Below are 72,089 nucleotides of genomic sequence, written 5' to 3'. Positions count from 1 at the left end.
ATCATGAGTTTCTGTTTAAGTTTTGTGTTGTGAAGTTTTCAAGTTTTGGGTGATGTTCTCATGGACAACGGGATAAAGAGTGGAAAGAGCTCAAGCTTGGGGATTCCCAAGGCATCCCAGGCCAAATTCAAGGACACCAAAAAGCCTAAGCTTGGGGATGCCCCAGGAAGGCATCCCCTCTTTCCTCTTCAATCCATCGGTAACACTACTTGGAGCTATATTTTTATTCGCCACATGATATGTGTTTTGCTTGGAGCGTCTTGTATCGTAGGAGTCTTTTATTTTTGCTGTGTCACAATCATCCTTTCTGCACACCTTTTGAGAGATACATGCACTCATCGTGAATTCGCTAGAATACTCGTTGAGCTTCGCTTATATCTTTTGAGTTAGGCAATTTAGCTCACATGTTCTTCACTTATATCTTTTGAGCTAGATAATTTTGCTCTATGTGCTTCACTTAGATCTTTTAGAGGACGGCGGTGCGTAACTGGGAAGTTGGCTTGTGCTATGAAAGTAGTCCCAAAGGTGATAGGTACACAAAGAGGATACAATAAAACTTTCATCTTCATGTGCATTGATTAGAAAGAGAAGTTTGATTCCTCTCAATTAGTTTTGAGACGTGGATTTGGTAATATTAAGAGTTATGTTAGTAGGGTGTTATGAATCTAGAAATACTTGTTTTAAGTTAGTGATTCCGTAACATGCACGTATGGTGAACCGCTATGTTAGGAAGTCGGAGCATAATTGATCTATTGATTGTCATCCTTTGTGTTGCGGTCGGGATCGCGTGATGGTTAACACCTACCAACCCTTCCCCTAGGAGTATGCGTTTAGCACTTTATTTCAATTACTAATAAAAACTTTCGTAATAAGTATGTGAGTTCTTCATGACTAATGTGAGTCCATGGTATAGATGCACTTTCACCTTCCACCATTGCTAGCCTCTCTAGTACCGCGCAATTTTCGCCGGTGCACAAACCCACCATATGCCTTCCTCAAACCAGCCACCATACCTGCCTACTATGGCATTTTCAAAGCCATTCCGAGATATATTGCCATGCAAGTCCCACCGTTGCGTCTCATCACTTGTGTCGTCACTCTCATATTGCAATTGCATGATCGTAAGATAGCTAGCGAGATGTTTCAACATCATACGCCAAGCTAGATCGTTGCACATCCCGGTACACTGCCGGAGGCATTTCCTATAGAGTCATCATCGTTCTAAGCTTTGAGCTGTGAGTAAATAAAAGTGTGATGAGCATCATTATTAGAGTATTGTCCCATGTGAGGAAATAAAAAAAGAGGCCAAAGTTGCCCAAAAAAAAAGAGATATGAAAAGAGGCCAAAGAGCCCAAACAAAAAGTAAAGAGAGAGAAAAAGAGAGAAGGGACAATGCTACTATCTTTTCCACACTTGTGCTTCATAATAGCACCATGTTCTTCACGATTGAGAGCCTCTCGTTTTGTCACCACCATATGCTAGTGTTAATCTTCATTATATAACTTGGCTTGTATATTCCAATGATGGGCTTCCTCAAAATTTCCCTAGGTCTTCATGAGAAAGCAAGTTGGATGCACACCCACTAGTTGTCCTATTGAGCTTTCACATACTTATAGCTCTAGCGCATCCGTTGTATGGAAATCCCTACTCATTCACATTGATATCTATTAATGGGCATCTCCATAGCCCTTTGATATGCCGAGTCGATGTGACCATATCCTCCTTTTTGCCTCACAACCTCCACCACACTCTATTCCACCCATAGTGCTATATCCATGGCTCACGCTCATGTATTGCGTGAAAGTTGAAAATGGTTTGAGAAAGTAAGAGTGCGAACACAATTACTTGGCCAATACCGGGGATGTGCATGATTTAAATTAGTTGTGTGGGGATGATGGAGCATAGCGAGACTATATGATTTCGTAGGGATAACTTTCTTTGGCCTTGTTATTTCGAAAGTTCATGATTACCTTGTTACTTTGCTTGATGTATTATAGTTTTCATGTCAATAGCAAACTATTGTTTTGAATCTTATGGATCTGGACATTCATGTCACATGAAAGAAGTTACAAAGGACAACTATGCTAGGTAGCATTCCATATCAAAAATTTAGTCTTTATCACTTTCCTACTCGGGGACGAGAAGGAGTTAAGCTTGATACGTCTCCAACGTATCTATAAGTTTTTATGGTTCCATGCTATTTCTTGTCAAACTTTGGATGTTTTGTATGCCTTTTATATCTTTTTTGGGACTAACTTATTAACTCAGTGCCAAGTGCCAGTTCCTGTTTTTTTCCATGTTTTGACCCTTTTCAGAGGAGAATATTAAACGGGGTCCAAACGGAATAAAACTTCCAAAAACATTTTTTTCCGGAACAGAAGATACGCAGGGGACGTGAGAACCAAGGCAGAGGCCACCAGGGGAGGCTACAAGCCCTCTAGGCGTGGCCAGGGGGACCGCGCCCAGCAGGCTTGTGGGCCCCATGTGGCTCGACTACCCTACCTCTTCCGCCTATAAATTCCCGAAAAATCCAAAACTAAGCGAGAGATCCATGAAAATACTTTTCTGCCGCCGCAAGCTTCTGTCTCCGCAAGATCCCATCTGAGGCACGTTCTGGTGCCCTACCGAAGGGGTGATTCGGATACGGAGGGCTTTTTCATCAACACCATTGCCTCTCCGATGATGCGTGAGTAGTTCACCATAGACCTTCGGGTCCATAGCTAGTAGCTAGATGGCTTCTTCTCTCTCTTGGATCTTCAATACAAAGCTCTGCATGATCTTCATGGAGATCTATCCGATGTAATATTATTTTACGGTGTGTTTGTCGAGTTCCGATGAATTGTGGATTTATGATCAGATTATCTATGAATCTTATTTGAGTTTCTTCTGATCTCTGATATGCATGATTTCTTATCCTTGTAATTCTCTTCGAGTTGTGGGTTTTGTTTGTCCAACTTGATCCATGATTCTTGCAATGGGAGAAGTGATTGGTTTTGGGTTCATACTGTGCGGTGACCTCACCTAGTGACAGAAGGGGTAGCGAGGCACGCAATGTGTTGTTGCCATCAAGGGTAAAAAGATGGGGTTTACATCATTAGTTTGAGTTTATCCCTGTACATCATGTCATCTTGCTTAAGGCGTTACTCTGTTCGTCATGAACTCAATACACTAGATGCATGCTGGATAGCGGTCGATGTGGGGAGTAATAGTAGTAGATGCAGAAAGTATCGGTCTACTTGCCTCGGACGTGATGCCTATATGTATGATCACGAGCCTAGCGTTGGGTGCAAGATCGTTTGTGTTCGCGCAGGTACTTTGGACACTTGGCTTGATTCTCCTACTGTATTGATACGTTTGTTCTCAAAACTGAGGGAAGTACTTACTGCTATTGTGCGGCATCACCCTTTCCTCTTCGAGGGAAAAACCAATGCACGCTCAAGAGGTAGCAAGGCCTCACGTCACTTCAGCATATTCCCTTTCCGCCTGGCCATTGCTCTTTGGATGAGAAACAAAAGCAAAACAGATCTTGCCGCCAAGGTCTTGGACATATTACATGAAGGCATGGCTCATGAACTATGTGCCATTCTGAGTGATGATCCTGTTTGGTACACCAAAACGGCAAACTAGTCCCTTGAAGAACTTGACGGTTTTCGTGTTGTCACCTTCCACACTGGTTCTACTTTCGGCCACTTTGTGAACTTGTTGATTGCAACGTACAAGTACACAAAGCCCCTGGTAGCGCGGGGGAAGGGCCCACAATGTCGAGCCCCCAGACCGAAAATGGCCAAGAAAGAGGGGTCGTGTGAAGAGCTTGGGCTGGTTGATGCAATTTCTTTAAATGGAGCTGGCACCCGTCACACTTGGTTACTAGTGTAGTCACACGAGCCTCCATGTATCTCTGTCAACAGCTCCATTCCATCTCCTTGAGGAATGCGCTTTAATGTCACACCGTTTGGTCGCTTTTTGTATATGACATTGTCCACAAATTGGTACATTTTGGACCAATGGGCTACTTTATCTGCTTCTTCCTGTTCTTCAGGGAGCTCTACTATCTGGAGGAACTAAACAATGTGTTATGTCCATGCTGGAGCCTGAGGCTCAGTGGCAGGGACTAAAGGCATGTCGTCTGCTATGGGAGCGTTTGTCTCTGCCGCAAGGACTCGAGGTCTTGTCGGAGCCCGTTGCTCTCTGGTAGGTTTGGTGTTGTTCCCGGTAACTTCCTTGCCGGCAGCTTGTGGTGGCTTTGTGGGAAAGTACTGGATGGAATTCAACTTCCTTTTCTTATTTGGCTTAGCGGGAAAGCACAACTTCAAAAACTGCAGCCCTAGTGTCTAACTTCTCCTTCCGTGCTCGTGCCAATCCTTCCGCGAGGCCACCAGGAGGAATGTCCAGGAGTAGCTTTGCCCGTGCCAATGCTTCTACTGGTGTAGGAGGCAGCGAGAGGTGTGAGGAAAGTGAGGTGCTCTTACTCCTAACCATGTTAGAAGGAGCTCCATCACGGTCTCGTGAACGCGCACCGCTTCCACCAGCCTCTTGACATGCATGCTGGCCATGTGCGTCCCGATAGTGATGCTCATTAGTCTTTCCTCGAGTATTCTTTGAACCGCCAACGTCGCGGGGCCGCTCATCGTGTGCGACCCGGGAAGGCCGCGATGTATGCCCCGGTGTTGGTGCCTTAGAAGGCGCCTTTCCGTCCTTGGAGTTTGCCACACCGCCCGTAGGCAGCGCGGTTCCATCCTTACACCCAGTGGCGCGCGAGTTGTTGTTGTGGCTGCGAACGACGTTGCTCACTTGGCTTTGATCACCAGAACGTCGTGGAGGCTCTAGATATCCACCTCCTCTGCCCGCGTCCATACCATCGCCCGTCTTTGTATTCACAGGCATACCGGATGCGGATGGATCAGGCGCCCTTGCACCCTCTTCTTGGGGGCCATGGCGATGAAGATGATAAAGAAACTGACGCGTTGATTGCTAAATCATGTTGGCGCAACCTCCCCCTTACCTGGCGCGCCAAAGATGTTGGGCCACGACACCTATGGGATCGCGTAGATCCCTTTACGGTTCGGTAGGGAGAGAGGGGTGCACCAAGAGCATATCCAACAATCAATGCAACGGGATTTTACCCAGGTTCGGCCAGTGAGAATCATAAAACCCTAGTCCTGCTTTTGGTGTATCGAGTGTTCTTGAGCTCTAGCTCTAGGAGCACTATGTGGTACACAACAGCTACGCACCTCAACTGATCGAGAAGCCCCCTTCTGAGAGTTTAACCCCCCTTTTCGAGAGTCTAAACCTCCCCACGAGAGTCTAAAAACCTCCTCCGTGTAGCTACGCCTTGGGCCTCCTTTTATATGTCGAAGGGGTCACCAACAGTGGAGAACAGTGCACACACTTGATGTATAGTTGTTACAGTGTTTACTGATATCTCAGGACAAACGCATTAAATGCTTCCGTCAGGCATCCGTGACCTTCTCCGACACGGGACAGGGACCCGTCCCATCGGCACCACTCAACCCCCAATATTGCTAGTGCCTTGACATGTATCCATGAGGAATGATAGCTGGACGTTGCGCTCGAGCGGCGGTAGGTTGGTGGAATCTTTCCGGGTGCACATCTTGTCGGGGCTTCGCCAGCTATCCCAGCAAGGATCTTGCCAGGATCCTAGCCTTTGGCCTTCTGTCTTCTGGTTGTAGATTTGAACGTTTTCTTGACATCCTCGTACTTGCCTTCAGATGTCCCCTGGCAGGCCTTGCCGCTGGTGTGGCTACAACTGCCTATGCACAAGTATGGGGTACTAAAGACCTAAACTTTAGTACACCGAGAGGGCGGGACACTCGACTATATCAATCCAACGCCTCCAAGTGTGTTAAGAAAGGCAAGGGGTTATTGACCGGTAAAATCAAGCATAAGCGTCCGAACTATGGGATTATGATCACACATACCCATTCAACGGGATTGTAAGCCGAGTAGCCATCCTTGATAGTAAGGCAAGAAAAATTCTCCTTTTTCCCCATAAATAGGTTGGCCAAAATAGCTGCTAAGGTTTCTTGACTATCCTATCCCTATCACGTGGAACGGGTTGTGTCGCTTGTCCCATTGTAGCGCTACAAGTTGTGTGTGCGCTGTTGGAGTGGTTGGATACACCGATTAATTGCCGCGACCATGACCTCAATGATGGCCAGCCCACTGTGAGGTTTAGGCGCTGTCCTCGCGGTAACCTCACCTTGGCGGCTAGGCCTTGTACTTCGGAGCTCTCTCCCTGGGAGGGGCTGACCGGCCACAAGTTAAACCGCTTCTTCAAGGAAACTTCAGAGTATACGGGAAGACCCCTCCGACCTGGGTCGAATAAAGGAATGTCCTCGATATAAAACCATTCTAAAGACCACTCATTGATTTCCTTCTTTCGAGTCCCGACCGAGTATCCAGTTCTGGATATACGCCACACTACGGCTCTGCCTACTTCCTGAATTGATGTTCCCCTTGTTCGGGGAACGAGGCAGAAGTATTTTCTCCATAGGTCGAAGTGGGACTCACAGCCCAAGAACATGTCACATAGGGCTATGAAGCGTGAGATGTGAAGGATTGAGCCACGGGTAATGTTGTGAAGCCGAAACCCGTAGAACTCTAGTAAGCCCCTCAGGAAGGGGTGGACCGGAAAACCTACACCTCGCAGCAGGAAAGAAATAAAGCACATCGTTTTGCCCTTTTGCGGGGTAGGGAAATTCTCTGTGAAGGCCTCACCGTTAGCAGAGGTCAATCCACCATGAGTAGGTGCGAGATCCGACGTGCGAATATATCCTTCTACATTAACGTTGTGCAACTAGAGCAGGGAAACATAACAACTGGCCAAATCTCCCGGGAGGGGGCCAAAGGGTCGCGACGAGGAATCCTCCATGGCTCTGGGCGCTGTAGCTCTAGGGTTTTTTTTGGTGGTCACCCAAGGACATATTCGATCTGTTTATAAAAGAGCGTTCTCCCCGGCGGTTACAAGAAGCGGTTCCGTGAGGGACTGCTAGATTGTTTGTCTTCATTAATGCACACATGAATCGTGAACTGCTATCGATTCTCGAGCGGAAAGTTTGGAGCCCGTCGGCCCTACGAAGATTCGGTAATCGATTATTCGCCAATGACTGGATCATCATTGCACGAGTAAGAAGGGACGGAGGAACTCGCCTCGCAAGACGATCATCCCGGGCACAAGAAGCTGTTGAAGACCATGTACCTCAGCATTGGATGCTAGTTCCGGGGCTACTGAGGGAGTCTTGAACTAAGGGGTCCTCAGATGGTCGGCCCATCTCTTAGAGGCCGGCCATATGGGCATTATTATAGAAGACCAGACTGCATGAAGACTTTGTATTCAAGAAGGAAATCTCTGAAGATTGGTGTATCGTCCAAGTTTAGTAGTATAGGTTGGTGCCATAGCCCCCGACATAAGGTCGATTGTATGTAACCCTAGGGGCCCATCTTGTCTATATAAACCAGAGGGTTTCCTCCACATAGGCAAGTTTATTAATCTAGGGTTTAGCTCATAGATCTTGAGGTAGATCAACTCTGTAATCCTCATACACCATAAATATAATCAAGTAGGATTTAGGGTTTTACCTCCTAACGAGGGACCGAACCTGGGTAAATACTATCTCCTTCGTCCCCCGCAACCCATCAATCCAAGGTCCACATTTCAGGACCCCCAGCCCGAGATTCGCCAGTTTTGACACCGACACAGGCCTTGGCCCTCTGGTGAGCAGCCCCTATCCGTCGCCCATGGATTTGTATGTTATGTTACGACCAATGCTTTGTGTAGCCTAGTTGCAGATTCGGCCCGTGTCCTTTTTTTTCTGCTATTGCAATTTAACCAATTATTGAGGATATGTTAAATCGCTAAATATTCCATGATTTTAAAACATAATTATTAATTAACCATGCATCACATGTAAAAACATAGATATTTAAAATGCCTAGAATTTTGTGTAGAGTAATAATATTCCACTTTGATGCATGTTAAAAATATTTGGAATTCTTGTTTGCATTGTTTTGCATGATGTCATATTAAAATGATTTAATTCATAGAAAATTTATCGTGCATCATATTTTAAAAACTTTATACATGAAAAATGCCTAGAATTTTGTGTAGTTTCAGAATATCCAACTCTCACATGTGTTTAAAATATATAAGTTGTTGTTTTCATTTAATTTGCATAAATGCCATGGTAAATCGATTTATTTCATAATTATTTAACCGTAGCTCCGATTAAAGGACCTACATATGTAACTTAACTATAAAAACGCATAGAACAACATGGTGACATTTAGTTTGTTGTTTAACAACTATAAAATTGTGTTGTAGGCAGAACAATACTGAATCTTAATTTGCACGTGGGGACTTTTTGGAATTGTTATTCGTTGTTCCAACCTCATTTAAATTTCCTAGAATTTCATGTAGTTCCATAATAACTTATTGTATCCATGATTTACATGCTTCTGGTTGTCATTTGAGGGGGCCAAAGGGTCGTGAGGAGGAATCCGCCATGGCTCTGGCGCTATAGCTCTAGGATTTTGTTGGTAGTGTGTGAGGGGTGATGGTCACTCAAGGATGGATTCGATCTGTTTATAAAAGAGCGTTCTCCCCGGCGGTTACAAGAAGCGGTTTCGTGAGGGACTGGTAGATTGTTTGTCTTCATTGATGCACACATGAATCCTGAACTGCTATCGATTCTCGAGCGGAAAGTTTGGAGGCTGTCGGCCATGCGAAGCTTTGGTAATCGAGAATTCGCCAATGACTAGATCGTCATTGCACGACTAAGAAGGGACAGAGCAACTCACCTCGCAAGACGATCATCCCAGGCACAAGAAGCTGTTGTTTAACTTTACTATAAAAATGCGTAGAACAATATGGTAATATTTAGTTTGTTGTTTAACAACTATAAAATTGTGTTTAGGCAGAACAATACTGAATTTTAATTTGCATGTGGGGTCTTTCTGGAATTGTTATTCGTTGTTCCAGCCTCATTTAAATTTCCAAGAATTTCATGTAGTTCCATAATAACTTGTTGTATCCATGATTTACATGCTTCTCGTTGTCTTGTGTTGCTCATATCTTTTAAACCATGAGCTCCGTTTTCAATGATCTATATATGTAAATCGACTAGAATGACGTGTAGAATCACATGGTCCACTTTATTTTTCTATTTAATAAATATAAAACATGTTTTAGGTAATTTGGACCAATTTCGGACCTCATTTAAAATGCCTAGATAGAGTAGTTTATTTATGCTTCACATCTTGCCATGTTTAACATCATTTAACATTGTCGAATACCTAAACTGGAGTGAACTAAATAACTAAAATATGGAGTTTCCTCAATATGCAATTAGTTCCATGTGTAGGAGTTGATTGTTGTTCTTGCCATACCATGCATAATTAATTCAACATGCATAATATTTGTTCGCACGTCATGTCATGCATATGTTGTGGTAGTTATTGTATGTAGATTGTTGTTTCCAGATTGCTTCTTATTGATAGAGTTTGGCAAGCACGTCGGAGTGTGAGGATTTGTTAGACTATGTTGGTTCGTTAGCTTCACGGACTCGTTCTTCTTCCAAGCGGGACCTCAGGCAAGATGATCATTTTCCTAGATACCATTACTATCATTGCCATGCTAGTTGTCTCATTTCTTTCACTATGTCTTGCTGCCTACCACTTAAATGTCAGCCTCCAAACATTGCCATGTAAAGCCTCTAACCCTTCCACAGCCTAGCAAACCCTGTTTGGCTATGTTACCGCTTGCTCAACCTTCTTATAGCATTTCTAGTTGTAGGTGCAGTTGCTTCTACGTGCCATCATGGATTCTTGCTATATCACCATATTATTGAAAATTAATTTAATGCACCTATACACTTGGTAAAATGTGGAAGACTTGGTCTTCTATCCTAGTGTTTTGTTCCATCTTTGTCGCCCTAGTTACTTATGTATTGGTGTTATGTTCGATAATTGAGCGCTCCTAACATGTTGGGGTATTTATAGGGGCCCCCTAGATTTTCATTTTGGGATAAAACTTATCTGGCAAGGCCCAACATTGGTAGTATATTTGCCGACCATAATTATGTTGAACGTCGTTATTAAAACATAGGGCATCCTAAACCCGAGGAGTAATTCTACATAATACCAGGGGCCACTGTTAATGGTGTTGGTCCCAAACGGGCTGCCTGCGGGGCCACCGCGAGGAAACTCCGGGTTTGGTTTTACTCGTAGCTAGACCCATCCAGTTGTGCCCTGAGAACAAGATACGCAGCTCCTATAGGGATTATGAGCATGTCGGAAGGCCTTGCTGGATTTCTTGTACTCTTATTGAAGGTCTTGTGCACTCGGATATTTGTGATACTTCGGGCTTTCTCGAGGTTGAGGTTTTCTCTCCACGACAGCTTTTGGTAGTTTGTGATGGACTACTTGGAGCACCCCAGGAGGGTTAAATCTTTATGAGGGTCATGCTCATGGTTATGTGGCAACTTGCAAACTTCGTTTAACACCCGATCATACCAAACTGTTGGAAATATGCCCTAGAGGCAATAATAAAATAGTTATTATTATATGTCCTGTTTCAAGATAATCGTTTATTATCCATGCTATAATTGTATTGAATGGAAACATAAATGCATGTGTGGATATATAGACAAAATTGTGTCCCTAGTGAGCCTCTAGTTGACTAGCCTGTTGATTAAGGATGGTTAACGTTCCCTAACCATAGACAAGTGTTGTCACTTGATGACGGGATCACATCATTGGGAGAATGATGTGATGGGCGAGACCCAAACTATAAATGTAGCATGCGATCTTGTCATTTTGTAGCTATTGTTTTCTACATGTCAAGTATTCATTCCTATGACCATGAGATAATGTAACTCACTTATACCGGAGGAATGCCTTATGTGTATCAAACGTCGCAATGTTATTGGGTGACTATAAAGGTACACTACAGGCATCTCCGAAGGTGTCCGATGAGTTAGCATGGATGAAGACTGGGATTTGTCACTGTGTGTGACAGAGAGGTATCTCGAGGCCCACTCGGTAATACAACATCACATACAGCCTTGCAAGCAATGTGACTAAAGAGTTAGTCATGGGATCTTGCATTACGGAACGAGTAAAGAGACTTGCCGGTAAGGAGATTGAAATAGGTATGGGGATGCCCACTATCAATTCTCGGTCAAGTAACATACCGAAGGACAAAGGGAATGATGTACGGGATTGTTTGAATCCTTGACATAGAGGTTCAACCGATAAGATCTTCATAGATTATGTAGGATGCAATATGGAAGTCCAGGTCCCGCTATTGGATATTGACCAGAGAGTGTCTCAGGTCATGTCTACAGAGTTTTGGAACCCGCAGGGTCTGCACACTTAAGGTTTGGTGACGTTTATGTATAGTTGAGTTATAGGTGCTGGTGATCGAAGTTTTGATAGGAGTCCCGGATGAGATCCCGGACGTCACGATGGTTTCCGGAATGGTCCACAAATGTAGATTGATACATAGGAATTTGATATTTGGATTCCTGAAGGATTTCAAGCATTACTGACAGTGTGTCGGGAGTGACGAATGGCTTCCGGGGTTCCACTAGGTGGGCCTACCACACCCCAAGGGGTCAACATGGGTTTATTGGATGCGCAATAAGGCTTAATGGGCTGACATGTCATCCAAGGACAGAGCATGAGGAAAAAGGTGGAAAATCCAAAAGAGGTGGGCAATTTAGGAAGGAGTCCTAATCCAAGTAGGATTGGAGGAGGACTCCTCCCTCCTCCACTCCGGCCGAGATAAGGAGGCTCTCCTTGCTTCCCAAAGCTAGCCCCTCACTCCTCCTATATATAATAGAGGTTTTAGGGGTTTTGAGACACAACTTTAGCCACGTGCAACCCTACCGTCTAGTTCGTAGTTCTTCCTCTAAATAAGATTTCCGCGGTGCTTAGACGAAGCCCTGCAGGAATAGATCATCACCACCACCGGTGCGCCGTCATGCTGCCGGAGAGCTCATCTACTTCCCCATATCTCTTGCTGGATCAAGAAGGCAGAGATCATCATTGAGTTGTACGTGTGCTGTACGTGGAGGTGCCGTCCGTTTGGTGCTAGATCGGGACGGATCGTGGGGCTGCGGTGATTTGATTCACGGAGAAAGTTCCACTACATCGACCGTGTTTATTAATGCTTCCGCTTAGCGATCTACAAGGGTATGTGGATGCGATCTCCCTCTCGTAGATGATCATCACCATGATAGGTCTTCGTGTGTGTTGGAATTATTTTTTCCAATGCAACGTTTCCCAATAGTGGCATCATGAGTTAGGTTCATGCGTACATGATATCTCGAGTAGCACACAAAAGTTTTTGTGGGCATTGATGTTCGATATGCTGCCCTCCTTAGTATTTTCTTGACTCGGCGATATTGTTGGATTGAAGCGGCCTGTACTAAACTTACTCGTACGCTTACGAGAGACCGGTTTCATCGACTAACATGCAACTTGTTGCATAAAGATGACTAGCGAGTGTCAGTTTCTTCAACTTTAGTTGAATTGGATTTGACCGAGGTGGTCCTTGGAGAAGGTTAAATGGCAATTTGCATGTCACTGTTGTGGCTTTGCCTAAGTAAGATGCGATCATACTAGATACCCATAGCAGCCACGTAAAACATGCAACAACAAATTAGAGGACGTCTAACTTGTTTTTGCAGGGTATGTGTCGGCGATGCTAGGTTGACACCTATGGGGATCAACGTGATACCGTTGTGATCACAGGGCGGGGAAAAACAATGTCAAGAACGGACCTAACAATCAACAATCGGTGAGCCTTTTTACCTAGGCTCGGGCCGCTTACGTGTAAAACCCTACGTCCTGCTCGTCTGGTCGTGTTAAGCATTCTTTTGTTGTTTGTTAAAGTGATGATAACCATCTTCTTGACCAATCTCCAAAGAGTCTAACCCCTTGTGAATGAGCTAAGGGCCTCCTTTTATAGGCAAATGGATCACCTACACTACTCAATGGTAGGTTCACGAGATGTTATAGTGAACCTAATGCGCTGCTTATCCATCTACCGCTGTGAGGTGCATTAAATGTACGTCTTGTCCTTGTCAGCTAAGAGCTGGTAAGGACATGTGTCCAAGAGTTTTGACACCTGGACGCCTCGCTGGCGCATGCGCAATGCGATGGAACTCGGGGGGCGGTGGCACTCTGGCAAGGGCGGTCGCCTTCTAGTGCTTTGTCACGTTATCCCGACAAGGGTGCTTGCCAGGGCCTTGGGTCTTCTTCCCGGCAAGGAAGCTTGTCGGGGGCTTCGGATGTCTTCCCGGCGAGGGAAGCTCGCCAGGGTCCTGTGCTTGGTGCGTTCATCACGTCCATCAAACGGACGTGGCCTTGTGCGCCTTCCCGGCAAGGCAAGCTTGCCAGGGCCTTAGATATCTTGGGGGTGCATCTTGTCTGGCATTTGCCACGTCCTGCTGTCAGGGGCTCTTCGCGCCCGTGCACAAGTCTGGGGCACTAGAGACCCCAGTCTTTAGTGCACTGACAGGAGCCCCCGGGACTGGGCCACACACGCGTGTGGAGTGTTGTTGGGCCAGGCCCAAAGAGGTGCACGAGCCTTCATGGGTGGATCTCCTGGAAGTTGCCTTCCCCACGCCGCGCATCGGATGCGCGAAGTGGGAGATTGTGCGGGGAGTGGCCTCTCCGTCTCCTGAAACGCCCCTGCCGTCCATCTGGCATGCGCAGTCATTGATGGATTGGTGGCAGACGAGGCCTTGAAAGGTGCAGTAGTAGCTGGAGCCGCCCGTGCATGCATTGGCACATCAGGGCGGTTCTCTGTTCGCCCGTGAGCTTGAGCGATTGCTCGTAGAGGGTGGTGGCTTCTGGAGTAAGGGAGGCTAGCCCCCGTGCCCCGTCCTATAAATTGGGAGGGTTTGCGCGGGGTTTTGCTCACTCAACTCCTCTTGGAGCCACAAACTCCTCGGTCTTAGTCTTTGTAATCTTCTTCTATCTGCTGGTGGCACTTGCCCCTAACCATGGATAGGGGACGAGGTCGGCCACCATCGGCTGTGAGGGCGGCGAGGGGATCTCGTTCGAATCATTCCACAACTTCTGAGGGTGCCGCGGCGGAAGACGACCCAAACGCCCATGGTAGAGGAAGGGCGAGGGGCCGAGGTCGCCGCGGAGGTCGATGCCGGGGGAGGCGGAGCGCTACTCCAACGCATCCGTCCTCCCCGGTGCTTACTCCTGTGGCGGCCCTCCATGTTGCTTTAGGGGCCCCACGTGTGCTTCTCGACTGCTACGAAGGTCGCTTGAGCGACATTGGGACCTGTGCTTCGAGCAACGGTGACAAGGGGGAGGCGATGGTAAGGGTGTCGGGCCTAGTCCCAAGCCCGGGGGAATTGAATCGGATGGCGATTCCCCTGGCTAGGACTGAGTGCTTCCTGCACTGACGCGGCCCGACCACGCCCCTCCCTCGCCTCGGAGGGGTATCTCAGCCGGATCCATCACCCCTCCTCGCGGTTTGACGGGGCCGAACCCGCTTCCGTCGGTACAGCGCTGGGAGAGCCAGCGTGGATGTACCACAGACCTTGCTGCATCCTGTCTTCATGAACGCCAATTCCTCCGCGTAGGTTAATCCTCATCAAAATACAAAGTCCTTAGGTTAGGATAACCATGCTATGTAGGTAGAGTCAAATGTATCCATGCATATGAATGAAAAAGACTGTTTTCCCTTTTTCGATTCTGTTCTTTGTATGATTTGTTCTTGCATATGTGGGAGCTTGCCGGCAACTACCGGCAAGGCTCCTTGCCGCATTCGGTGCAACCATGGAAATCGCCAAGCGCAGCTTGAGACGAAATCGGGTTCGACGAAGCTGCTTGCTCTATTGATCAGGCTCTCAGCTGTTTGAAGGCGCTCTGTGGCCGTTCAGGTCGTTTGAATGATTTCGAAACAAAGACAAGGTGCACCGAACTTTGGGAAGCTCCCGGTACGCGCAAAATCCTCACACAAACATTGGAAACTTTCCAAGGGAAAAACAAAGAATCTATCTACTTCAAATCTGAATCTCAAACTCAAGAACTTATCTCTCTGCGCCGTGGCTGCGAGGCGCTCGAATCTTTTGCCGAGGCGTAGGAGCCCTCGGCAAGCAGGGAATCACCGCTCCTGGCGGTCTCTTCTCTGGCAAGGACTTCTTGCCGACGGTCCGTGACCGTCGCTTGGACAACGAGTCAGCCAGGGTGTAACCCCTTTGCTTTTATCTTGCTAGGCCGTGCTTGCACAGCCCCCGAGTGCGTCTTTGGGCTACAATGCGACGCTCTCAGGGGCGCAACACTCGTACTGGAGCACGCGCCGGGGCTTCGGGACCATGTGGCGCATCCTCAATGACTATGCATCGCTCCGCGGAGGTGCGTCCGCCGGAGTATGCGCCGGGGCCTCTGTGAAAAGCCCAGGCACGCCCTCGACAGCTGCGCGTTGGCCCCCGAGTAACGCGTCGGCCTGACAATGCTGCTCTTGGAGCCTCCACCTCCCTTCCCCGCTCGTGCATGTAGCACCGTGCTCGTGCAGGCCTTGGGAAGCCGTAGCAGAACAGGGCGGCCCGCCGCGATACCCAGGTTTCCAGGGGAACGCGGCATGGCGCCCAAACTTGGATGTAGCCGGCGTTGAGCTTGCTTAGATTCAAGCGGCTCTCCCCCGCCCCCTACCTGGCGCGCCGAAGACATCGGCGATGCTAGGTCGATACCTATGGGGATCAACATGATACCCTTGTGATCGCAGGGCGGGGAAAACAACGTCAAGAGCAGACCTAACAATCAACACCCGGCAATCCTTTTTACCTAGGTTCGGGCCGCTTACGCGTAATACCCTAGGTACTTCTCATCTGGTCGTGCTAAGCGTTCTTTTGTTGTTCGTTACAGTGATGATAACCGTCTTCTTAACCGATCTCCAGAGCGTCTAACCCCTTGTGAATGAGCTAAGGGCTTCCTATTATAGAAAAAGGGGTCACCTATAGTGCTTGATGGTAGGTTCACGAGATGTTACAGTGAACCTAGAGCGGTGCTTATCCATCCACTGCTGTCAGGTGCATTAAATGCACGTCTTGTTCTTGTGAGCTAAGTGCTGGTGAGGACATGTGTCCAGGCGTTTCGACACGTGGACGCCCCGCTGGCGCATGCGGAATGTGCTATAACTCGGGGGGCGGTGGCACTGTTTCAAGGGTGGTCGCCCTGTAGTACTTTGCCACGTCATCTCGACAAGGGTGCTTGATGGGGCCTTGGGCCCTCGTCCCGGCAAGGAAGCTTGTCGGGGCTTCGGCTGTCTACCCCGCGAGGGAAGCTCGCCAAGGTCTTGTGCTTGGTGCGTTCATCACGTCCATCAAACGGACGTGGCCTTCGGCGCCTTCCCGGCAAGGCAGGCTTGCCGGGGCCTTGGATATCTTGGGGGTGCATCTTGCCTAGGCTATGCCACACCCTGCCGTCACGGGCTCTTCACGCCCGTGCACCAATCTGGGGCACTAGAGACCCCATTCTTTAGTGCACCGATAGTATGGATGTGATGTGATATGGCCAAAGACATGATGTGATATATTGGATGTATGAGATTTTTATGTTGTAATAGTTAAATATCGACTCTCACGTCGATGCTACGACAACCGGCATGAGCCATAGGGTTGTATTTAAACTAACGTTTGTGCTTGCAGATGCGTTTACTATATTGCTAGGTAGTAGCTTTGGTAGTAATTGCATAGATATCACGACAACATCGATGGCGGCACAATGATGGAGATCATGATGATGGAGCTCATTGTGTGGCGACGGTGACGATGAAGATCATGCCGGTGCATTGGTAATGGAGATCAAGAAGCACAAGATCATGGCCATATCATGTCACTTATGATTTGCATGTGAAGTTAATCCTTTTATGCACCTTATATTTCTTAGAATGATGGTAGCATTATAAGGTAATCCCTCACAAAAATTTAAAGATAAAATTGTGTTCTCCCCAACTGTGCACCTTTGTGACAGTTTTTCGTTTCGAGACACCACGTGACGATCGGGTGTGATAGACTCAACGTTCACATACAACGAGTGCAAAACAGTTGCACACGCGGAACACTCGGGTTAAACTTGACAAGCCTAGCATGTACACACATGGCCTCGGAATACAAGTGACCGAAAGGTCGAGCATGAATCATATGGTAGATATGATCAACATGGAGATGTTCACCACTGAAACTATACTAAAGTCACGTGATGATTGGACTTCAGTTAGTGAATTTGGATCATACCACACACAAATAACTAGAGGGATGTCTTTTGAGTGGGAGTTTATTAGTGATATGATTACCGAAATTCAATTGTCTTGAACATAGTCTAAGTAATCTTTGCAAAAATTTATGTTGTAGATCAATGGCTCGCGCAGTAGCAACCCTGAGTTTCAATACGTTCATAGAGAAAGCTAAGCTGAAAGATGATGATAGGAACTTTGTAGGCTGGGCTCGAAATCTTAGGCTTATCCTATAAGCTGGGGAAAAGAATTATGTCCTTGATGCTGCGCTAGGTGACGCACCACCCACCACGGCTGACCAAGATGTTTTGAACGCTTGGCAAGCTCGTAAGGATGACTACTCATTAGTGCAATGTGCAGTTTTGTATGGCTTAGAACCGGGACTTCAACGATGTTTTGAACGTCATGGAGCATATGAGATGTTCCAGTAATTGAAGTTTATCTTTGAGAAGAATTCCGGGATCGAGAGGTATGAGACCTCTCATAAATTCTATGCTTGCAAAATGGGGGAGAATTCGTTTGTCAGTGAACATGTGTTCAGAATGTCTGGGTACTCCAACCGTCTAGCTGAGTTGGGGATTGAACTCCCGTAAGAGGCTATCACTGACAGAATTCTTCAGTCACTGCCACCTAGCTATAAAAGTTTTGTGTTGAACTATAACATGCAAGGGATGAACAAGTCACCCGGCGAGTTATTGGCGATGCTGAAAGTCACAGAGCCAGAGATCGAGAAAGAACATCAAGTGTTGATGGTTAATAAGACCACTAGTTTCAAGAAGAACGGCAAAGGCAAGAAGGATAATTCCAAGAAGAGTGGCAAAACTGTTGCCCCTCCGACGAAGAAACCGAAGGCTGGACCTAAGCCAGAAACTGAGTGCTATTATTGCAAGGGGACTAGTCAATGGAAGCGCAACTGCCCCAAGTATTTGGCCGATAAGAAGGCGGCGAATGCCAAACAAGGTATATGTGATATACATGTTATTGATGTGTACCTAACCAGCTCTCATAGTCACTACGGGAAAATAGTTTTTTGCCATCTGCCTAGTCTTTGCCGTGTGCTAGCTGATGGCAAAGAGTGTCTTTGCCATCAGCTTCAACAAAGCAGACGGCAAAGCACTGGCTGATGGCATATAGTGTTTTTTCCATCACAGACATCTTTGCCGTCAGCTAGCAGACGACAAAGAGTCTCACAACGGACGACAAAGATGTAGATGGGCCCACCTGACCGCGGGGTGGTTAGGTCAAACTGGAGTCCCTTCTTTTCCGTCTGCTAGCGACGGCAAAGAGTCCGGAGGCAGACGGCAAAGAGTCTAGACTCTTTGCCATCCGCCGGCAGACGACAAAGAGCAAACTCCGTTAACGGCTCCTTCCCCCCCACCCCGCCCCTCTCTCTCTCTTTGTAACGGATCACCCCGCGCGCCCCTCTCTCTCTCTCCCAATCACCAACTCCCACCGGCCGCCGCCACCACCGTCACGCCGCCGCCCACGTTGCGCCGCCGCCCCTGTCGCCCCCGCCGTCACCGTCGCGCCACCACCACTGTCCCGCCGCTGCCCCACCTCGGCCCCGCTGCCGCTGCCCCACCAGCATCGCGCCGCCACCCCTGGCGCGCCCGGCGCTGCCCCGTCACCCCCAACAGCCCAGGCCCCGCCACTACCGCCCCTCCCAGTGAGCCCCCACACCCCCCCCGCACCCGGATTATTTTTGTTAATTAGTAGGTAGTTTAGTCGTAGATTTTTTTTGTTAATTAGTGGTAGCTTGTTAAATTAGTTAGGTTAGTTAGTTAGCTTGGTTAGTTAGGTGGAGGAGGAGAAGAGGAGAAGAGGAGGAGGAGGAGGACGAGAAGAGGAGAAGAGGAGAAGAGGAGGAGGAGGGGGGCGAGAAGAGGAGAAGAAGAAGAGTAGTAGTAGTAGGAGGAGGAGGAGAAGAAAAAGAAGAAGAAGAAGAAGAAGAAGACGAGGAGAAGAAAAAATAAGAAGGAGAAGAAGAAGAAGAAGAAGAAGAAGAAGAAGAAAAGTAGAGAAGAAAAAAATAAGAAGGAGAAGAAGTAAAGAAGAAGAGAAGACGAGAATAAGAGAATAAGAAAAAAATAAGAAGGAGAAGAAGAGAAAAAAGAAGAAGTTGATTTTTTATTGTTTGGTATTTAGTGGTAGCTAGATTCTTTTTTAGTTACTTAGTGGTAGATTCTGTTTTTGTTATTTTGTTGTTGTTCAGTGCTATCTAGGTTTTGCGATAGGTTTAGTTAGCTTGGTTTTAGGTTAGTTAGTTAGTTAGCTTAATAGAAAGAATAGGAAGAAGAAGAAGAGGAGGATGAGCAGAAGAGGAGAAGAGGAGGAGGAGGAGGAGAAGAAGAAGAAGAAGAAGAAGAAGAGGAGGAGGAGGAGAAGACAAAAATAAGAAGGAGAAGAAGAAAAGAAGAAGAAAAGAAGAAGGGAAGAAGAAGAGAAGAAGAGAAGAAGAATACCTTCTCGTCCTCCTTCTTCTCCTCCTTCTTCTCCTCCTCCTCCTTCTCCTTCTTCTTGATTTCTTCTTCTTCTTCTTCTTCTCCTCGTCCTCTTTCTTCTCCTGTATCTTATTCTCCTTACCTTATTTTCCCCAACAATGAGATAATTAGCCCATATAGCTACAAAATGGCATAAAAACCTTGGTTAGCTCATGTATATTATATTCTTAACTTGTTTTCCTCTAAAATGACATAATTAGAATATTTGTGTTGATCGGGTGGATTTACATGTGATAGTTGTCTCGTTGCTGTGAGGTCTACTGTGAGAAGACCTCCCCGTGCGTTGTACGAGCTCCGCCCCTGCATTCGTGGGTTAGTACAAATTTCATCTCCTCCCCGCCCCTTCATTTACTATGGCTCGGTTTCCGGATGAAACTTCCTAGATTTAGGTAATTAAATTAATTTATCAGTATGCGTGACCAATATGTGTCTCTCGTTCGAAAGGGAGACATCTATAAATATGCATGTCTTTGCATATTTATAACCGCCATCCTTTCGAATTGTCCAACATTATCCATGGACAGCCCGAGTATGTGTAGATTCGGTTCGTTTTCCCGTATGTTGTGCTCTGGATCCGATGCGGAATTTCGTTGGTACCTCCGTGTTGTTCTCTGGATGCACATCCTCTCTGTTTATTGCGGAGACGTGTATCAGGAGAACAGCGGGGAGGTGCTGTCAAAATTTTGCGTTGGATCCGGAGCAGAGCATGCGAAAACGGACCCAATCTACACATACTCGGGTGGGATTAGGACCTATCTTTACCTATTAGCGTGTAGGTTGCCTGGACGTAATAAAAATGGCGAACCTGATTAACCAATGAATATAAATGCTAAATTATATATAAATATATTTTTCTCACTTTATGAGCTAGGCAAGATGAGTGATCGTGCGTGGATGTATACCGGTCACCCTAGTCAGAAAGAGATGACGAAAGAATGGTTTGTAAAAACAAAGGAATTTGTGAAAGCCGCATTCGCAAATGGCCAGGAAAGAAACTATTGCCCCTGTCCTGGATGCGACAACTATAAAAAGACGACAGAGGCTATAATGATTAAACACCTCCATAGGAGGGGTTTTAAGCCTAATTATACGGTGTGGACATTTCATGGTGAGTCTATACAACGCACAAGAGCTGAGGTAGTCCGTCGTCGCACGGACGAGCATGGTACCGGGATCAAAGACATGGTGCAAGACTTTGATGATGCTCAGGATTCGGAATATGAGATGGAGGACTCTGCGAAGGCCTTTTATGAAATGTTGGAGTCTTCAAAATTTCCTCTCCATGAGCACACTGAGCTGTGTCAGCTGGATGCAATTGCACAAGTAATGGCTCTGAAGGCTCAGTTCAACTTGGGAAGAGAATGCTACGACGCAATGATGACACTATTTGGACGCTTCCTACTCAAAGTCCATGTCATGCCTACAAACCTGTACAAGTCGGTTAAAATACTTCGTGTACTTAAGATGCCCTATGAGAAGATAGATGCATGTGAGAAAGGATGTGTCTTATTTAGGAAGGAGTATGCACACTTGGACTATTGTCCCAATTGCGAATCTTGCAGGTATCTTGTGGTAGTCAATGGTATGGGTGAGAACAGGAAGACCAAAATCGTAGTTAGTGTTCTTCGGTATATGCCAATCGTACCAAGACTTCAACGTCTTTCCATGGTCGAAGAGACAGCCAGACAGATGACATGGCACAAATTGGGCAAAAGAATCGAACTAGATGCGGATGGGAATAAGATGGTGGTACACACATCGGATGGGGAAGCGTGGGAACATTTCGATGGATTGCATCAGGATAAAGCGGCAGATCCAAGGAATCCTCGAGTCTGCACCGCCACGGATGGTTTTAATCCCTTCGGCATGACGACAACCCAATACAGTTGTTGGCCTCTATTTGTCATTCCACTCAATCTCCCCCCCGGGCAGATTATGCAAAGAAAGAACATATTTCTGACGTTGATAATTCTAGGGCCCAATTATCCGGGGAAGAATATGAATGTGTTCCTGCAACTGCTTAAGTATGAATTGGAAGAAGCTTGGGATAATGGGGTCAAGACATACGATGCCGCTAGAAAAGAAAACTTTAAAATGCATGTGTGCTACATGTACTCTATGCATGACTTGCGAGCGTATGCACTATTCTCTGGATGGTGTGTGCGTGGAAGGTTCCCGTGCCCCCAATGCAAGGCAACTCTTCAGTTTCATTGGTTGCAGGAGGGTCGGAAGTATTCTTGCTTTGACTTGCATAGACAGTTCCTCGATCCTGACCATCAGTTCAGAAAAGACAAGAAGAACTTACCAAAGGTAAAGTTGTCAAACACATGGCACCACCTGCGTTGACAGGCCAACAGATCCTGGATCAGTTAAACGCCCACGAGCCTGATCCAGAGCGTCCAGGGTATTTCAAGGGGTATAATTCAAAACACGCCTGGACTCACAAGACATGCTTCTGGGATCTGCCTTACTTCAAAGACCTCCTTCTTCCACACAATATCGACATGATGCACACTGAAAATAATATCGGAGAGGCTATTTTTGGTACATTGTTCGACATAGATGGGAAGACAAAGGATAATACTAAGGCTAGAGTCGATAAAGAGACACTATGTCATAGACCGTTACAAAACATGTGAGAAGGCAAAGGAAAGCAGAAGTGGTCGAAGCCAAAGGCCTGGTTCAATCTTGGAAGGCCAGCTATGAGGTAAATTATCTTGTGGGTCAAAATGCACTCGATGTTCCCCGATGGGTATGCAGCGAATCTAAAGAGGGGAGCGAGTCTTGAAAAATTAAAAATCTTTGATCTCAAAATGCACTTGATGTTCCCCGATGGGCCAGCTAAGTTTTTTTCACATTAGCCAAATCATGTGTGTAATGTCTGTTTCATTACTAACTAATACGACCCACTCTTCATGGTATGTGCGAGAAGAGCGGTCAAGTCCCTCCGCCGATGCCCGTCTTCTCTTCGATTGGCACGGTGAATTTCATTATAAACTAGTATTAATAATTGAGTGTCATCATGCTAACTGAGACATTGCAAAACATCTGTTCTGCAAAATAACTCCCGAGCGGCATCGCACGACCCTTCTCCAGGTGTTTCTCCTCCTTGATGACGACTACGGTAAGTTTCTCTTCTCCTCTTTCATGTTCTCCTTGCCTTAATTTCCCCAACAATGACATAATTAGCCCATTTAGATCCAAAAAGACATAGTTAGCTAATTTAGCTCCAAGAAGAGGAGAAGAGGAGAAGAAATAGGAAAACTGAAAATAAAGAAGAAGAAGAAGAAGAGAAGAAGGATAAGGAGGAGGAGGAGGAGGAGGAGGAGAAGTATGAGAAGGCCAAGGACCTTATACTCCTTCTCCTCCTCCTCCTTCTTTATTTCTTCTTCTTCTCCTCCTCCTCCTCTTTCTTCTCCTCTTTCATATTCTCCTTGCCTTAATTTCCCCAACAATGGCATAATTAGCCCATTTAGCTCCAAAATGCCATAATAACCTCAAAATGGCATAAGAACCTTGGTCAGCTCATTAATATTATATACTTAGCTTGTTTTCCTATAAAATGGAATAATTAGCCCATTTAGCTCCAAAAAGTCATAGTTAGGTAATTTAGCTCCAAGAAGAGGAGAAGAGGAGAAGAAATTGGAAAAATGAAAAGAAAGAAGAAGAAGAAGAGAAGAAGGAGAAGGAGGAGGAGGAGGAGGAGGAGGGGGAGAAGGAGGAGAAGGCCAAGGACCTTCTAGTCCTTCTCCTGCTTCTTCTTTATTTCTTCTCCTTCTTCTCCTCCTCCTCTTTCTTCTCCTCTTTCATATTCTCCTTGCCTTAATTTCCCCAACAATGACATAATTAGCCAATTTAGCTCCTAAAAGATATTATAAGCTCAAAATGGCATAAGAACGTTGGTTAGCTCATTAATATTATATACTTAGCTTGTTTTCCTCTATAATGACATAATTAGCCCATTTAGCTCCAAAAAGACAAAGTTAGCTAATTTAGCTCCAAGAAGAGGAGAAGAAATAGGAAAAATGAAAAGAAAGAAGAAGAAGAAGAAGAGAAGAAGGAGAAGGAGGAGGAGGAGGAGGAGGAGGAGGAGGAGAAGGAGGAGAAGGCCAAGGACCTTCTACTCCTTCTCCTCCTCCTTCTTCTTTATTTCTTCTTCTTATCCTCCTCCTCCTCCTCTTTCATATTCTCCTTGCCTTAATTTCCCCAACAATGGCATAATTAGCCCATTTAGCTCCAAAATGCCATAATAACCTCAAAATGGCATAAGAACCTTGGTCAGCTCATTAATATTATATACTTAGCTTGTTTTCCTCTAAAATGGGATAATTAGCCCATTTAGCTCCAAAAATTCATAGTTAGCTAATTTAGCTCCAAGAAGAGGAGAAGAGGATAAGAAATTGGAAAAATGAAAAGAAAGAAGAAGAAGAAGAGAAGAAGGAGAAGGAGGAGGAGGAGGAGGAGGGGGAGAAGGAGGAGAAGGCCAAGGACCTTCTAGTCCTTCTCCTGCTTCTTCTTTATTTCTTCTCCTTCTTCTCCTCCTCCTCTTTCTTCTCCTCTTTCATATTCTCCTTGCCTTAATTTCCCCAACAATGACATAATTAGCCAATTTAGGTCCTAAAAGATATTATAAGCTCAAAATGGCATAAGAACGGTGGTTAGCTCATTAATATTATATACTTAGCTTGTTTTCCTCTATAATGACATAATTAGCCCTTTAGCTCCAAAAAGACATAGTTAGCTAATTTAGCTCCAAGAAGAGGAGAAGAGGAGAAACTAAAAGAAGGAAGAAGAAGAGAAGAAGAAGAGAAGGAGAAGGAGAAGGAGAAGAAGAAGAAGGAGGATGAGAAGAAGAGAAGAAGAAGGAGAAGGAGGAGAAGAAGGAGAAGGAGCCCTCCTTCTTCTCATTCTTCTTCTCTCCTCCTTCTTCTCCTCCTTCTTCTCCTTCTTCTTCTCTTCTTCTTCTTTCTTCTTCTCCTCCTCCTTCTCCTTCTCCTTCCCCTCCTAATCCTCCTCCTCCTCCTTCTTGTTTTTTTCTCCTTGTTCTCTTCTTGCTTCTTCTCTTTCTTCTTGAATTTAGCTTATTTTTCATATATATGTTGCTCTTCTTCCTCTTCTGACTTTCTTATTCCCATTTTGCAGATTGGATGTACTACATGCATGGAAGCTGGCATTGGAGTGCTTTAGTTTCCGTTTTTATTTGAGTTGATGAAAAATGTGGAAGTATATTTATATGTATATATGGATGAACAATATATGTGCAACTATATGTATGTATGTATGTATGAAACTTTGTATGTATTGGTTCTTTTGATATATGGGATGTACGTTGATGAACAAATGGCACTGATGAGCTTTATATGTATATCATATATGTGTTGTGACCTATCTATCATATATTTGATATGAATTATATGTATATGTGCTGTGAAATAGAAAAAATAAACAAAAATGTGACAATATAGGCTCTTTGCCGTCTGCCAGGTGATGGCAAAGGCCTTTGCCATCAGCTGACCGACGGCAAAGGTGCCACATGGCACCCAGCTGTGCAACCTAGGCAGGAGCAGCTGGCCATATAGTATCTTTGCCATCTGCTTCCAGGGGGGTAGATGGCAAAGAAGAGGGCACAGAGGAGGGGGGAGGAGCTGGAGGCTGACGGCAAAGAAGAGGGGGAGGCAGACGACTTAGAAGAGGGGGGAGGCAGACAGCAAAGAAGGGGGAGGCAGACAGCACAGAGGAGGGGGGAGGAGGGGGAGGCAGACGATAAAGAAGAGGGGCGAGGAAGACGACACAGAAGAGGGGAGGCAGACGACAAAGCGTCCGTTAGCCCCTAACGGAGGCAACACCTGTCGGCTGCCGTCTCGACCACTTTGCCGAGTTCTCTTATGAAAAGCTGACGGCAAAGCTCTTTGCCGTCCGCTTCGGTGAGACAGACGACAAAGAAGCTACAATGTCGTCGTAGGCTGAGGCAGAAATTTTGCCGACAGTGAGATTCTTTGCCGTCTGTGATATTATCTTTGTCGTCCGTGATATACTCTTTGCCGTCTATGATGGCAGACGGCAAAGAAGCTAATTCCTGTAGTGAGTAGTGCCTGGGATTTGATACCGGTTCTGTTGCTCACGTGTGCAATTCGAAATAGGAACTACGGAACAAATGAAGGTTGGCAAAGGATGAAGTGACGATGTGCGTGGTAAATGGTTCCAAGGTTGATGCGATCGCCGTCAGCACGATCTCACTTCAGTTACCATCAGGATTAGTTATGAACTTAAATAATTGTTATTTAGTGTCTGCGTTGAGCATGAACATTATATCTGGATCATGTTTATTGCGAGACGGTTACTCATATAATTCAGAGAATAATGGTTGTTCTATTTATATGAGTAATATATTTTATGGTCATGCACCCAATGTGAGGGGTTTGTTCATGTTGAATCTCGATTGTGATGGCACTCATATCAATAACATTGAGACCCAAAGATGTAGAGTTAACAATGATAGCACCACTTTCTTGTGGCACTACCGCTTAGGTCATATTGGTGTTGAGCGCATGAAGAAACTCGATGCTGATGGGATTTTGGAGTCACTTGATTTTGAATCACTTGACACATGCGAACCATGCCTCATGGGCAAGATGACTAAGACTCTGTTCTCTGGAACAACTGAGCGTGCAAGTGAGTTGTTGGAAATCATACATACTGATTTTTGCGGACAAATGAGTGTGGAGGTGCGTGGCAGATATCGTTATTTTCTCACTTCACCGACGATTAGAGTAGGTATGGGTATATCTACTTGATGAAGCACAAGTCTGAAACATTTGAAAAGTTCAAAAAATTTCAGAGTGAAGTTGAAAATCATCGTAGCAAGAAGATCAAGTTCCTAGGATCTCGTCGAGGGGGTGAATATCTAAGTTACGAGTTTGGTGCTTACTTAAGACAATGTGGAATTGTTTCACAGTTGACACCGCATCAAACACCACAGCGTAATGGTGTGTCTGAAAGCCGTAATCGTACTTTATTAAATATAGTGTGATCTATTATGTCTCTTACCGATTTGCCATTATCGTTTTGGGGCTATGCATTAGAGACATCTGCATTCACTTTAAATAGGGCACCATCAAAATCCATTGAGACAACACCATATGAGCTATTGTATGGCAAGAAGCCAAAGTTGTCGTTTCTTAAAGTTTGGGGATGTGATGCTTATGTCAAAAAGCTTCAACCTGAAAAGCTGGAACCCAAAGCGGAAAAGTGCGTCTTCATAGGTTACCCAAAAGAGACAGTTGGGTACTCCTTCTATCTCAGATCCGAGGGCAAAGTGTTTGTCGCTAAGAACGGAGCTTTTCTTGAGAAAGAGTTTCTCTCGAAAGAACTGAGTGGGAGGAAGATAGATCTTGATGAGGTTGTGGAACCTCTCCTTCATCAAGATGGTAGCGCAGGGCAGAAAGAATTGAGTGGGAGGAAGATAGAACTTGATGAGGTTGTGGAACCTCTACTTCATCGAGATGGTGGCGTAGGGCAGATTCATTACAATGTAAATTAAATAGCATCGTGAGACTAGATTATTGATTCTAGTGCAAGTGGGAGACTGTTGGAAATATGCCCTAGAGGCAATAATAAAATAGTTATTATTATATTTCTTGTTCCAAGATAATCATTTATTATCCATGCTATAATTGTATTGAACGGAAACATAAATGCATGTGCGGACATATAGACAAAACTGTGTCCCTAGTGAGCCTCTAGTTGACTAGCCTATTGATCAAGGATGGTTAAGGTTTCCTAACCATAGACAAGTGTTGTCACTTGATGACGGGATCACATCATTGGGAGAATGATGTGATGGACGAGACCCAAGCTATAAACGTAGCATGTGATCATTTCATTTTGTTGCTATTGCTTTCTGCATGTCAAGTATTCATTCCTATGACCATGAGATCATGTAACTCACTGAAACAGGAGGAATTCCTTATGTGTATGAAACGTCGCAACGTTACTGGGTGACTATAAAGGTACACTACATGCATCTCCGAAGGTGTCCGTTGAGTTAGCATGGATCAAGACTGGGATTTGTTACTCCGTGTGACTGAGAGGTATCTCGAGGCCCACTCGATAATACAACATCACATACAAGCCTTGTAAGCAATGTGACTACAGAGTTAGTCATGGGATATTGAATTACGAAATGAGTAAAGAGATTTTCCAGTAATGAGATTGAAATAGGTATGGGGATACCGACGATCAAATCTCGGGCAAGTAACATAGCAAAGGACAAAGGCAATAATGTATGGGATTGTTTGAATCCTTGACATAGAGGTTCAACCGATAAGATCATCGTAGAATATGTAGGATCCAATATGGACATCTAGGTCCCGCTATTGGATATTGACCGAAGAGTGTCTCAGGTCATGTATACATAGTTCTCGAACCCACAGGGTCTGCACACTTAAGGTTCGGTGTCATTTATGTATAGTTGAGTTATAGGTGCTGGTGACTAAAGTTTTTTTCGAAGTCCCGGATGAGATCCCGAACGTCATGAGGGTTTCCGAAATTGTCCGGACACGAAGATTGATATATAGCAATTTTATATTTGGATTCCGGAAGGATTTCGAGCATTACCGGTAGTGTGTCGGGAGTGACGAATGGGTTCCGGGGGCCCACTAGGTGGGCCCACCATACCCCAAGGGGTCCACATGGATTTATTGGATATGCAATAAGTCTTAATGGGTTGACAAGTCATCCAAGGAAAGCCCATGAGGAAAAAGGTGGAAAATCCATAAGAGGTGGGCAATTTAGGAAGGAGTCCTAATCCAAGTAGGATTGGAGGACTCCTACCTCCTCCACTTTGGCCGAGCCAAGGAGGCTCTCCTTCGTGCCCAAGGCTAGCCCTTCCCTCCTCCTGTATATACTAGAGGTTTTAGGGTTTTGAGACACAACTTTAGCCACGTGCAACCGTACCCTCTAGTTCGTAGTTCTTCCTCTGGATCGGATTTGTGTGGTGCTCAGGTGAAGTCCTGCAAGAATAGATTATCACCACTACCGACACGCCGTCACTCTGCCAGAGAACTCATCTACTTTCCCGTCTCTCTTCCTAGATCAAGAACGCTTAGATCATCATCAAGCTCTACGTGTGCTGAACGTGGAGGTGCCGTTTTTTCGGTGCTAGATCAGCACGGATCGTGGGGCTGCGGTAATTTGAATCATGGAGAAAGTTCCACTACATCGACTGTGTTTATTAACACTTTCACTTAGCGATCTACAAGGGTATGTGGATTCGATCTCCCTCTCGTAGATGATCATCACCATGATAGGTCTTCATGTGCGTAGGAATTTTTTTGTTTCCCATGCAACGTTCCCCAACACAAACTTCATGTAAACTTAACTAGAAATTGCCAACTGTGTGCGTAACCATGACTATCTCTTCTCGTGAGCTAAGTATCTGAGAGAGGACATGGTTGGTTTATGTTTGACGTAAGTAGGTGTTCAGGATCACTTCGAGATCATTATTAGTTCACATTCATTATGCGTAGTTCACCCCCTCTTATTCTTGTACTCATAAGTTAGCCACTCAAATAAATGCTTAGTTGGTCGCTGTAAGCTCACCACTTAACCATACCTTACCCATTAAGCTTTGCTAGTCTTGATACCTGAGATTGCTAAGTCCCCTGTGGCTCACAGATTACTACAACAATAATTGCGGGTACAGGTAAAGTGATACTTTGACGTGAACGTGATGATTGTTCTATTTCGAGTTTCTTCTTGTTCCACTTCATCGATCTATAATGGGTTCCTCACCGGCAACCTGGGATGGCAAGGATGGACGTCATTCGCTTATCATTTATTTTCGTCCTTAGTCGGCCCCTGCTCTTCTACATGATGATTTAGTATGTTGTTGTATTGTGCTATTCATGTCGTAGCTTGTGGCAAGTGTAAGCCAATTCCACATACTCATCTTTTCTATACATGTACTTGTAATGATTTCCATTCTTGCAAAGCAACGGATGCGCTTCTATCACTGTCGAGGCCCTCGTGCCAAAATAAGGATATGATCTCATCTTGGGTGTTACACTAGGGAGTTGGTTAACCCAGATGACATGACCGTGTATTCATACATGACATACCTGGTTACGAATGCCGTCTTCAAAATATCTAGGGCTCGGATCTTCAACTGGCAACACCCAGACTTGAGACGACCTCGGAGAACACCTTGGCTCCATTCAGTTGATCGAACATGTCTTCAAACTTGGGGAGTGGTACTTATTCTTTAATGTGACTTCACTAAGAGAACGGTAATTGACACAGAGTTGGATAGTTCCATCCCTCTTTGACACAGATAGGACAAGTGATCCCCAAAGAGAGGCGCTAGGGCGAATAAATCATTTTTTGAGCTACTGTGCTAGTTTCTTCTTCAGTCTAGCCAACTCTTTAGATCCCATTCTATAGGGATTTCTATAAATGGGTCTAGCTCTGGGCATCAACTCAATGATGAACTCAATGTCACAGTTAGGAGGCATTCCAGGTAGTTCATCAGGAAAGACATCTGAGTATTCGTATATGATCGGCTCTTGATCCAACTCAATTCCGCACAAACAATTAACCTGAGGGGCTTGAGCGGAGGTAGGGTTGGGAACATACTTGACTTCCAGTCCTTGGCTATTGCTCTTGGTAGCAGTCCTCTTGGCAGAGTCTAGCAAGCCCCGGTGCTTGGTCAACCAATCCATGCCAAGGATCACATCCAAGCCTTCCAACTCCAGGATGATAATATCTACTAGGAAGTCTACCCATTGAAGTTTTACTCAACTCATTTACATTCTATATTGGTTCTCAAAATGGCACCCGGGGTTTGTACCATCATATGACTACCCAGAGGTGTAGGATTCATACCACTCTCTAGTGCAAACTTTGGGTAACGAAAGAATGTGAAGCATTACAATCAAACAAAACTTTTGCTGGGGTGGAGTTGACAAGGAACGTACCAAGTATGATATCCATGTCTTCTTGGGCTTCCTCAGTGGTTACCTGACTCACACGAACTTTTCCGTTGTTGGGCTGCTTGCGGGGAGCTTAGTTCCTGGGTGGCGCTCCACGGCCTTGTCCTTGGTTTGGTGCATTGGGGCGCGGTGCACCAGGCTTCTTGTTGGGGCACTACCTTGAGTTGTGCCCTGACTGACCACATAAAAAACAACTGAGTTGACCCGAAGTGTTGTTGTTGCTACCATAGTTGTTGGGGTTGTTGTAAGATGGTCTTGGATTGGCGTGCTGCTGAGGCTCGTAGCTTGGATGTGGTGCAGGAGTGCGGACTTGCTGAGGATGATAGCTCAGGTTTGCTAGGACTGGTTGATAGGGTCGAGGCGCGTGGTTGCTAGAACTACCCTTGTTGATCATCTTGCGCTTGCGAGTGTCTTCCACGATACGATGTTTGTCTTAGATCATCACGGCCTTGTTTACCAACTCAAAGAATGTCCGACAGTCGCAGACAACGAGCTGATACTGCAGGGCTTGTTGGAGCCCTTCCATGAAATGTTCTATCTTTGCTTACTCAGTGCTGACGTCTTTTGGTGCATACCTCGATAGGAGGTTGAATTTCTGTAGGTACTCCTTGGCAGAGAAACTTCCTTGCTTCATTGCTCGAAATACCTGCTTCTTGATAGCCATAATCGCAAAATAAACGTGGGCAGTACGGAACCCTTGGTTGAAAACAGCCCAGGTGATCACACAGTGGCCTTGCATGACCTTTAATCCATCCCACTGAGCTCTGGCGGTACCTTCAAGGAAGTGAGAGGCAAAAAAAACTTTCTCACGATCCTCATTGCAGCTGAACAATGCAAGAAGGTCCTCGATGGTGCAGATCCAGTCGTCGGCATCCAAAGGTTCAGCACTCTCAGTGAAGGTTGGGGCAAATTCCTCATGAACTCTCACAGAGTGGAACGACCATTGTCATTCCTGCCTTGTTGCTAGTTGTTCACAATGACTTGAGACATCTGCTGGATAGAGGCATCCTTGGTTTGGCGTTCCTCCTAGAGAACTTGGAGAGACTGAGCTATGGTCATGTTCTTCGGTGGAGGTGGTGGGGGGAATGTTACCTCGTGGCTGCTCCTGGTGATCTCCAGCTTGAGCAGACCCACCAGCCTCTGGCTGCTGTGTAGAGTTCCTGGTGCTAGGGTTGACAAAAGTACTGGTGCCGGTTGTAGTCACCATCCTGTTTGGAGCAGCCAAGTCAAACAACTAAAATTGGCAATAGAGAAAAGAAACAAGAGGAAACATCCCTAAGGGGGTTGGTATAGTGCAAGTGTGATAAAACAAGGGTCAAAAGAACAAACATGTGACATTAAGATAAGATGGGTGATGTAGTCTCTTACATGTTGCCTAAGGCAAAAGTGTGACTTGAATTAAGGCACAAACAAGACCACAAACAACCAGCACACATCGTTGCATATCAACCATTACACGGACTCAATTTCGCCTGAAGGATACATGACTCATCCAACGCTAGAGGGTTCTCGGACTCAAGTGGTGGAGTGCTCGGTCTCATACAGACGCTCCTCGGGGTCTTCGTCTTGGTCATCATCTGTATGGGCATCGTCTTCGGTCGAGGGGGTCGGAGAACTAGGAGGTCCATCCAGGCGACGCTTCCCCAATGGGTCGGTGAAGAGCGCATGATACTCCTTCACACCCATGCGATGAAAACGTGTGGATGTTTCTCTAACTGGTGGTACTCCTACTCTGTAAGCGACAGGTGGTCGTCCTTCACGGGCTCCATCCTTCTTGACCTTGTCTAGCTTCGCCTAGTCTTGTGAAAGCACAATTGCTCCCTAAGGTGGGTTTGGTAATTAATAACAACATATGCATCATTGGACTAATGAGTTTATCCAAGTATATTTCAGAAATGTTCAAAGATGCCTTGGCTATAGGATTGTGCGGAGATGCCCTTTGATGCAAGGAAGGAATAGTATTTGCTCAAGCTTCAATCAAGAAGACTCTTCATTTTTTTAATTTGTGGGAAATCACTTTGAATCCATAGGAATACCAATACTATTAAAAGGGGATGAGGTATTGTGATGAATTGGTTGCTCAATTTCTTATAGGTAGCCATAGAAACTACTCAGCCATTGTCCCACAAAATATCTCTGTCCAAACCCAAACGAGCAAAATCGATGTCGGGAAAAACGACAGCTATGGGAACCTCCAAGGATTTGTTGATCGTTCGGTGGAGGGAGATAGGTGGTGCCCAAAGCGGATCTAGCGATCAGCACTGGCAAGGTCTTTTACACAGGTTCGGGCTTCTTGGCACGTAAAACCCTACTCCTGCTTTGTTTGTTGTATCGGGTGCTTACTATAGGGTTACTTGCTACTGTGATTGTCTTTCGGCTGGTGATCAAAGAGTCTAAACACCAAAAGGTCCAACCCCTAGTACTGAGCTTTGGGCCTCCTTTTATAGGCAAAGGGGTCACCAACAGTGCTCTGAAGTGGGTTCACGAGTCGCATACTAAACAAGGTTCACCGTTATCTATCTACCACAGTGTGAGGGGCAGTAAGTTCCTTGTCAGGCCCCCCTGCCCTACATCAAGGTGGCATCGACACGTACCCAGGTGTATTGACACTTGGGCTTTCTGCTGGCACTTGAGGGATGCGTTGGAGCGGTGGGAGTCGGTGGTACAGTGGCAGGAGGGACACCTGGTGGGCGAAGGGAGCTTGCCAGCCTGGCGCCCTTGCCGGTGGCCTAACCCGTCTTCCCGGAAGGAGGGCTTGCCGAGGCCTTGGACGTCTTCTCGGCTAGGAGGGCTTGCTGGGATCTTGCGAGTCTTCCTGGCAAGGATGGCTTGGCAGGGCCGTGTAGCGTGGGCTGGTTCTTCCGACCCTTGGAGGGGTGTGACCTTGGCGAGCCTGGGTTATCTTCCCGTCGGTCCTTCTTTTGTACTGTCCCCAAGGGTGCTGCTGGTGCCCGTGCACAAGTCTGGGGCATAGGAGACCCCAATCTTTAGTGCACCGAGAGGAGCCCCCGGGCCTGGTCCACACACGCACGCGAGGCATCGTTAGGCCAGGCCCAAAGTGGTGCGCAGGCTTTTGTGACAGGGTACTTGGCAGCTTGGAGCCGTTGCAAGTGGCCTTTCCCCACGTCGCGCATCGAGCGCGCAAGGTGGAGAGGCATGCACATAGTGGCCATCCCACCACTTGAAGCATTACTGCCACGCGTGAGGCATACGCAGTAACGATCAGGCAAGTGGTGATCGTGGCCTTAAAGGTCGCAGTTTGGCAAGGCCCGCCCCCACATGCAATGGTGTAGCTGGGCGGCTCCCTCTTCGCCCGTGATCAGGGGTGATTGGGAGAGGAGGGGCGGCGATTTCTGGAGTGAGGAGGGCTAGCCCCCGCGCCTCGTCCTATTGATTAGGTGGTTTGCCAGGGGGTTTTGCTGATCCATCCAGCTCCTGAAACACACAACACCCCCAACCTCTTCTGCGGTATCTTCCTTAGCTTCAGGTGGTGCCCGCCCTTAACCATGGCTAGGGGACGAGTACATCCACCATCGGCCGCGTGGGCGGCAACAGGATCCCGTTTGGATCATGCCACAGCTTCAGGGCTTGCAGCCGCGGAGGGTGGCCCCAGCGCCCGAGGTGGCAGAGGGGCGAGGGGCCACGGTTTCCGCGGAGGCGTGGCCGGGGAAGGCGGGATGCTACTCCAGCACCCTCGTCTTCTCCGAGGCTAGTTCCCGCGGGGACTCAGGTTGAAAGGACTCCGTTGGAGTTCCTCGCCAAACTGGAACGCCGCATCAGGACCCGGCTTCAACTCCCCATCGCCTTCACCACGGTGATGAGCACAGAGAAGCTCCTCATGTTGTGGCTTCGGGTGCATGGATGCGGCAACGGCGCCGTACCAGTGGTCGTGGAGCAACCGGGTCCTCGGCTCCTCTTCCTCGACCACGGGTGGAAAATCTTCGCTCGTGCCCATAATCTCTGGGACGGGCATGTTCTTCGCTTCAAGATGATGGAGGACAACTTGCTCTCCGTCAAGATATACGGGAGCTCAGGTGTGCACCTCAGCTGCTGTGAAGAGAGCTCGAGCGCGACTGAAAGCCCTTCCTTGCGCGATGGCGACAAGGACGGGACAAACGGGAGCGACAACGGGTACGGGGCAGATCCTCGGCATGCTAAGCCTGGGTACGAGGATCTAGCCTTGGACTGACCGTCGGTCGCACCATGTTAGTTCGCGGCTCTCCTCCTCTCGAGTCGGGACCGACGAGCCGGAAGAACCGACATTGGCGCGTATTGCGGGCGGCCCTTGATTCCCAGCTCCGCCGTCCCTTCTCGCCCCGTTCTCCTCTGCGCACTACTGGTCCAAGAGGGGCCAGCCTGGGTTTCTCCGGGGGCCTTGCCGCTTTTGTCTTCTTGAACTTCTGTCCGGCAAGGATGTCCCTCGCCAAAAGAGAATATCATAGGTTAGAGTAGAAAAAAGAAATCATGTAATATGTCTAAGCTTGCCTCAAACAGATGATTGAAATGTTGTTTTCCCTTTTGTCTGATCCCCCTCTTTGTATGATACACCCCTTATGTTCCGGAAGCTTGCCGGCGTGACTGGTCCTGCCGGTAGTGCTTTGAGGAACGGATCCTTAGCAGTCCGTCGGAGGGGTCATTACCGGCAAGACTCCTTGCCTCACTCAGTGCAACCGTTAGATCGTTGAGCACGGCTCAAGGAGAAATAAGGCGCTCCGTAGCCACTTGGTCTATTGAGCAAGTTCGAAACACTGTGAAGGCGCTCTGTGGCCATTTAGGTCGTTGAACCAGTTTGAAAAAGAGCCAAGGTGCACTGGTCCTGACAAGGTTCCATCTGCGCGGAGGTTTCTCAAACAAAGATTGGGATTTCTAGAAAGGAAACAACTTCTGTACTCGATGGTTTCATCTAAAAATTCTATCACTTATCTGTTGTGTCGCGACACTTCTTCCGGCGACTTGTGGATCTCTTGCCGGGGTTCAGATCTCGGGCTAGGAGGATGTTACACCTTCCCGGAAACCCCCCCCCCACTGGCAAGGTTCTTATCGATAATCTTTGACTATCATATAGGAAAGGGGTTGCCGGAGTATAACTTATGTTTCTCTTTTGCCAGGCCATGCGGGTGGAGCCCCCGAGCGCACCTTTGGCAGCAACTCGAAACTTCCAGGGGGGAAAGTGTTTCCGTTGGAGCGCATACCGGGGCTTCGGGACCTGTTGGCGCATCCTCGACGGCTATGCATCATTCTGCAGAGGTGCGTCCGCCGGAGTATGCGCCGGAGGGCTCGCTGAAGCTCCCAAGCACACCCTTGACAATAACGCACTGTCCTGGAGCGGTGCATCAGCCTGATGTTAGCGAACTCGGGGTCTCTGCCTCCTTGGCCTTTGTTTGCGTAGTGGCACGCTCGCGCATGTGCTAGGAAGCCATAGCAAAGTGGAGCAACCACCGCCGCATCCCACTTTGGGGAACCGCGATGGTGTGCCCAACTTCCAAAGATCTGGTGCAGAGCTTGCTCGAATTCGCGCAAAAGCACATAGCAGCCCCTACCGGGCGCGCCAAAGATGTCGGGAAAGACGACACCTATGGGAAGCTACAAGGATCCCTTGATCGTTCGGCAAAGGGAGAGAGGTGGCACCCAGAGCGGAACTAGCGATCATCACCGGCAAGGTCTTTTACCAAGGTTCGGGCCGCTTGGCATGTAAAACCCTACTCCTGCTTTGTTTGTTGTATCGGGTTCTTACTGTAGGGTTACTTGATACATTGATTGCCTTTCGGCTGGTGATGAAAGAGTCTAAACCCCAAAAGGTCCAACCCCTAGAACTAAGCTTTGGGCCTCATTTTATACGCAAAGTGTCACCAACAGTGCTCTGAAGTGGGTCCCCGAGTCGCATAGTGAACATGGTTCACCGCTATCTATCTACCACAGTGTTAGGGGAAGTAAATGCATTGTCAGGCCCCCTCTGACCTGCATCAAGGTGGCATCGACACGTACCCAGGTGTATTGACACCTGGGCTCTGTGCTGGCGCATGAGGGATGCGCTGGAGCGGTGGCAGTTGGGGGCACTATGGCAGGAGGGACACCTGGCGGGCGAAGGGAGCGTGTCGGCCTAGCACCCTTGTCGGTGGCCTAACCCGTCTTTCTAGCAAGGAGGGATTGCTGAGGCCTTAGACGTCTTCCCGGCAAGGAGGGCTTGTCGGGGTCTTCTGAGTCTTCGAGCCAAGGAGGGCTTGCCAGGGCCTTGTAGCCTAGGCTGGTTCTTCACACCCTTGGAGGGGTGTGACCTTGGCGAACCTGGGTTACCTTCCCATCGGTCCTTCTTTGTGTATTGTCGCCAAGGTTGCTGCTGGTGCTTGTGCACAAATCTGGGGCACAAGAGACCCTAGTCTTCAGTGCACCAACAATTGGTGCATCCAACAATTTCCATTTGGCCCAACCGATTTTACACCTGAGGGAACCTATGCCAAACCCTACCATCTCGGTAGCACCAACATTCCTATCGGTGCCACTGATATTTAGTGACCAACTTTCTGTTTAGAGGATTTCACAAATCGGAATTTCCGAGTTTGGAATCGGTCTCAGCTAGTTTTGTAAACTGGTCTATGTCATCGTATCGGTACCACCGAGATTCATATATCGGTCTCACCAACAATTCAAAAGTTTCCACATTTAGTGAAACTTGGTACCACCGAGATTCTTTTCTGTTAAAGAGAACATGTGTGTAGGTGGTTGTGAAATTTCTGACTCGGTGGTGCTAAAATCCTATTTTTTAAGTTAAAACTAAAATTTTCAGAGTTCAAATTTGACAAAACTTATGCAATTTTGTGATGTTTATCTTTTCAAGCTCTTCTATATCTTTTCACAGGGTCAAATTGTGTGCTTATCTTCCAGTCTCCTTGTCTGCTTGGTCTTGCAAGATGTGAGGTCCAGAGGATATTCAGAACAACTTCAATGATCCCCATGCTGAAACTGACTCAGGCAATAGTCCTGATGGGACCCTTCTGACCCAGGTACTCCCAGCTCCCATGGCATGCCCAAGGCAGCTGCTGGGTCCTGATGAAGAAGAAGATGATTTCATCCATGAGGAATATGCTACCCATTAGTAGAAGGAGAAGACCACAGTCAAGAAGACTGTGAGGAAGTTGTATGCTAAACCTTCTAACACTAGAGCTCCAGAAGATTTGCTCTAGTGTTAGAAGGTTTGCTAAACCATACATAGAAGGAATATGATCTAGTGTTAGAAGGTTTAGGAAAGTCCTCAATCATGAATTGAGTGCAGTGGAAATAGTAGTTAGTTACAAGTGTAAAAACGTCTACAGCAAAGTACTCAACGTGAATTAAGAGAATCCATTTGCACATGTCACAATTACACGATAAGCAGGCGATGAATTGACACAACAGAAGAATTTGAGGTGAGGAATTCAGAGAAAGTCTTCAGGCCAATTCTTCAATCAATACAGGTGAAAGTCTTCAACACGCACTTGAGGAAATGAAAGGAGTTGAGGAAATTGAACTAGTAGCTTGATGAAAACAGTTGTTGATGACCCGGTTCCAACTATTGTGACAGTTGTACATCTGGTTTGGAGCAGCTTGGTATTGAAACCGAAGGACGCATAGTCCCGGGACACATAGTCCCTATCGTATTATCCTTGAGCTAAGGACACACAGTCCTCGCCCAACACTCGTGCTAAGCCTTCAGGGCACACTTCCAAACACTCACTAATTCGGTCGCTCAGCGATTGATAATTGACTGCTGGATGCTCTAGACCATGACTCCTAGCCATCTCGAGGATGCATAGTCCTCAAAGGTAACAAGCGTCGGTTCCACACAGGAATAACATATTTAGTGATGCTCAATCACTTGGGTTTTGGTTTGGGTTTGGGTGGTTGGGGTATTTCCTCACTTCATGATTATCGCTCAAAGGCTTTGAGGAATTTGGGTTGCTCTAAATGACAAGTGTTAGTTTCTCTCGTAGCAGACAACCAGCTAGTGGTTGTGGGGTGGCTATTTATAGCCGGCAGCATCCCAACATGATTTGGCATAACTGCCCTTAATGATATGACCGTTGGATGGATAAGATTTGGGATAGGTGGCGGGTGGCGCGGCAACGGTCGGAACTTTCAACTATGAAAGTCCTCATTTCTCTCATGTTCCTCACTTTAAGGATTTGGTAGGTGTATGTTTGGGTTGGGCATCATGAGGAAATTATTTCCATAGTTTTACCTCTACCCCCTTTAACAGTACGGTGTTCCTATGACTCAAGAATGAAGAAAATAAAACAAAAAGGGTAAATCTTCAAGCTTCAAAGTCTTCAGAGTATTTTCTTTGGAACGCACTAAATTCCTCATCTTCAATATCTTCGTGAGGAATATCAATTTCTTCAAAATTTCTTCGTGATCAAAGTCTTCAAGGAATGATCAAAGTATCCACACGAACACATACATTTTGAGGGGTAGATATTCATCGAATAACTCAAACTCCTTAGCGACTTATAGAGCCTGTGTACACTTACAAACATATCAGTCTCTTAACCTATAAGTCTTCAATCCACCAAAGTCACTAAGGGGCACTAGATGCACTTACAAACGAAAACTGATGAAGCTGATGATGAGGAAGAAATTCCAGCTAAGGTCCCTCTCCAAAGAAGTCTATGTTGATGGCTAATGCTAGGCCAAAGATGCCTTATGCTCCCAAGAATACTTCTGCTCCTAAGAAGCGTGTAACTCCCAAGAGGACTACAAAGGATATTCTCGTAGATGAGAAAAACAAAGGTTCTGCGTCGGGAGATTTTTCTGCTGAGGAAGATGAGGATGCCCGTGTGCTTATAAAGCTCAGACTTCATCTGCCAACTCATGATACATCTCACCTAATTGTTGAGGAAATGAAGAAGAGGAAAGATGCAGGACTGTTGAAGTGGAGATCTGTTGATCCATATTGTGTGAGAAGGAGAACTATTGTTGATTCCCTCTTTTGAACTAGGGAACAACAAGATTTCTATGAGACAGTTTGGCTCTACAAAAATCCTGTAGTCGGCAACACGAGATATGTCGATTGGGAATACATCAAAGCCAATGAAGACTATTTTCCACATGTGAGAGAAAATTTCAGGATGGTTAACATTGAAGATTTTGTTATCAAGGAGATGTCTGCATGGAATGATGAGATGATCGTGCAATCCTATTTCATCGCTCAATTCTATCCAAAAGGAAGAATCGTTTGGATGAGTGACGGTCACCGGTATGACTCTCCAGTTGATGAATGGGCCACTATCATTGGTGCTCCTAAATCACGAGAAGAGGACTTGGATGTGTGTTCACAGCTCAAAATGAATCACATCTCCATGGCAACATGCACAAGCCTATGCCAAATGATTATCTGCCATCTCAAAAACTTGGCTCTATCTACTTTTTGCAAGCAGGAATACCCACTACAAACACTATCATGAGACACACCTAGATTCCCAAATCAGGTGATGAAAAGATGATTATAGGTGATTCCCTGAACATGATGCATCGTCTAGACACCGACACCCCGTTCCGAGTGATGGACATGATAATAGAGACTGTCAAGAGGACTGGTGCGGATCAGAAGTAATCTTGAGGATATGCTCCATACATTCAGATGCTCATCAACGCCAAGATTGGCAAACATGCATGTGAACTTGATCGTCCCACCTGCCACTCAGCCTGATTTTGAAGACAATGAAGTTGTGAGGGATGTTACCCATCCTAGCTCAGCTACTACTAGAGAGGCAGCAGAGGCAGCAGCTCAGAGGCTGCTAGGAATGTTTCTGCTCAACCCCCACAGCTCAAAGCCAAAGATGAGTAGATATCCTTCTTGGTTAGCACCATCCAATGGATGGAGAAGAAAGTTTCTAAGATCTTGCTGAACTAGAAGATCGTAGAGAGGATCGCGGAGACAAAATTCCTTGACCTGGATGTCAAGGTGGTAGAGTTGAACATCATTGCTCAGCAACTTCAGCATGAAGTTTATTCAGTGAAGACTCCAAGCTCTAGTAGTGAGGATGATGATGATGATCCACCTCTTCCTAATACAACTTAGTTCACGACCCAGACTAGGTCAACAGTCGTCCTAGTACCGGAAGCAAGACCATCTTCGCTTGCTGAAGCTTCAGCTCCTGCTCTTGCACCTCCAGTGTCTACACCTCCAGCTCAAGAGACATCTACAGAAGCCTTCGTAGAAGCTCTCTTGTCCACTCCATCTTCACCTACCAGAGGAGATCGTGCCCAGAGAGATGCTTAGTTCTAAACCTTTGAACTTTTTGGTAACTTGTTTCGAAAGGGGGAGAAGTGTATAGATCAAATAGGGCTTCAAGAGGGAGAGCTTTGCATTTTAGTTGCTCTATTTTGGTTTTTCAAAATTTTTGGTTTTTTGGATGACTTTTTCTGTTTAGAGGTGTGTTTGATCAAATGCTATGGTTGTTTGATGCTAACACTTTATTACCTTTGAGATATCTACATGCTGATCATTCACATCTTGTTTGGTGTAAGGTGCATTACTTTTCATTCATATCATTTATGCGCACCACCAAGTTGTATGCGGCATGGAAGAGTAACCCATGTTCTATTTGATTGTGCATTTGCCTTCAAACGCAAATTTAAAATAATGCACAAATTTAGGGGGAGCTCTTGCTTTTCAGATACTTCTCAAAGCGTCGATCCTAATTGTTGATTATATGTTTTGTCGAAGCTTTGATCTTTATGTTGTGATCAATTATCAAAGATTGAAACCACAATTGCTCCCTAAGGTGGTTTTGATAATTAATCACGACATATGCATCATTGGACCAATGAGTTTATCCAAGTATATTATAGAAAATTTCAAAGATGTCTTGGCTATAGGATTGTGAGGAGATGCCCCTTGATGCAAGGAAGGAATATGATTGCCTCAAGCTTCAAGCAAGAAGACTCTTCATTTTATACTTTGTGAGAAATCACTTTGAGTCCTTAGGAAAGCCAATACTATTAAAAGGGGATGAGGTATTATGATGAATTGGTTTCTCAATTGCTTAGAGGTAGCCACCAAAAATACTCAGCCATTCTCCCACGAAATATCTCTCTCCAAACCCAAACCAGCAAAATCGGTGCCACCAACAATTTCCATTCGGCCCTATCGGTTTTACACATGCCAAAACCTATCCCAAACTCTAGCATCTCGGTACCACCACATTCCTACCGGTGCCACCGAGATTCAGTGACCAACTTTATTTTGAGAAGATTCCACAAATCGTAATTTACGAGTTTGGAATCGGTCTCACAAAGTTTTGGAAACTTGTCTAGGTTATCGTATCGGTACCACCGAGATTCATATATCGCTCTCACCGAGAATTCATGAGTTGCCATATTTAGTCCAACTCGGTACCACCGAGATTCTTGTAGGTGTCACCAAGTTGGGCAATAATGTTGTAACGGTTGTATTTTGGGGGATGCCTATATATACCCCTCCACCTACCTCTCATTCATAGAGGAAGCACTCAGAACACACACACTTGCTAGATCCATTTTTCTGAGAGAGACACACGTACTCCTGTGTTGAGATCAAGATATTCCATTCCTATCATTTGGACCTTGATTTATAGTCGCCCCTAGGTGCTTTCGACAAGATCAATCTCTCCTACCCATGCGAAATCTGAGAGAGCGATTCAGTGTTGAGCAAGGAGTTCATCATTCTACCACATCTATTACCTTTTGGAGGGTGGTGCCTCCTAGATTGGTTAGGTGTCGCTTGGGAGCCTCCTTCTTCGTGTTGTGGAGTTGAACCAACATGTTTGTAATGGCAAGGAGATCGCCTACTTCGTGAAGATCTATCTTGAGTGAGGCTAGTCCTGTGTGAACGGAATCCTTCTGGCTGGAGCCCGCTGTGGACACTCGCAGTCGTTACCCTCCATGGGTTGAAGTCTCCACTAACATGGACATACGGTAGCGCCATGCTATAAATAGTACTTACTCAGAAGTGCAAAATCGTCTACAACAAAGTACTCAGCGTGAATTAAGAGAATCGGTTTACACGGGTCACAATTACAAGATTAGCAGGCGATGAATAACACAAGTGAAGAATTTGAGGTGAGGAATTCAGAGAAAGTCTTCAGTCAAATTCTTCAAACAGTACAGATGAAAGTCTTCAACATGCAATTGAGGAAATGAAAGGAGTTGAGGAAATATAACCAGTAGCTTGATGAAGTCAGTTGTTGATGACCCAGCCGAACTGTTGTGGTAGTTTTACATATGGTTTGGAGCAGCTTGGTCTCGAAACCAAAGTACACACAGTCCCTACCGTATTCTCCTTGAGCTAAGGACACATAGTCCTCGCCCAACACTCGTTGTAAGTCTTCAAGGCAGACTTCCAAACCGTCACAAACCCGGTCACTCAGCAACCCACAATTGACTGTTGGATGCTCTTGACCATGATGCCTAGCCGTCTGGAGGATGCACAGTCCTCAAAGGTAACAAGCATCGGTTCCACATAGGAATACCTTCTTCAGTGATGCTCAATCACTTGGGTTTTGGTTTGGGTTTGGGTGTTTGGGGTATTTCCTCACTTGTTTATTTTCGTTCAAAGGCTCTGAGGAATTTGGGTTGCTCTAAATGAGAAGTGTTAGTTTCTCGCGGAGCAGCCAACCAGCTAGTGGTTGTGGGGGTGGCTATTTATAGCCTGGGAGCATCCCGACATGATTTGACATAAATGCCCTTAATGATATGATTGTTGGGTGGATAATATTTGGGCACTGGCATGTGGACCGACAATGGTCGGAACATTCAAGTGTGAAAGTCCTCATGTCTAACATGTACCTCACTCTGAGGATTTGGTAGGTGTAGGTTTGGGCTGAGCATCATGAGGAAATTCTTTCCATAGTTTTACCTCGACCCCCTTTAAGAGTACGGTGTTCCTATGACTCAAGAATGAAGCAAGTGAAACAGAAAGGGTAAATCTTCAACCTTCAGAGTCTTCAGAGTATTTTCTTTGGGTCGCACCTATTGGAAATATTCCCTAGAGGCAATACTAATTAGTTATTATTATATTTCTTTGTTCATGATAATCGTTTATTATCCATGCTATAATTGTATTGATTGGAAACACAATACTTGTGTGGATACATAGACAAAACATTCTCCCTAGTAAGCCTCTAGTTGACTAGCTCGTTGATCAAAGATCGTCAAAGTTTCCTGGCCATAGGCAAGTGTTGTTACTTGATAACGGGATCACATCTTTAGGAGAATCATGTGATGGACTAGACCCAAACTAATAGACGTAGCATGTTGATCGTGTCATTTTGTTGCTACTGTTTTCTGCGTGTCAAGTATTTGTTCCTATGACCATGAGATCATATAACTCACTGACACCGGAGGAAAGCTTTGTGTGTATCAAACGCCGCAACGTAACTGGGTGACTATAAAGATGCTCTACAGGTATCTCCGAAGGTGTTCGTTGAGTTAGTATGGATCGAGACTGGGATTTGTCACTCCGTGTGACGGAGAGGTATCTCAGGGCCCACTCGGTAATACAACATCACACACAAGACTTGCAAGCAATGTGACTTAGTGTAAGTTGCGGGATCTTGTATTACGGAACAATTAAAGAGACTTGCCAGTAAATGAGATTGAAATAGGTATGCAGATACTGACGATCGAATCTCGGGCAAGTAACATACCGAAGGACAAAGGGAATGACATACGGGATTATATAAATCCTTGGCACTGAGGTTCAAACGATAAGATCTTCGTAGAATATGTAGGATCCGATATGGGCATCCAGGTCGCGCTATTGGATATTGACCGAGGAGTCTCTCGGGTCATGTCTACATAGTTCTCGAACCCGCAGGGTCTACACACTTAAGGTTCGACGTTGTTTTATGCATATTTGAGTTATATGGTTGGTTACCGAATGTTGTTCGGAGTGCCGGATGAGATCACGGATGTCACGAGGGTTTCAGGAATGGTCCGGAAACAAAGATTGATATATGGGATGACCTCATTTGGTTACCGGAAGGTTTTCGTGCATTACCGGAAAAGTTTCGGGCTCATCGGTAGTGTACTGGGAGTGTCGGGAGGGGTGCCGGGGACCATCAGGAGGGGTGTCACGCCCCAAGGGGTCTCATGGGCTATGGGAAGAGATAAACCAGCCCCTAGTGGGCTGGAATAAGTTCCCACTAAGGCCCATAAGGTTTGAGAAGGAAAAAGCACAAGGTGGAAAGAGTTTCCAAGTGGGAAGGTGGAATCCTACTCCAAGTAGGATTGGAGTAGGACTCCTCCACCTCCAATTTCGGCCAAACCTTTAGGTTTTGAGGCTGCCTCCTCCCCTCCCTCCCTCCTATATATAGTGGGGTTTTAGGGCTGATTTGAGACAACTTTTGCCACGGCAGCCCGACCACATCCCTCCATGGTTTTACCTCTAGATCGCGTTTCTGCGGAGCTCGGGCGGAGCCCTGCTGAGATTAGATCACCACCAACCTCCGCAGCGCCGTCACGCTGCTAGAGAACTCATCTACCTCTCCTTCTCTCTTGCTGGATCAAGAAGGCCGAGATCATTGTCGAGCCGTACGTGTGCTGAACGCGGAGGTGCCGTCCGTTCGGCACTAGATCAGAGCGGATCGTGGGACGGATAGCGGGACGGTTCGTGGGACGGTTCGCGGGGTGGATCAAGGGACGTGAGCACGTTCCACTACATCAACCGCGTTTCTTAACACTTCTGCTGTGTGATCTACAAGGGTACGTAGATCGGAAATCCCCTCACGTAGATGGACGTCACCATGATAGGTCTTCGTGCGTGTAGGAAAAGTTTTGTTTCCCATGCGACGTTCCCCAACAGCACCGAATTCCTCATCTTCAATATCTTCGTGAGGAATATCAATTCCTTCGCAATTTCTTCGCGATCAAAGTCTTCACCCGAAGACATACATTTTTAGGGGGAGATATTTGTCGAATAAATCAAACTCCTCTGCGACTTATAGAGCCTGTGTACGCTTACAAACATATCAGTCTCTTAACCTATAAGCCTTCAAACCTCGAAAATCACTAAGGGGCACTAGATGCACTTACAATCTCCCCCTTTTTGGTGGTTGATGACAAATATGTTAAGTTTTCAATGGGGATAAAAATATGGAAGGTAAGTAGAAAGGTTGAGGAATTTTATTGCAAGATATAGAGAAACTCCCCCTTAAGATGTGCATATTTGAGGAATTTTCGGTTCGCAACAAATGCACAATGATGATATATATCATGGAGATCTCCCCTTGTATCTTGTAATTCATGCATTGATTTGACATATATTATGAGGAATTTGAAATGCATGATGAAAAATTGTGTCTCACGAATTTCAGCATGCATGCATTAATTAACTTGAGGAATAAGCATGCGAGGAAAAAATTTCAAAAGTGTCAGAACACCATCGGGCTTAAGTTACAAGTAATTACATCAAACACTTCAAAAGAAACGAGAGGTTATAACTTAATGATGTTTATAAGCCCATAAATTTGACCCACTTGAAGACTAACTCTCATATTTATCCCCTTTATCATCAAGTGACGAAAAAGGACGAGACTGAGGACTAACGCCCATGAAGAATTCACTTCTATGTTGGAGGAGAGGCGCCTGCGTTCTTCGTGGTTGTCTTCCTCGTTGGGGCGGTTGCAGTATCAACATGTTCTACATCTGAATCGGCAATGCAGAATGAAGAATAAGAGCTGTCCACCGGGTCAGGAACTGGGGATCTTCTTGAATTTCTTCTATGGTGGCCACAACCAATAAAAAGTCTTTTGTGAATTTCAGTTCTTTGACTTCCTCAGGAGTCTTGAGATGTGAAAGAATGGCCCAGGTGCGATCAAATATCTCACGAAGATAATAGTGATTTTTCTTCACTGCATTTTCACCCACTTATGGTTTTTACAATAGAGCCAAACTGGCGTTTCACCCACGTATGGTTTTGATCAACTTTCCGATGAAGACTGATGAGAAGCTTTCTGTTAGTCATCTCCTGTGGGGCAGTTGGACTTGGAGGTTTTGCTCTGCCATCAGATTCTTATGTGGCAGTGTCATCATATGAGGAGTAGGATGCAGCCTTGTGAAGTTGACCATCCAGTGGCATATTTCCTTCATCAGTCACAGATTTGCCTTTGCCCTTATCTGGTTCAAAAGATTTCATGATGACTTTGAGAGGAGGCAAATAGCCGAGGTGATTCTGGTAGTCAACTTGATAGTTGATGGCGGATCCAAGGCGCATAAATCTTCATCTCGAATGGCGACAAGGAATTGTTGGCCAAAGTCCTCAAGAAGAAGTCATGAAGGTTCATTTTGATTGCGTGAATGATGTTGAACAAAATGTTCTTCATGATTCAAACAACATATTCTTCATTATCATGCCCTTTGATAGGCACGAAGGAATAGGCCAATATTCTATACATAGTTCTGGGCACATACTTAAATTCCTTCACCATGAATCTAGTCCTTGGAGGTTGTCCCAGAGCTAAAGGATTCATTAGGGCCTCCATTAGGTTATTTGGCAAGTATCTTTCATCATATAGGTTAATTGCTTCTTCTGAAGGAATTGAGATTGGTAGAGCTCGAAGCAATTCTGTTGCTAGTGCTGTTAAGTGATTGTGCTGAGTTATCCAGTCCAATACCCAAGAGTTGATGTTTTTTGGGGTCACCTGAGATACGCAGTGTGGCGTAGAACTGAAGAATGATATATGCATTCCAGTCATTGATATCTGTGCAGAATAGTAGTAATCCTGCATCGTGAAGAACACTTAGAATGGGGGTGAAGCAAGGAATTTCCTCCATATCACAATCAGGAATGTTCGTGTGATGAAATGTCTTCCTCTTCCCCACAAGCACATCAGCATAGTAATTGAGTTGAGTTCTGGTCCAGAACTTCCTATGCCTGATGCGAAGCTTGTCGTATCGGTTTTCTCTAGTGAAGAAATGATGTTCATCATAGAAATCTACTTTCAGAAACTTTGGCCTATTTGCGTATGGCTGATGAGGCTTTGGTTCAAGATTTTGATGTTGAATTTCATCATCTTGGGGAATTTTGGCCAACACAATTGCAGTTTCACGATTTGCATCAAGTGGTTCATTTGTTGTATCTTTATCCTGTGCTGAGGCATTTTCATCAGGGGCTTGTTCTTCAGGTTGAGGAATTTGTTTTGCGGGAGGAGCAGATGTAGTTTTTGGTACAATAGTTTCATGTTCAATTTCATCAGTTGATGTAGCTGATTCTTTGTCTGGTGCTGATTTCGCACGTGAGCTCTTTTCTTCAGAGCCAGTCAGAATTTTTGTAGCTGAAGCAGATGTAGTTGTTTGAGGAATTTCTAAAGTCATTGGCGAGTTTGGATGATCCTTTTCCCAGTAATCATCATGGATTACAGGTGTGGTGCAGCCAGTGTCCAAATCAACTTCATTTTCTTCAGCAGTCATTTTTGGGTTTTGAGGAGGAGGTGTTTCGACTTGAGGAAATTGATCATCTTGAATTTCCACATCTATTGGTGTAGATGCCGTAGAGAAATTTTCATCCATTTCCTCATCCTGTTCATGTATATATGCTCTTCACTCAATGGTACAGTCATGTATGATGGTGCAATGCTGAGAGGAGTTGCATCAACAGGAACCGATGATGAAGTAGGCAAAGTCTTCACGCGTTTTGCCTCTGAAGACTTTGGTGGTGTTGATGCCTTTCCCTTATTCGCTTCCTTCTCAACAGCTTTTGTTTTCTTCATGTGCGAGGCAGACGGCAGTGTCACTTTGTTCACTTTTGAAGACATTGGTGAAGGAGCATTTTCATCAGGCATTGCATAAACAGTTTCTAGCCTGGCGGATTCTTCAGCACGAACATTTTGAGTAGTTTAATCAGCAGCTGGTTCTTCATCTTCGTCATCCAGTTGTAGAGTGTAGCTGGGCTGAGGAATATTTGGTTTCTTTGGAGCTGCAATCCTATTGTTGTATTCATCAATGACATCACTTGCGACCTTGATAAACCTCACTTTGACACCCTTTCGGTCTGTATGAAGACTTGTGTATTTGTCAGTGAGGGTTTTCAGTTCAGCTTGAGTAGAGACAAGTTTCTCAGGCGTCAGGTTAAGGATGTTTTGTTTCAAGTACTTCTCCTTTTTAACCTTTGCAGCCCGAGCTTGCTTGGCTTGCTGATCCTTCCACTTTGCTTCATTGATGAATGAAGTAACCATGTGGCTGAGTCCAGGTGGAACTTACAAATCATCAATTGGTGAGTTTGGATCCTCATTCCGAAGATTGATTAGGTTCAGCACCACTTTTGTATCCAGTGTGAGGGGAATGGTGTTGCCACTAGCTTGTGCAACCCTTTCTTGTTTGTTCCTCATGATTGCTTGAAGAGTTTCATCATCATATTCGTCACTTCCCTCTGATGCAGAAGGCATATTGACAATTTTCTTGGGCTCGGTATTGCTCCACTTCCAGCAGTAATCTTTGTCTTCAGTATGCCAGGTGAAGATTTGTGAGATGAGCCAGAGGCTGATGGTAATGAGGAATTTGGATTCCCTGATTGATGTTGCCAGGGCTGTGACTGCAGAGGAGGTCAAGACTTTGCTACAATTGAGGACTTTGCAGCCGTTGTTGCTTCTTTCTGAGGATTTTTCTCTTTGTATAAAGTTGTTGATGGTTTTGACTTGACACCTGATTTCTTCATCAGTGTCTTCTTGGGAGGTTCTTTTGTAGGAGAAGCCTCGGTAGCAGAGGAGGAGCCAGCAGCAGCTCCAATAGCAGAATCCTCATTGAACTTCGTTACAGCAACATTTTCCTTTTTATTCAGCTTGGACAAATACTAGTCTTATTCCTCGTGATAGTCTTCAATTGTGGCTATGCTGGAGGGATGTGCAATTTTTGGATCTCCCTAAGGCAATCTTTTGCAAGGAAGTTTGAGGGCAAACTTCTTGGCATACTTTGGAGTGACATATTTGTATTCTTTCCACTTCTTTGCCCATCCGCGCTCAATCCTTTGAAGTCTGATCTTGCGTTTTGTAGTGGTTTCTTTCCTATGAATTTCTTCATCTCACGTGCAGTAATCAGCATATATATTCTATGGGATTTCAAAAGTAGTGTTCTGTTCTATCTTCTTGCCACACTTTTGTTTTCGGTCTTCCTCCATTTTCTTTAGATGAGGCTTTTGTTGAGGAATTTATATTCTTGAGGAATCTGATGACACAGGTAATGTTTCTTCAAGAAATGCTTCAAATGAGTTAAGTTGATGAGAACCTAGAGATTCATCAGCTGACATTTTGTACGTGTGAACAGAGTATAGGTGCGAAGAGTTTGGAGAGGTCATACGCGTTCTCAGGTTTGAGGAAATTGGAAAATGACTTAAGTTGAGTAATTTGACCAGTGTAGTGTTGAGGAATTTGATTAAGCATTCTGATATTGGGTTACAGAATTGTGCAGATTAAAAAAGTTACACAATCGAAGATTCTCATGAAGAATTTTGTGTCTTAGTGAAATTCATCAAGTGTTCTAGATATGGGTGTACACAGTTGAAGGAGTTTCCGAGGAATAACTGATTTCATGGATCTACAGAAAATAAATGGATCAACATGGGCAGTAAAATAGGATTTTAATTACCCTGAATGAAGAACACGATGAACTGGGGAAGTAAAAGCAGAAGCTCTTCGGTTCAGATCTTCAGTGCCCTAACTTGGTGACCGAAGACAGCTACTGCAGTAGCGGAGGGAGATGATCCATGGTCGGCGTGAGTCCGATGACGGAGAGGTCGAGGCAGTGAAGTTGTTCCTCACCGGTTTCAAGGATTGCTAGTGGTGGTGCTAGGTTTTGAGCTCGGGTGGAGAAGATGAGAGTGACAGAAGAGTTTTTCACTAGAGGGGTGAAGGGGCTTTTTATAGCTTAAGCGAAAATGGTCCGGAGCAAAATCTTCGGACGATCTTGCCCCTGCCCATTCATCTCCGCATGACCGTTGATACGTCTCCAACGTATCTATAATTTTTGATGGTTCCATGCTATTATCTTGTCTACTTTGGATGTTTTATATGCATGAATATGCTATTTTATATCTTTTTTGGGGCTAACCTGTTAACTCAGTGCCAAGTGCCAGTTTCTGTTTTTTCCATGTTTTCGACCCTTTTTCAGACGGAGTCCAAATGGAATAAAAATTTGCGATGATTTTTTGGACCAAAAGAGAACCCCGAAGGTTTGGAAGAAGGCCAGAAGAGCCACTAGAGAGTCACAAGCCCGGGAGGCGTGACCCCCCCTAGGCCGCACCTACCAGGCTTGTGACCTCCTCGTGGGCCCAACCGACGTAATTCCACCGCCATAAATTCCTACAAATACAGAAACCCCCAAAAAAACCTAGATCGGGAATTACGCCGCCGCAAGCCTCTGTAGCCACCAAAAACCAATCTGGAGCCCGTTCCGGCACCCTACCGGAGGGGGAATCCATCTCCGGTGGCCATCTTCATCATCCCGGCGATCTCCATGATGAGGAGGGAGTAGTTCACCCTCGGGGCTGAGGGTATGTACCAGTAGCTATGTGTTTGATCTCTTTCTCTCATGTACTTGAGATGTCTTGATCTCGATGTACCGTGGGCTTTGCTACTATAGTTGGATCTTATGATGTTTTTCCCCCTCTCCCTTCTTGTAATGAATTGAGTTTCCCCTTTGAAGTTATCTTATCGGATTGAGTCTTTGAGAACAGTTGATGTATGTCTTCCACGTGTCTATCTGCGGTGATCAACTTGCGGGTTTGTGACATTGGGAACCTATGCATATGGGTTGGCACACGTTTGATTCATTTGAGTACTCAATGTATGTTTTGGTGATCAACTTGCGGGTTTGTGACATTGGGAACATATGCATAGGGGTTGGTACACGTTTTGACTCTCCGGTAGAAACTTTGAGGCACTCTTTGAAGTTCTATGTGTTGGTTGAATAGATGATTCTTAGATTATGTGATGCATATCGTATAATCATGCCCACAGATACTTGAGGTGGCAATGGAGTATTTAGGTGACATTAGGGTGTTGGTTGATATGTATCTTAAGGTGTTATTATAGTACGAACTCTATGAAAGATTGAACGGAAAGAATAGCTTCGTGCTATTTTACTACAGACTCTTGAATAGATCGATCAGAAAGAATAACTTTGTGGTGGTTTCGTACCCGGCAATAATCTCTTCGTTTGTTCTCCGATATTTGTGACTTTGGAGTGACTCTTTGTTGCATGTTGAGGGCTAGTTATATGATCCAATTATGTTATCATTGTTGAGAGAACTTCACTAGTGAAAGTATGAACCCTAGGCCTTGTTTCCACGCATGGCAATACCGTTCGTGCTCACTTTTACCATTTGTTACCTTGCTGTTTTTGTAATTTCAGATTACAAAAACCTATATCTACCATCCATATTGAACTTGTATCACCATCTATTCGCCGAACTAGTGCACCTATACAACTTACCATTGTATTGGGTGTGTTGGGGACACAAGAGACTCTTTGTTATTTGGTTGCAGGGTTGCTTGAGAGAGACCATCTTCATCCTACGCCTCCCGCGGATTGATAAACCTTAGGTCACCCACTTGAGGGAAAATTGCTACTGTCCTACAAACCTCTGCACTTGGAGGCCCAACAACGTCTACAAGGAGAAGGTTGCGTAGTAGACATCAAGCTCTTTTCTGGCGCCGTTGCCGGGGAGGCTAGGTAACCGGCACTAACATCCCGTCAACGAAGCTCTTTTCTGGCGCCGTTGTCGGGGAGGTTAGCGCTTGAAGGTATATCTTTAGATCTTGCAATCGAATCTTTTTGTTTCTTGTTCTTTCGCTAGAAAACTACAAAAAAATAGAATTGTGGATGCCTCATATGCTCCATCTTTTCAATGTCTTTCGTGAGCATGATGGGAAAGAAAATTGTGCTCAAGTTCTGAAAGAAGAATTACATAGAATGCTTGGCATAGAATATGTGAATGATGAGCATGATTGCAACGTTAGCATAAATTCTTATAATACCCATGATGCTAATGATATGCAAAGCCACAAGCTTGGGGATGCTATATTTGATGAAGATGATCTTTTTAGTTCTTCCACTTTGAATGATCAAAATTATTTTGATGAAAGCATGCCCCCTGTCTATGATGATTATTGTGAGGATACTTATGCTATAAAGAAGAGGGATGATAAAACTTGTCATATTCTCGAGAACCCCTTTGCTAAACCTTGCTTTTTCATTGTGGACACAATTTGTAGTGCTCAAGTCTTTTACGATACTCCCACTACTATTCTTGAGAATAGATTTCCTTATGTGGAGAGTAGTAATATTCCTATGCTTGTAGATCATGAAAAGAAAGCCTTAGGTACTGGTTATATTGTTGTATTCATTCATGATGCTACTGAAAGTTACTATGAGAGAGGATCATATGCTTCTACTTATTGCAATAGTATCAAGCTTCCTCTCCATGTGTTGAAATTTTTGAAGCTATGCTTGTTTTGCCTTCCTATACTAGTTGATTCTTTCTCCAATAAATTGTTTGATCACAAAATCCCTAGGAATAGGAAGTGGGTTAGACTTAAATGTGCGAGCCATATGCTCCATGACGCTCTCGTTGTGTTTCAATCCTTACCTTTTATGTGAGCATCATTGAAATCAATGCCTAGCTAAGGGCGCTAAACAATAGTGCTTGTTGGGGGGCAACCCAATGAATTTATTTTTCTTTTTTGCTTTCTGTTTTGCTTTGTCCACACCATCATAATTCTGTTATGATTGTGTTTTTTGTGTTTTAATTAGTGTTTGTGCCAAGTAGAACCTTTATGATTGGTTTTGGTGATAGTTGTTCAATCATGCTGAAAAAGACAGAAACTTTGTGCTCATGAAATTATTTTTAATTTCTATCCAGAAAGTGATTTTGAGTTTATTCTTTTTGCTGCTGATTGATATGCAAATTTCCCTAATGTTCATAATTGTGCAGAATGTTTGGATGTGCATAAGTATGGTGATCATTAAGATCATTACAAACTGTTCTGTTTTTGATAGATTCTGTTTTCAATGCATAGTTTGCTTGTTTTGGTGTTTCCATAGATTATTTTGAGTAATATAAATTTTGGAAATAGTAATATACAATAGGCATTGTGTGAAAATAATTATGAGTCTTGTTTTGACAGTACCCAAGTGATTGATTTGCTCGTTATCATACTAACCCATCTCACGAAGTTCCGTTAAGTTTTGTGTTGTGAAGTTTTCATGTTTTGGGTAGAGTTTCGATGGACTATGGAACAAGGATGGCAAGAGACTAATCTTGTGTATTCCCAAGGCATCCCAATCCATATTCAAGGATACCAAAAAGCCTAAGCTTGGGTATGCCCCGGGAAGGCATCCCCTCGTTCGTATTCAATCCATTGGTAACTTTACGTGGGGCTATATTTTTATTCACCACACGATATGTGTTTTGCTTGGAGCATCATTTTATTTTGTTAGAATAAGGTACTTAGGATCTGAAATTATTAGATGGGAGAATCTCCACATAGCCAAATAGTTGTTCAACTACTCATTGAGCTTCACTTATATCTTCTGGAGTAGTTTGTCTTTTGCTCTAGTGCTTCACTCATATCTTTGTAGAGCATTGCAATGGTTCTATTTTATAGAACTACTTGAACTCTCGTGCTTCATTTAGATCATTTTGAGATTCTTAAACAGCATGGTACCTTGCTTAGGTTATGAATCTAGTCCTAATATGATAGGCAACCAAAGAGGATAAAAACCTTCATATTCATGTGCATTGATTAGTAAGAGAAGTTTGATTCCTCTCAATTGGTTTTGAGATATGGATATTGTAATATTAGAGTTATGCTAGTAGGGTGTTGTGAATCTAGAAATACTTGTGTTGAACTTAGTGATTCCCGTAGCATGCACGTATGGTGAACCGCTATGTTAGGAAGTCGGAGCATAATTGATTTATTGACTTTCATCCTTTGTGTGGCGGTCGGGATCGCGCGATGGTTAACACCTACCAACCCTTCCCCTAGGAGTATGTGTTTAGCACGTTGTTTCGATTACTAATAAAAACTTTCGCAATAAGTATATGAGTTCTTCATGACTAATGTGAGTCGATGGTATAGATGCACTTTCACCTTCCACCATTGCTAGTCTCTCTAGTACCGCGCAACTTTCGCCGGTGCACAAACCCACCATATACCTTCCACAAAACAACCACCATACCTACCTATTATGGCATTCTATATCCATTCTGAGATATATTGCCATGCAACTCCCACCGTTCCATCTCATGACATGTGCCTTCACTTTCATATTGCCATTGCATGATCGTAAGATAGCCAGCGAGATGTTTCAACGTCATATGCTAAGCTAGATCGTTGCACATCCCGGTACACTGCCAGAGGCATTTCATATAGAGTCATCATTGCTCTAAGTATTGAGTTGTGAGTAAATAAAAGTGTGATGATCATCATTATTAGAGCATTTTCCCATGTGAGGAAAAATAGAGGCCAAATATGCCCACATATTTATTTTTGAAAATAGGCCAAAGAGCCCAAACAAAAAAAGAGAAAAAGAGAGAAGGGACAATGCTACTATCTTTTTCCACACTTGTGCTTCAAAAAGCACCATGTTCTTCATGATAGAGAGTCTCTTGTTTTGACACTTCCATATACTAGTGGGAATTTTCATTATATAACTTGGCTTGTATATTCCAATGATGGGCTTCCTCAAAATTGTCATAGGTCTTCGTGAGCAAGCAAGTTGGGTGCACACCCACTAATTCTCCTTTTGAGCTTTCACATACTTATAGCTCTAGTGCATCCTTTGTATGGAAATCCCTACTCATTCACATTGATATCTATTAATGGGCATCTCCATAGTCCTTTGATACGCCGAGTCAATGTGACCATCTCCTCCTTTTTGCCTCACAACCTCCACCACACTCTATTCCACCTATAGTGCTATATCCATGGCTCACGCTCATGTATTGCATGAGAGTTGAAAAAGTTTCAGAAAGTAAGAGTGCAAAAACAATTACTTGGCTAATACCGGGGTTGAGCATGATTTAAATCCATTGTGTGGGGATGATGGAGCATAGCCAGACTATATGCTTTTGTAGGGATAACTTTCTTTGGCCTTATTATTTCGAAAGTTCATGATTACTTTGCTAGTTTATTTGAAGTATTACATGTACATAGTAAACTATTGTTTTGAATCTTACAGATCTGAACATTCATGCCACAAGAAAGAAGTTACAAAGGACAAATATGTTAGGTAGCATTCCACATCAAAAGTTCGGTCCTTATTACTTCCCTACTCGAGGACGAGCAGGAGTTAAGCTCGGGGATGCTTGATACGTCTCCAATGTATCTATAATTTTTGATGGTTCCATGCTATTATCTTGTCAACTTTGGATGTTTTATATGCATGAATATGCTATTTTATGTCTTTTTTGGGACTAACCTATTAACTCAGTGCCAAGTGCCAGTTTCTATTTTTCCGTGTTTTTGACCCTTTTTCAGACGGAGTCCAAATGGAATAAAAATTTGCAATGATTTTTTAGACCAAAAGAGACCCTCGAAGGTTTGGAAGAAGGCCATAAGAGCCACGAGGGAGCCACAAGCCCAGGAGGCACGACCCCCTAGGATGCACCTACCAGGCTTGTGACCTCCTCGTGGGCCCAACCGACGTAATTCCACCGCCATAAATTCCTATACATACAAATCCCCCAAAAAGAAAACCTAGATCGGGAGTTCCGCTGCCGCAAGCCTCTGTAGCCACCAAAAACCAATCTGGAGCCTGTTCCGGCACCCTGCCGGAGGGGGAATCCATCTCCGGTGGCCATCTTCATCATCCCGGCGATCTCCATGACGAGGAGGGAGTAGTTCACCCTCGGGTCTGAGGGTATGTACCAGTAGCTATGTGTTTGATCTCTCTCTCTCTCTCTCGTGTTCTTGAGATGTCTTGATCTCGATGTACCATGGGCTTTGCTACTATAGTTGGATCTTATGATGTTCTTCCCCCTCTCCCTTATTGTAATGAATTGAGTTTCCCCTTTGAAGTTATCTTATCGGATTGAGTCTTTGAGAACAGTTGATGTATGTCTTGCACGAGTCTATCTATGGTGATCAACTTGCGGGTTTGTGCCATTGGGAACCTATGCATATGGGCTGGCACACGTTTGATTCATGTGGGTACTCGATGTATGTTTTTGTGATCAACTTGCATGTTCGTGACATTGGGAACCTATGCATAGGGGTTGGCACACGTTTTGACTCTCCGGTAGAAACTTTGGGGCACTCTTTGAAGTTCTATGTGTTGGTTGAATAGATGATTCTGAGATTATGTGATCCATATCGTATGATCATGCCCACGGATACTGGACGTGACAATGGAGTATCTAGGTTACATGAGGGTCTTGGTTGATATGTATCTTAAGGTGTTATTCTAGTACGAAATCTATGAAAGATTGAACGGAAAGAATAGCTTCGTGCTATTTTACTACTGACTCTTGAATAGATCGATCAGAAAGAAGAACTTTGTGGTGATTTCGTACCCGACAATAATCTCTTCGTTTGTTCTCCGCTATTAGTGGCTTTGGAGTGACTCTTTGTTGCATGTTGAGGGCTAGTTATATGATCCAATTATGTTATCATTGTTGAGAGAACTTCAATAGTGAAAGTATGAACCCTAGGCCTTGTTTCCATGCATTGCAATACCGTTCGTGCACATTTTTACCATTTGTTACCTTGCTGTTTTTGTAATTTCAGATTACAAAAACCTATATCTACGATCCATATTGCACTTGTATCACCATCTCTTCGCCGAACTAGTGCACCTATACTACTTATCATTGTATTGGGTGTGTTGGGGACACAAGAGAGTCTTTGTTATTTGGTTGCAGGGTTGCTTGAGGGAGACCAGCTTCATCCTACGCCTCCCGCAGATTGATAAACCTGAGGTCACCCACTTGAGGGAAAATTGCTACTGTCCTTCAAACCTCTGCACTTGGAGGCCCAACAACTTCTTCAAGGATAAGGTTGCGTAGTACACATCACATGTGCTACCCACGTACAAAGCGGTGGAGATCGTGGAGATCGTGGTTATCCTATCATGAGTAGTGGGTGCAATTACAATGGTAACTGATTTTTTTGAATTTTGAGGATTTTGTTGCAAAGTCATCAGCTGACAAGGACTCAGTCAGGACTTTGAACAAGTGTCAAGTAGTACGCATATGAAGAACTGAGAAAAGACTGGGTTGAGCTTAGCATAGAGGAGAGACGGGTCCGATCACATTCACTTAGAAGAAATACCAACTTGAAGACTTTGCAATAAGTGAACGTTGTTGTGGACATTGAAAGATCATTATATAATATATAGTAAATGAAGATCATCACAATTTTTTGAAGAAATTGAAATTTTTGGAAGACATCGAAAATTTTGAGGAATTTGTGAAAAGTCTCAGAATTTAGGAATTTCAAAGTTTGGTGGTGGCATGACCCACCATATAAGAATGATTCAAGCGCCGGTTACAATTGTCGTAGGGCCGTGAGAATCAAATTCTTCATTAATTTCTTCATACTTAGAGTGTTATTCTTCATTGATTGAAGAAAAAGTTTACTTCGTGTGTTGCGCATCTAAGTCATCAATTTTGCATAAGTGTTAAAATGTGTGCATGTTTGCAGAACATTCAAAGATTCTAGGATATTTAGTTCGCACTGCAACTTGCAAAACCTTTTCTCATCCAAGGGCTTTGTGAAGATATCTGCTAGCTGGCCATCAGTGTTCACATGCTCGATGATGATATTGCCCTTGAGTACATGATCACGAAGAACATGATGACGAATCTGGATGTGCTTGGTCTTCGAGTGTTGTATTGGGTTGTAGGTGATCTCGATTGCACTCTAGTTGTGGTAGTATAGGGGCACATTCTTCATGTTCATGCCGTAATCTCTGAGAGTTTGCTTCATCCATAGGTGTTGAGCACAACAAAATCCTGCAGCAATGTATTCAGTTTGAGCAGTGGACAGTGATACACAGTTCGACTTCTTTGAGGGCCAGCAGACTAAGTATCGTCTCAGGAAATGACATGTGCCAGACGTTGACTTGCGATCCACCTGTTCACCAGCATAATCATAATCCGAATATCCAACAAGGTGAATATTTGAGCCCTTGGGGTACCATAATCCTAGTGTTGGTGTGTGAGCTAGATATCGAAGAATATGTTTCACAGCCTTATGGTGTAATTCCTTCGGTTTTGCTTGGAAACGTGCACACATCCAAACACTAAGCATAATGTCTGGACTAGATGCACATAGGTACAATAAGGATCCAATCATAGAATGATATACCTAATGATTGAAATCTATACTATTTTGTCAGTGTAGAGGTGGCCGTTGGCAGGCATAGGAATCTTGACGCCTTTGCATTCATGCATGCCGAATTTCCTGAGGACATTCTTGAGGTATTTCTTTTGAGATATGAAGAGGCCATTGCGTTGTTGATGACTTTGCAGACATAAGAAGAATTTCAGCTCCCCCATGGTGGACATTTGATATTCTTCACCCATCATGTAGGCAAATTCATCACTATAACGTTTAGTACAACCAAAAATAATGTCGTCGACATATATTTGGCACACGAATAGTTCATTGTCATAGGATTTTGTGAAAAGAGTAGGATCAAGTGAATTGGGTTTGAAGCCTTTCTTCATGAGGAATTCCTTCAATGTAGCATACCACACCGGGGGGGCTTGCTTGAGGCCATAGAGTGCCTTTTTTAAGTCTGAAGACTTTGTGAAGATGCTTCAGGTCTTCAAAACCTGGGGGATGAACAACATATACTTCTTCCTCAAGCTTACTATTGAGGAATGCACTTTTCACATTCATTTGATATAGAGTAATATTGTGATGGTTAGCATAAGCAAGCAATATTCGAATAGCTTCAAGTCTAGCAACAGGTGCAAAACTTTCATCAAAATCAATTGCTTCAACCTGTTTGTAGCCTTGGTCTACAAGTCGTGCCTTGTTTCTCACAACCTGACCATCCTCATCTTGCTTGTTTTGGTAGATCCACTTGGTACCGATGATATTGGGATTGCGAGGATCTGGTCTTTTGAAGAGTTCACATATGTCATTTAGCTTGAAATGAAGAAGTTCATCTTGCATGGCTTGAATCCACTCAAGTTCCATGAAGGCTTCAACAACTTTTGAGGGTTCTGTGATAGACACAATAGAGGAATGCCCACAAAACTTAACTAAATGTGAAAAGCTTTTGAGCGAGTGAGAGGACCTGGCGCATTGATGTCACTGATGATTTTGACAATTTCCACTTCATTTGCAATCCTTGGATGAGCTGGTTGAAGACTTTGGTTGGGTCGAGGAATTTGGTTTGTAGCATTTTCCTAAGGTGCACATGCTTGGATTTCATCATTGTTGGGGATGATTTATTCAACAAGGGGTTGTTCCTCAGTAGGAATGATATCTTCAATAGCCTTTTGCTTAAGAGCTTCCTCGGGAGTCAATTTATCTCGCACAGGAGGCAGTTGCTCTCGTTGCGAGCCATGAGTTTCATTGAACCACACATCTACAGTTTCAACAACCTTGTTGTGATAGATGTTGAAGACTTTGTAGGTGTGCGAATCCTTTCTGTAACCAAGCATAGTCCATGCCATTTCAACAAGAGTCTTGTTCTTGTATTCCACGACGACGTTCTGTTGAGGAGTATAAGGAGCAGACAATTCATGAGTAATACCAAGTTCATCAAGATAATGATGAAGACCAATATTTTGAATTATTTCCCATTATCACACCTGATGTGTTTGTTCTTGACGTATAAGTTTGTTGAGGTCCTTGAGGAAAATCGATTGAAGTCTTCCTGCACTTCATTTTTGTGTACCCAAGTATAATTAGAATATTCATCAATGATGACAAAGCCATATAAAGATGTTGCATTGGTTAGAGTAGCATAATGAGTAGGTCCAAAGAGATCCATGTGAAGCAATTCAAATGGTCGAGTAGTAGTCATGATAACTTAGAGGGGTGTTTGGATTTGGTCATTTTTCTAGATTCACAAGCACCACCGAGATGGTCCTTGAGGAATTTGACACTTTCGATGCCAATGACATGCTTCTTCTTCGCCAATGTGTGCAAATTCCTCATGCCTGCCTGTCCAAGTCGTCGATGCCATAGCCAGCCTTCTGAGGTTTTTGCTAGTAAACATGTGGCTGGTTAAGGACATGCAAGAAAGTCAACAATGTACAAGTCTCCTCTCCTAAAGCGTTCAAAGACTATGGATTTGTCAGATTTCATGATGACTACACATCTATATTTTCCAAAGATAACAATCATATCAAGATCGCAAAGCATTGAGACTGACATGAGGTTAAACCCAAGGGATTCGACAAGCATGACTTTGTCCATGTGTCGATCCTTAGAGATAGACACTTTATCTATATTTACCTTGCTTTTACCACCAGTGATTTGCTTCAGTGGTGGTGGAGTGAGTGGTATATTCATCAATAATCTTTTAGCACGAGTCATGTCATTTGTACATCCACTGTCAAGAACCAACTTTGTGTTCTTGGGTCTATCATCCTGCATATGAATTAGTACAGCTTACCATGTGATATGCTTCAGATTTGAAGAATATGATATCAATTTCATCAGACTTGAATTTGATCACAAACATTAAATTTGAGGATGTATGAAATGTTAGATCATTTTGTCATGTTTTAGCTTGCGTCCAATCAAGTAATTTCCTCAAGTTTCCAACAACTTATTCAGATGATGACTTCCATGTGGAGACCTGATCTGCAGAAGTGATTAGTTCAATTTCTTCACCACCCATATATGAAGGGGTGGCAAATAGTTCATCATCCTACGAGCACCATATGATAATGGAGGCATTGAAGCTAATGCACTTCTTTTCACAGTAGGGGGTTAAATACTCAAATGAATAGGCAGAGAAGTTCTTTGAGGACTTATGAACATAATGATTCGAGGAAGAGTGCTCATATTCATGTCCCTTGTAGTTTCCCTTCATATCAGAAGCACTAGTGCGAGTACGAGCATAATTTTGACCATTTGAGGAATTTGTTCCTCGTGAAGACTTTGGTCCACCTGAGAAATTTGATCTGAGGTTCTGGTTCTTCGTTGGTGGTGTCTGCTATGGCAACAAACAACAGTGCCAGAGATTGACACGTTGACGGAGACTGGGCTTGCGTTGGTTTTTCCCTTGAAGAGGAAAGGGTGATGCAGCACAGGAGCAGTAAGTATTTCCCTCAGTTTGAGAACCAAGGTATTAATCCTGTAGGAGAATCTCGTCAAGTCTAGATTACCTGCGCAAACACAAAAGAGCTTGCACCCAATGCTTTAAAGGGGTTTCAATCCCTTCAAGATTGATTGCAAAGTGAGATCTGAAGGCAGAAAGTGCAACGAAGTAAAGAGTGTAAGGCTGAAAATATGGTGTGGAGTAGACCCGGGGGCCATAGTGTTCACTAGAGGCTTCTCCCAAAATAGCAAGTATTACGGTGGGTGAACAAATTACTGTCGAGCAATTGATAGAACCGCACAAAGTCATGACGATATCTATGGCAATGATCATACATATAGGCATCACGTCCGAGACAAGTAGACCGATACTTTCTGCATCTACTACTATTACTCCACACATCGACCGCTATCCAGCATGCATCTAGTGTATTGAGTTCATGACGAACAGAGTAACGCCTTAAGAAAGATGACATGATGTAGAGGGATAATCTTAAAGCAATGATGAAAACCCCATCTTTTTACCCTTGATGGAAACAACACGATGCGTGCCTCACGACCCCTTCTGTCACTGGGTGCGGTCACCACACGATATGAACCCAAAACCAAGCACTTCTCCCATTGCAAGAATCATAGATCTAGTTGGCCAAACAAAACCCACAACTCAAAGAGAATTACAAGGATATGAAATCATGCATAAGAGAGATCAGAAGAAACTCAAACAAGATTCATAGATAATCTGATCATAATTCCACAATTCATCGGATCTCGACAAACACACTGCAAAAGAAGATTACATCGGATAGATCTCGATGAAGATCATGGAGAACTTTGTATTGAAGATCCAAGAGAGAGAAGAAGCCATCTAGCTACTAGCTATCGACCCGTACGTCTATGGTGAACTACTCACGCATCATCGGAGAGGTCATGGTGTTGATGAAGAAGCCCTCCGTATCCGAATCCCCCTTCGGCAGAGCACCAGAACATGCCCAGATGGGATCTTGCGGAGACAGAAGCTTGCGGCGGCGGAAAAGCACTTTCGATGATCTCCTGATTTTTTCTGGGATTTTAGGGAATATATAGGTGCAAAACCTACGACAGAGGTGGCCGAGGGAGCCCACATGCCAGGGTAGCGCGGGCCCCCTGGTTGCGCCATGAGGGCTTGTGGGGTCCTTGCAGGCCCCCTACCCTGATTCTCCGACTTCCCGATCTTTTTCTGTTTCGAAAAAAATCTTTTTGGCAGTTTCATTCCGTTTGGACTCCGTTCAAAATCCTCCTCTGAAAGGGGTCAAAAACATGGAAAAAACAAGAACTGGCACTTGGCACTGAGTTAATAAGTTAGTCCCAAAAAAATATAAAAGGCATACAAAACATCCAAAGTTTGACAAGATAATAGCATGAAACCATCAAAAATTATAGATATGTTTGAGACGTATCAGTGTCATGAGGACATTCACGTGAAGATTTCCCAAACAGCTTTTGGGAACCCAGATTTTTCTCAGAGGGGGTCCATTTCTGCAGTTAGTTCCAACATATCGAGCAAATATTTCACCAGATTTATTTTTGAACAATTTATAGTTGGAGTCAAATGACTCATGAGAGGAATAAGACATTTCACATGCAAATCATGTTAGAGTGGATGGATCAATTGGAGGTAGTTTTGCGGCAACCCCTGATGATTTGGGGTACTACTCACATTTCCAGTATGAACCATCAATGTTCATTTTCCTCTCAAAGGCAATGTTCTCTTTCCTCGAGTTCCTATTTAGAATCTGCCTTTTGAGCACATCACAAACGATTTGATGCCCTTTGAGACTTTTGTATATGCCTGTCACATACAATTCCTTCAATCCTGCATTTTCGTCAGTAGCATTTGTGGTTTCCTCGAGTGAAGAATTTGATACCACATGAATAGTAGAAGAATTTGTAGCAATAGAATCAGTTGAGGATTTAGGTGAAGAAATAGCAGTTTCACGTTCGATGCATTTCAGACATGGTGGAATGAATTCGTCTTGAGCGGTATTGATCTATTGAGCAAGCAATGAATCATTTTCCATTCGAAGATCATCATGGGACATTTTCAACTTCTCAATATCAAGCTTCCTTTGAATAAATTCATAGGAAAGCTTCTCATGATCAGCCAAGAGTATACCATAACGATCTTGAAGACTATCAAATATAGACTGAAGACTTGTAATATCTTCAGTGACGATTTGAGTATGATTCATTTCATCATTCAACATATCATCGCTTTTGTCTAGCAGTTTGTGAAGCTTTTCAATAGCACTTTGTTTCTTAGTTCTAATGTTGGCAAGTTTATAGTAACTGGGTTTTTGATAATCATCGGGTTCATAGTCACTAGAGTCAGAGGAGGATTTGTGGTTTGGTACCTTTGAACCTTTTTCCATGAAGCAATAGGTTGGAGCGAAGTCATCATCATATTCATTAGTGTTGTCGACGATGTCATTTTGTTCAAGGTTGAAGATCAACTTGATGACGAATGTGGTAGCAAGTGCAAGACTTGCCACACCAGATTCTGACTCCACTTGCAAACCATCCTCTTCATCACATTCATTAGATTCTTCTTTAGAATCCATTTCCTTCCCAATGAGTGCCTGAGCCTTTCTGAAAATGTACTTCTTGTGAGATGAGAACTTTGAAGATGAGTACTTTGAAGATTTCTTATATTTCTTCGAGTCATTAGAACTTCCATCCTTGTATTTCTTCTTCCTTGATTCTTTCGCCCAGCAAGGACAATCAGCAATGTAGTGACCAGATTTCTTCCATTTGTGGCAGGTTGTTTTCGCCCAACGAGGACAATCAGCATAGCATGTTCTTGCCCAAGTTCTTCAGGATCACGAAGACTGCAATCAGATTCTTCTTCTTCACATGAAGAAACAGGTTTTCCCTTCAGCGCACGAGGACTTGAATAGCTTGGTCCATATAGATATCTCTTTTCTTCTTGTTGGAATTCATGATTATTGAGCCTCTCAAGTATATTAACAGGATCAAGCATCTTGTAGTCTCTTCGTTCTTTAATCATCACAACCAGTGTGTCAAATGATGGATCAAGAGATCGTAGCAGTTTTTTCACAACTTCATGGTTAGTGATGTCGCTGGCTCCCACAGCTTGCAATTCATTTGAGATATGAGTGAGGCAATGAATAGTGTCTTGGCAGCTTTCATTGTCAAGCATCTTGAAACCGTTCAAGAGATTGCGAAGAACATCGACACGGGAGTCATGTTGGGTTGAGACTCCCTCATTGACATTGGACATCCTATCCCAGATAAGCTTAGTTGTGCCCAAAGCACTGACTCTACCATACTGACCTTTGCTCACGTGCCCACCGATAATATTCTTCGCTTGCGAGTCGAGTTGCTTGAACTTCTTCACATCAGCGACAGAGATAGTAGCAGTTATGGTGGGAATGCCATTTTCCACAATATACGAGAGATCATTGTCTATTGCTTGAAGATGCATTTGCATCTTTGTCTTCCAGTAGGGGAAGTCCTTTCCTTCGAAAGTAGGTGTCACGACCAGTTTCCAAATAAAATACTTAATTGGAAATCAGCCATGTGCATCCAAAGTGAAGAAAAATATTTCTCACTGACAGACTCATCTTGATACAGAAAACCAGTAGTGCTTAATATTATGCAAGTAGAGCAAGGGTTGTTGTGCTATTATTACAACATATCCAAGTCTCAAGAAAATGGAATGTTAAAGTGGTCTTAGGGTGACTCTACTGATCGTAAAATAAAAGGGGTACATCACATCAAAGTGATGTGACATGACAAGTACTACTACGCATCAAGCATCAGAGTGAAGCTCGACGATTTATTCGAGGATGCGGAAGCGAAGAATTAAAACAGCGGCGGACTCTAGGATCGCAAGACTAACTAGGACTCCTGTAGACATCGGACTCGCTATTGAACTCTACATCCATGAGGTCTCCTTCATCAATATCTGGCCACATCAACAAGCCAGTGAGTACTTCGAAAAGTACTCGAAAACAGTTTGCACAAAAGATGAGATGCATGGCGTTGATTTTAATATGTATGGTTAGATTCGGGTTGTATTAAAAATTTAAGTGCTGGAAGTAAATTATGTTAGTGGATAAATCAGGCGGTAGTCCTCCTGAGCTATCCTTAACATAAAAGAAAAAATGCACAGATCGGGTGTATGGAGCGACGCCTCGAAAGGTTAACAGGGGTTAGTAAAACCATCGTCGGGCGTCTGAGCGACACCACATACATGGCATTGCATAAAATGAAATAAATAACAAGCCACAACGAGCATCTTTGCGGCACCATAGTAAGGCGAAAAATAAGTAACAGGCTACAGTCGGGCGTCTTGGCGACACCGCAGAAAGGGCTTAATATATAAATAACAAGCCGTAGTCGGGCGTCTCAGCGACACCACAGAACGCGCATAATAAATAAATAACAGGCCGGAGTCGGGTGTCTCAGCGACACCACAGAAAGGGCATAATAAATAAATAGCAAGAAGTATCCGGGTGGTACAACCAACGTTCAAGATAATTCTTACACCAATAAAAATATTGGATCATGTTCCAAAATATAATAGGATTTTTCCATAACCATTATTATTACCATCACTTATACTCCAAAGACCGACTCTAGGACCGACACTTGACTTGTCATACAATGTCCTTGACCAGGGACACGGCTAGTCGAATAGTTTTGACTCTGCAGAGGGTGTACTCTTTACCCAGAGCTCACGCGTTTCGATAGTCATCATCACTAATCCCTCATACGGGATTTTAGAAGTGGACACTCAGAACCAGCACACACCCATTTTACCTCTGCCAAGCCCGGCTTGACCCGGACTACGCTGCCAAGGCAAAACCATAAGACGAGGAGGCTCCGACCTCGACTAGCATGGGATCAAAAATTAATACCATGCACTAAAGGGGAGTGCCCTCTCGTCCGGTCTCGGACCAGAAACACCCATGGCCCCTAACCGGATGACTGGATTTAGTCCAGGGCCATGGATACCTTCATACCTGCCCCTCTACTTGCTGTGTGACTTATCATAGGTCTACAACTGACTATACTGAATCCATTATCCAGGAAACTGTGGTAGCACGATATAGAAGTATGACACACAAGACTCGATCTAGGTCAATGCTGGAGTTTAACAAAGTTTTACCGGCACCATCATGCACATGTCATGACCACGCCATAACCTATCACGTTCCGCGTGACTAGGTTATTCCAGGACCTCTCATAACTATCATACGCCATCACCATGTTTTACCATTGTTAAAATATAAGTAGCATGTATGAAATACACAAGGTCATGAATATTAAATATGAGTTATGCTTGCCTGGTTCCACGTAGTCGGGATCAAGCTCGATGCAGTTAACATCGGTGTTCTTTATGTCGGAATCTACGGTATAAAGTAAAGAATGACATAAGTGGTACAGCCTAGCTAATGGTTCCAAAATATTTTTAGAAAATTCTTAAAATGAACTAGGCTTTATAAGTATCATTTTGCAAAAAGAATCACTAAAAAATGAGTTGTGGATCAAAACTTATAACTAATACAGTTTCAGGGAGTAATGTGCAATAAGAATAAATAGAAACAGGGGCTAGCTTGAGATAAGTCAAAGTGCCCGAGGGGAAAGGCGTTTCCCCGCAAGGAAAACAACTTCAGACAGAATACGCTTTCCTCGATAACGCTTCAGAGGAGGGGGAGCCACTAACAAGGGGGTCCCCCTATCAGGTTTGAAGGCTTCACCTGCGCCACAAGCACAAGGTGGTCGCCCGCGACGATAGGAGGGAGGAGAGGGCTGACCCGCCCGTCTGATGGTGGTGGGCTTGGTCGAAGGGGAAGCTCCATGTCAACGGCAGCAAGACTCTGGCGGATGGCAGCTCTGGTGAGATGTGGAGATCGACGACAGAGAGCTCCTAGGACCAAATTGGATGAGGGGTAAGAAGGGGAGGAGCTCCTAGATGCAACCGACGGTGTCTGGAGGTCCTACTGTAGCTTACACTGCTCAGGAATGGCTAGTTCCCTAAGCGGAACGGGGCGGCCGGAGTTGGGGAAGATGGCCCCTTCGAGGACCTTCTCTGATTCTGGTAGTGCTATGGGGGTAGGAGAGGATTGTGGAGAGGTGAGGGATGAACTCCGAAGCTCGGCGGAGAGGATCTATATATAGGCGCTGCGGGAGGAGCTTCGGCATTTACTCCGGCGAGCGATTCCGGTGAAGCAGGGGCTCGGGCAGGCAATTAGGTGGTGCGGGTCAAACCTAACCACCATGGGGGACTCATTTTTGACCAGAGATTGGTCGGTCATTGACGGAGAATGCGCGGTGATGACGAGGGTCTTGCTGTGTGCTGCGGCGGCAGAAAATGCGCTTTGTGCACGCCGGAGCGTGGCGACGTTTCTTGCGGCGTGCATAGGTGTAGGAGGACGCGCGGAGGCTGCTGGGACAAAGGGAGGTGTCGGGTGGCGCGGGGTTGCAGCAGAGGCGCGCTGCGGCTGTTGCATGTCCATTGTCGGAGCTTCGACGGCTCTGCGAGCTCGCCAACGATGTGTGGAAGACCCCAAGCTGCGGGTGGCGCTTCGGATAGGCTCATGGACAGGATCGACGGCACGCGCGATGACACTGGTGAGATTAACGAGGGAAGCGAGTTGTTGCTCCGGTTGAAGCTTGTCTGAAGAATAAATTCAGACATGTGCAGTTTCAGAGTGTAGGTGAGGTGTTTGCTGAATTGAAAGAGGTAGCTGTTGAACAAATTTTGAGCCGAAATTTTTTGCGAAGCACTATCTTATGGTGCAGAAGCATTGCAGAAATCTTCACAATTTTTAGAGAATTTTAAGACAGGTTTGAAATTACAATAAGATTCCGAGGTCAAAGTTTATTCAAGCAGAATTTTAAATTTTTAAACTTGGGGACTCAAAGTTTTTGATGGAAATAAGTGGAGATACTAAGGGCTACAAATTGCAAGAGTTTCGGGTCGAGGGTCCAAAGGAATAGAGGAGTTCCTTTGTAAAATGGCAGGGGTTGAAACTGATTACAACACCTACCCCCTTAAGAAAAATCTCTTCCCCCAGATTTCAGCCGGTCCTCAAGAAGTTGCAGTTGCTCTATCTGCAGGTAATCATCTCTTTCCCAAGTGGCCTCATCCTCTAATTGGTTGCTCCATTATACTCTAAATAGCTTGGTGACATTTTGTCGTGTCCTTCTTTCTGATTCCTCTAATATCCTCACGAGGTGTTCCTGATAGGATAGGTCTGCTTGCACTTCTATGTTGTCATGAGCTACCTGTTGTTCGGTGTTCCTCACACACTTCCTTAGCTGAGAAATGTGGAACACATTGTCTACGTCTGACAGTTTTGCGGGTATGTCCAGTTGGTTGGCAACTTGTCATCATCGAGCAATTATGCGGAATGGTATGATGTAACGGGGCGCAAGCTTGCCTTTGACTTAGAATCTTTGTAGCCCTCTCATGGGTGATACCTTAAGATACACATAATCATCAGGATTGAAGCCGATATCACGGTGTTTCTGATCGTAGTACCTCTTCTAACGGCTTTGGGCTGTTTTGAGTTTCTCTCTTATGACCTTTACTTTGTCCTCAGCCTCTTGAAGTAGCTGCAGGCCGAAGATACAGCTATCTCCAGTTTCTAACCAATTTAGAGGAGTACGGCATCTTCTTTAGTATACAGCTTAGAAAGGTGACATTTCCAAGCTTGCTTGATAACCGTTGTTGTATGAGAACTCGGCGTAGGGAAAACTGTCTTCCCAACTGTTCCCATATGTGAGCACACAACCCCTCAGCATGTCTTCGAGAATCAGATTTACATGTTCGGTTTGTCCTCCAGTTTGAGGGTGATATGTTCTGCTGAATACTACCTGTGTTCCCAAGCCTTGTTGCAAATATTCGCAAAATCTTGAACTAAACTGGGTGCCTCTATCAGATACAATAGTCTTAGGTATCCCGTGTAAGTAGACAATACGGGCGAGGTATAGCCTTGCTAGCTTCTGAGTGGTGTACGTAGTCTTTACTGGAATGAAGTGATCCACTTTTGAGATTCGATCACTGATCACCTGGGTAGTCCAACAATAAAATACATTCCTACCTCATCCCACTTCCATTCGGTAACCTTCATAGGTTGTAACAGCCCTGCTGGCTTCTGGTGTTCTGCCTTAATTCGTTGACATGAATCACAGCGGGCAATGAAATAGGCAATATCCCTCTTCATCCCGTGCCATCAATATTTTGTCTCGAGGTCCTTGAACATTTTTGTGCCTCCTAGGTGGATAGAATAGGGCACGTTGTGAGCTTCTTCCAGAATTTGAGTTTTGAGATTTTCTTGGTCCGGTTCACATAGTCGGTCTCTGTACCATAGGATCCCTTGCTTATCAGTAATAAACTCGGGGACCTTCCTGAGGTTCATCTTTTTCTTTATGCCTTCTATGCTGGGTGTCCTTTCTGAGCTTCCTTGATATTCCCATCCAGAGTGGGTTCTACTTCAAGTTGTGCCACTGTAACTTCTCGAACGAGAAGCAGGTTTATCACAACAAACTCTTTTGCAAGCTCAGGTCTCATCTTTGGTATGGGGTTCTTGCCTGAGGCACGGTTTCGGCTAAGAGCATGTGCTACTACGTCAGCCTTACCAGGGTGGTAATGAATGCCCACATCATAATCTTTAATTAACTCCAACCAACGCCATTGTCGTAGGTTTAGATCTGGTTGCGTAAAAATATACTTGAGACTCTTATGATCCGTGTATATTTCGCAGCGATTTCCAAGAAGTGTCTCCATTCCTTGAGAGCGTGAATCACGGCGGCCAAATCCAAATCGTGAGTGGGGTTGTTTTCTTCGTGTCGCCGGAGTTGCTGTGATGCATAAGCAACGACCTTTCCTTCTTGCATCAGTATGCATCTGAGGCCTTTTCTGGAGGAATCACAGTATATTTCAGAATCCTTGTTTAAGTCTGGCATAATCAACACTTCAGTTGTAGTCAACCTCTTCTTCAACTCCTGGAAACTTCTTTCACAACCTTCGGTCCATTCAAACTTATTTTCCTTTTTGAGCAACTAGGTCATGGGTCGGTCAATAGTGGAAAAAAATTCAATGGACCTCCAATAATATCCTGCTAACCCGAGGAAACTCCAGATGTGTGTCACATTGGTTGGTTGCGGCCATTCACTTGCGGCCTTCACCTTCTCTGGGTCTACTGCTATGCCATCTTGTGTCATCAGATGTCCCAAAAATCCAACTTGTTTAAGAAAAACTCACATTTGCTAAAGTTTGCGTATAATTGATGTTTATGCAGTTCTCCCAACACGATTCTTGGGTGTTCTGCATGCTCTTCGGGGTTTTTTGAGTAAACAAGTATGTCGTCTATGAACATACCTTCGCTTGAGCTAATTGATCAAATAAATGATTTATTCGGGGCAGTGGATACTTGTTCTTAATAGTGGCCATGTTGAGTGCTTGATAATCAATGCACAATATCAGTGTCCCATCTCTCTTTTTAGCAAACAGTACTGGTGACCCCCAAGGTGAAGAGCTTGGTCTAATGTATCCTTTGTCCAACAGTTCTTTAATTTGCTTCTCGAGCTCGACTAACTCAGTTGGTGCCTTGCGGTACGGCTTCTTGTATATTGGGGTGGTACCAGGTGCAACCTCAAGAACAAATTCTATTTCCCGATCTGGAGGCATGCCTGGTAGCTCGACGGGAAATACATCCGGGAATTAACATACCACTGGAACGTCTTTCAACTCACTGGCTTCTGTTATATTTAATCTTGCTTTGCTTGATTTTTCCTGTCGTAGGGCTGCAACTATTAGTCTCTTACCTTGATGGTGAGTGAGGGTGACCGTCCGATTGAAGCAGTCAACAAATCCTTTATTGGTGTTTAGCCAGTCCATTCCCAAAATAATATCACAGTGTTGCTTTCAATTACCATGAGATTTTCCCAGAACACCAAGCCTTTAATCTCAATAGTAACATCCTTGCAATATTCTTGTGTAGTTTGTTGTACTCCCGAGGACTTGATAAGCATTGAATTTTCCAAGGGGAGGGTTGAAAACTTGTGTTTTGAA

The sequence above is a fragment of the Hordeum vulgare genome, chromosome 4H (assembly GCF_904849725.1).
Source record: "Hordeum vulgare subsp. vulgare chromosome 4H, MorexV3_pseudomolecules_assembly, whole genome shotgun sequence".
Classification (NCBI taxonomy): domain Eukaryota; kingdom Viridiplantae; phylum Streptophyta; class Magnoliopsida; order Poales; family Poaceae; genus Hordeum; species Hordeum vulgare.
This window is presented reverse-complemented; position numbering follows the sequence as displayed.